The sequence below is a fragment of the Diospyros lotus genome, chromosome 6 (genome assembly GCF_014633365.1).
Source record: "Diospyros lotus cultivar Yz01 chromosome 6, ASM1463336v1, whole genome shotgun sequence".
Taxonomy (NCBI): domain Eukaryota; kingdom Viridiplantae; phylum Streptophyta; class Magnoliopsida; order Ericales; family Ebenaceae; genus Diospyros; species Diospyros lotus.
The window spans coordinates 30,737,358-30,809,446 of NC_068343.1; the positions used below are offsets into that span (position 1 = coordinate 30,737,358).

Sequence of the window (72,089 nt, forward strand, 5' to 3'; positions counted from 1 at the left end):
GAAAGTAGAATTTTGATTTTAGTACAAACTCAGGATTTAACAATCTCACCACCTTCAAAATACATACTTTCTATTTTTTGAAAAAAAATATTAAAAATTATTTTATCACTAATGAATATTAGCTATCAAAATACTGAGAAATAGTTTTTCAAAATGAAAATATTTTCAGAAATATGTTCTAGTTGGTCTTTTGCCTTAGAACAATTTTAGCTTCATTTTGACCAACAATTTCAAGGCTAATTTTGAAAATCACTTTAAGAGATTCTTTTAAATCTTAATACTTATTTTTGCAAATCTCCACATGTATAAGAATGAAATTAATTTAGTTTTCATTTGAACAGAATAATACTTGATATTGAAATTGATATATGTTGAAAACCATAACCTTGATTCATGACTTAGGGATTAAGCCAATAGATGTTTTTCACCATCAAAACTAATATATAAAAGTAAGACAAAACATAATGGTCTAGGAAACATATCTTTAACTCTCCCCAGCTATTGATGGAATGAAGGGGAAGACAAGAGTACCATGTCCGGGCATGACCTCCTAAAGTAGCCAAAAAGGCCCGGCACCAGATCACGTCTGACCCCGACTGCATCAACATATGAGAGGAGAAGAGCTCTACATAACCATAGGGGTCTTTGTTTCCATCGTAGAGTTTAATGGATGGGATACAAAATATCTTCGGAGGAACCTCTGCCATGATGTTCCTACTCAAGGGTTGGTTAGAATCGAAAAAGGGCAGTTCCTCCTTTCCCTTCTTGAGTTCTTGGACCTATCATCTAGAGAACGTAACCTCTTCTCCTACGAGGTCCTTCCTTCCCGTGAGGGGGAAGAAATGGATCATGCCACCTTAGAGGGATGGATTTCCTAGCTTGATTGGTGGGATGGACAATGCTCCCAACTAAGAGGTGACTGGTGCACCTCCTAATGAGAGGGAACTTGCAGGTGACGCTATTCATTATGGTGTAGGTAACCGGTCAATAATTCGATTAACTGTTGGACTTGATTTTCCAGCCCGGCGAGTCTGTCTTTTGGCATTGGATGAGCAGGAGGTGGTGGATCCCCTCCTTGCGTCGGGGCCTCTAAATTGACCCTAGCCTGGCTATGGGTCACGTCCTTTCGGGAGCCATGCAGCAAGTTAAAATAGGGAGAAAAAATCATTAGCACTTGGTTGAAGGTGAAAAGACTGAGGTCCAAGGTCAGGAGGGGAAGTCCGAAGCATGAGGTAGAGAAAGAAAAGGCTGGCAATTTTGGACATCAGCCCCACGGTGGGCGCCAAATGATGATGATATGTGAGACCGACCACCACGTGCCGCCTCGATAGATGGACATTGGGAGTGGAAACTTTAGATTTAGCTATGCTTGGCGATGTCTATGGGAATGTATCTTGTAATACAATGAAGCGACGGAGCTGGTTAGGTTGGGATTCCCTGGTCAAGCTGGGATCCCTTAGTCAGGCTGGGATTCCTGTTAGTTCTATATAATGGAAAATATATCCCAAGATGGGGGTGAATTGGGATTAGGGTAAATTTTCAGTAACTTGACAACTTTAGCTTGCAAGATACTAGGTTTCGAAACTTGAAGGAGTATGTTTTGAAATCTATCTTACTAGAAGGTATGTTTCAAAACCTACTATAGTATGTTTCAAAACCTTACTCTCTGGTTTGCTTATTTTGAAACTCCTTTAACTTTTGAAAAATGTTTCTTTTGAAAGCATAGGCAACAATAGTAAGCAAGAGAAATAATCAAAACAAGTGCACACAGGATTTATAGTGGTTCGGAACCCGCCTACTCTACTACCTTCAAGCTTACCCACTTGAAGGATTTTCAATCATAATCACTTTCAGTAGTGATCAAACGCACTAAGGGTTTTACCACGGTTCACCCTAAAACCTTACATAGTGAGTTTTTATGGCTTAACTCAAACCTTCACCAAATGAGTTTTTTTGGGCTAAACACGAACCTTACAATCATGTGAGTTTTAGGCTCAACTTAAACCTTTTCACAATGAGTTTTAGGCTAAACTCAAACCTTACAACTTTGAATCAGATAAATAAAGTTTTATCTATTACAGCCCAATAAATTTAACATAATGAAAACGCCGTACCAAACACAGTTGTACAAACTTTCTTGGTTTGAGAGTAGGAGAGCTTAGATGGAAGAGAATTTGAATGCTTTGTCTCGCTTCTCTTTTTTCACACCACACAACACGCTTAGAAATGGAATGGATCTTCGTTATAGGCTTTAACAACTATTTTCTTTCACATGTGCATGTGAGTGTAACTTGTATCTCTTGAGAATGTATAAATGAGTAAGTGCTTGTTCTCTTATGTTCTTGTGTGTTGTGGATATTTCTTTTGTTTTCAAAGACATGCTATATATATCAAGAACCAAAGATCTAACTGAAAATAGCCATTAAAGACAAGATCAGAAAAGTAGGTTTCGAAACATGCATACTGTGTTTTGAAACATCACAGAAATAAACCAGGGTTTCGAAACATGCACATCAGGTTTCGAAACATCTAGGCTTCTAGCTAGACAAAGCACTTAGAGACACAAACAAGTGGGAGACAATATTCTTAAGGAATGTCACGGCCATTAGGATATATTAGTCTCCACTTAACCATTTTAGAAAGGAGTTTGCAGGGCATGGCTAAATCATTCTAAAATGATTTTAGATTAAACAAATATTCAGCTCCCATGCTTCTTGGTTTTGAAAATATTTCTTCTAACAAAGTGTTAGAGGTTTTGAAACATAGAGAAGAGGTTTTGAAACACGCATCAAAAACTTATTTCTAAACATATGCAACTTAAAACATTAAAATGCTCTGCGGACAGAGACATTTTGACTTGTGCACATACATTTGCATATATCATACATTTTTCTCCCCTTTTTTATCCTTCCAAAAAATTTGATAAACAAATTTAGACATCCATGAAAGCAAGGAAAGTATCAAAAGTGAACACAACGGAATTCATTTCAAAAGAAAAACATCCAATACTTGCAAGTAAAATCCAACATAATAACATATTGATAGTCGATTACAAAACATAGAAACCAACTAAAATCTAGGGAGTTGGGGAATTAAAGGAACTGGCTCTTCTATGACTAGCTACTAACTCTTCTAAGTTCTCTAGTTGATCCCTAAGACTTTCAAGATACTCCTTTGTTTGGCAATGGTTGTCATTGACCTTGTTATTTAAGGATTGCAGCTGAGTCCCAAAAGTGGCTTGGATAGCTAAGACGTCATAAAATCTCCGAGTCCTTAAGCCATAGTGGACTGAAGCGATGCTAGCATATCGGGCGTCACTCGAGTGAAGGGTCCAGCTTCGGTGGATGGAGCATCTTCGTCGTCTTCATCTTCTTCTTCTTCCTCATCTTTTTCCTCGGCTTGTTCTTCCGCTTGGGCATCCATCTCAAAACTAAATCTTTGGTGACGATGGATTATTTTGGTGTACCTTTTGTTCACATCATCATATCTATATCCCATTTTTATAAGAGGTATATGATTGAAAAGAGTAAGCTTTGATATCGGAAGAATGGATGAAGATTGGATATAAGGAAACTTAGTTTTGATAAATGCGAAAAGTATGCAACCGTAGGGAAGTGATTGCTTATGATGAGCGCGAACATTTACCATTTTCTTACACATGATTGAGGGAAGGTTGATTGGTTTATTTTCCATAAACTTTTCCATGAACCATAGGTCCTCGGGATAAAGTTTGGCATAGTTTCCCTTCCTAGGGTGTAAAACTTGACAAATAATGAGATGAAGGATATGAAAATCAAATGATAAGACATTTATGTTTGTGAAAGCCTCTTTGAGATTTGAATTTCTAGAAATCTTCCTACATACATCTAAGGATTTAAACGTGTAAGGAATGTAAATGTCTCCTATGTTAGACTGGGAAGTGCTATGGCACACACCAAGAGAGGGGGTGAATTGGATAATTTAAAAACTTAATTGAACTTGAAAAACTTTTTGATACAAATTAAGGTTTTAGTGATTTAAAAATGTAAAACATATAAAATGACAAATGTAAGTTTGCAAAGATAAATAAGTGAACTAAGTGAGGAATAAGCAAATGCTTTGGAAAGATAAATGAATAAATAACACAAGCATAAAATAACACAAAGGATTTATAGTAGTTCGACTTAACCCAAGCCTAATCCACTACCTTAGCTCCTCAGAAAGGATTTTGCAAACAATTCACTAAAACCTCCTATCACTTTGGATAGGCCCTCTAGCACCAAGCTAGGAAATACAACCTCTTGCTTTCAAGCAAGCCCTCTAGCAATACAAGCTAGGAAAAACAGGAAAGATACAAAATAGAGTTTCTAAGAGTATATCCTCTTAGTTACAATGACTCTCAATAAATATACAAGGCTTGAATCAAATGAAACAAATTTTGAACAAAGCCTTTTGAGAGAAAAATTGAAGCATAAATGTAAGTCGAGAAGTATGAAATAATCCTTAAGCTCACTTCACTTCATTCCCATCCATTAGCCTCTTCTTGGTCATCAATGAGTTGTATATATAGGCATCCTAGAAGATTGAACAGAAAACTAGCCATTTGTGACCGTTGGGATTTGAAAAACTAGCCGTTGTGCTTTCTGCGAAAGAAACTTAGTCGACAAATGAAAATGGTTAGTTGACAGAATCAAGCAAAAATAACAAGCTTAGTCGATAGAGAAAATAGGTTGGTCGACCAAGTCATAAAGATAACAAGGCACTTAGTCGACCAAGACAAAAATAGGCATGGCAGTTAGTCGACCAAGGGTACCCATCTGTCGACAGACTCAAAGAGTTAGTCAACCAAGTCATATCAAAAGCATTGTTAGTCGACCAAGGTTTAAGGTTAGTCGACCAAGACCATAACATATATACTATTAGTCGATCAATGCCTATAGTTAGTCGACCAAGGCAAAAACAAGCACACTGTTAGTCGACATATCCCATAGCTTTAGTCGACCAAGCAAGAGCAAATTCAATCCAATACATTACAACATATTTACATTTCTGTAGTTTAAGTAAAACATTTACTTTAATATATAAATGTAAATAAAAAAGTACCCCCCATTTGGATTCAATAAAAATATCTAGAAAATCAAAATCCATAAGAATAAGAAAGTAGAATTTGGGTTTTAGTACAAACTTAGGATTTTACGATTTTACCACCTCCAAGATATACACTTTCTATTTCTTGAAAAATTCGTTAAAAACCATTTTATCACTAATAAATGTTAGCTATTGAAATATTGGGAGTTAGTTTTCTAAAAAGAAAACATTTTCTTATAGGTCTCTTTATAAGGTGCTAACCTTCCAGACTTAGAAAAAAATATGACTTTGAAATCTTGATACTTAAAATTCATTTGGTTTTCATTCTCACAAAGTACACTTGATATTAAAATTGATTTATGTTGAAAACCACAACCTTGACTCATGACTTAGGGATTAAACAAAATATGTTTTTCATCATCAAAACTAATATACAAAAAGTACAACAACATCCTATGGCTGGAATACTTAAGAAAACAGCCATTGAGTTAGGGCTTATTTCAAGTTCGGTGTTTTGAATGAAGGTTCGAAAATGATCAGTGTATTCATGCCCATCAAAAGATGTTTGAGCATTTGAATAAAGGATTCAGACATAATCTTGAAGAACTAGGGTTCTAAGCTCTAGAAGTTGCAACCAGTTTCTATCTCTTAACAAGGTTAGATAGGAAAATTTTGCTTTTTCTAAGACATCAGTATCGAAGAGGCGACCAGGATTTACCTCGCATTTTTCAAATGACGATTTGAGGGATTGAAATGCTTGAAAAGTGGGAAAATCGTCGTGGAATTCTTAAGGAGGAGGAGATGGCGAGACATGGGTGCGTTGATGCTTGCCGATAGTCCTCTTTGATCTCACCACGATCGATTTACAAGAATAGAGTGAGAGATTAAGAGAGATGTCGAGTGGGCGAGCAAGAGAGAGAGGTTTTGGAGGCTAAGGTTTCAAAACAAAGAGGAAATTTAAGAGAAAATGAATGTTTCGGAGGCTAGGTTTCGTAACATGGAACTTATGTTTCGAAACATACCTCTCTGGAAATGAGGTTTCGAAACATAGATCAAGTATGTTTCAAAATAACACTCTCTGGAAAACAGGTTTCGAAACATAGGAAAACATGTTTCAAAATACAACTCTCTAGAAATTTTGTTTCGAAATAAGATAATATGGTGTTTTGAAACACGATTTACTCGATACAACACAGGTTTTGAAACTTGAAAGAGATGTTTTGAAACTTCTTTAAGCAAAAACACTTAGATTCAAATTTTAACAATGACAAATCTAGAACTTGATTTCCAACAAGTTAAGGCACGATCTAAAGTGTTCAAACTTTGCACTTTCCAGTGGTTTAGTAAAGATATCCGCTACTTGATTGTTTGTGTCTACGAATTCTAAAGCAATATCTTCTTTTTGAACATGATTTCTTAAAAGATGGTGTTTGATTTCAATATGCTTGGTTCTTGCATGGAATACTGGATTTTTGGATAGAGCTATTGTGCTCATGTTATCACACTTGATTGAGGTTCTCTCCAAATGAATGCCATAGTCTTCTAGTTGATGCCTAATCCATAAGACTTGTGTGCAACACAAACTAGCAGCTACGTACTAAGCTTCGGTTGAGGATAAGGCAACAGTGTTTTGCTTCTTACTCATTGTTGTTAAAATCCCGATTTTATGCGTACGATTTTACGATTCGAAGACACCCAAACGATTCAAATCCCATGTAAAATCTAATTTGGGATAAAATCCTATAAAATCTCGATTTTACATATACGATTTTACGATTTTACGCTTCAGAGATCCCCAAACGATTTTACGATTCAAAGACCTCTATTGATTTAAGTTGTAATTTAGAGGATACTTCCAACGTCTCAATGTCACATAGCATCTGACATTGGAACTTATGCAATGAATTGTTATATTTTGCCTCTAAATTAGAACTTGATTTAACATTGATTACATAAATTCCAATGTCACATAGTATCTAACATTAATTGCATAAGTTCCAATTTACTTGATTTAAATTATAATTTTTACTTGATTTAACATTGATTGCATAAGTAAATCAAGACAAACAAGTAATTAATTAATGGACCTCCCAACCCCAAATTAGGATATTACTTGATTTAATCAATGTTAAATCAAGAAAAAATTGCAATCTAAATCTAATGGAAGACATTGAAAGCATCCTCTAAAGAATTTTAAACTATATTTTACCTCTAAATTACCTATATTTTGCCTCTAAATTGCCTATACCAACCTGCTAGTTTTTGAACTATATTTGGGAAGTATCATTTTTTGAATTATAATAAGGAATAATCAAGTTATTAAATAATATTAATTCATTTTCTACAAAATTATATTATTATAAACATATATTTACAAAAATTAAAGGGTATTTTTAATTATCTCTAAAATCTTACGATTTTACGATTCGATTTTACGATCCGATTTTATGGACCCTTTGTCGATCCCACTTAAAATCCCGATTTTAACAACCTTGTTCTTACTAGCCCAAGACACTAACGAGTTTCCTAGAAAGTGGCATATTCTGCTTGTACTCTTCCTATCAATTTTACATTCTCCATAATCAGCATCGGTATATGCCTTTAGCTTGAAATCTTTTGATTTTGCATAGAATAGACATAAGTTTTCAAAACCTTTGATATATCTTAAGATTCTTTTAGTAGCTTTTAAATGAGACTCTTTTGGATCGGCTTGATACCTAGCACACATACCCACACTAAATACAATGTAGGGTCTAGAGGCCGTTAAATACAACAAAGAGCCAATGATTCCTCTATATAGCTTTTGATCTACTGATTTCCCTTTCTCATCTTTATCAATGGTATTTGATGAACTCATAGGGATAGAGATAGGCTTACATTCATTCATTCCAAATTTAACTAAGATTTCTTTCATATACTTACCTTGACTTTTAGATAGGTTTGTTGAGGTGTTTGCCTAATTTGAAGACCTAAGAAATAATTCAATTCTCCCATCATGCTCATTTCAATTTCATTTTGCATTATTGAGGAAAATTCATCACATAGAATAAGATTTCATGATCCAAATATAATGTCATCAACATAAATCTGGACAATCAATATATCATTTCTTTCTTTTTGATGAAAAGTGTTATATCTACCTTTCTTCTTTGAAATCCATTTTCTGTGAGAAACTTACGTAGCCTTTCATACCAAGCTCTAGGAGCCTGTTTTAAACCATATAGGGCTTTAGTAAGCTTGTATACATGATTCGGATATTTTGGATTTTCAAAACCGAGAGGTTATTTTACAAACACTTGCTCTGAAATGAAACCATTTAGAAATGCACTCTTAACATCCATCTGATATAAGGTGAAGTTCTTGTAGCATGAGAAAGATAATAGGATTCTTATAGCTTCCAATCTTGCTACCGGAGCATAGGTTTCATCATAGTCAATGCCTTCTTCTTGACTATATCCTTGAGCAACTAATCTAGCCTTATTTCTAATAATATTACCATTCTCATTAAGCTTGTTTCTAAATACCCATTTTGTTCCAATGATAAGGTGATCTGATGGTTCAAGTACAAGACACCAAACTTCATTCTTTTCAAATTGGTTTAGCTCATCTTGCATGGCCTCAATCCATCCATCAACATTTAGGGCTTCTTGAACACTTTTGGGTTCTATTTGAGAAATTAGAGCTAGATTGCTTTTTATTCTAAGAGAAGATCTAGTTGATACTCCTTTTTTGGGATCTCCTATGATTTCACTATCTTTGACATAGTTTCTTTCTCTTGGAAATGAGACTTCTTTTTGATTTTCAGGATTTTGAATATTGATTTGATTTTTCTCTTCATTGATTTGAAGCTGATTTATCTTATTTGAAATGACTTCTAGATCATAATCATTATTTCTTATTATTAGATTTTCATAAAACACTATATGAATTGATTCTTTTATGACTAGTGTTCTTTTGTTAAAGACTCGATAGGCCTTACTTTGAGATGAATAATCTATGAATATACCTTCGTCACTCTTAGCATCAAACTTTCCTAGTTGATTTTTTCCATTGATTAGAATGAAACACTTGCACCCAAAAGGATGGAAATATGAAATATTGGGTTTATTGTGTTTAAACAATTCATATGGGGTTCTTTTAATAATAGGCCTTATTGATACCCTATTAAGAACATAGCATGTTGTATTTACAGCTTCAGCCCAAAAATACTTTGATAGATCATTTTCTAGTAACATAGTTCTAGACATTTCTATAAGGGTTCCATTCTTTCTTTCAACAACTCCATTTTGTTGGGGCGTTCTAGAAACTGAGAAATTATGATGAATTCCATTTTCTTGGAAAAAATATTTAAATTCTTGATTCTCAAACTCTCCACCATGATCATTTCTTATTTGCTTTATCTTTAGGTCTTGTTCATTTTGAAGTCTTTTGCATAATCTAGAGAAGGATTTAAATGCATCACTTTTTCTTCCTAGGAACAATACCCATGTAAATCTTGAAAAATCATCTACTATGACTAAGGTATAGGATTTTCCTCCTAGACTTTGAGTTCTCATAGGACCAAACAGATCTAGGTGAAGTAATTCCAGAGGTCTAGATGTGCTAACTGAGTTGATAGGCTTAAATGAAGATCTAGTTTGTTTACCTTTCATGCAAATATCACAAACATGATCCTTTTTAAATTTTATGTCAGGCAAGCCTCTAACTAGATGTTTTCTAGCTAATTTATCAATTAAGTTTATGTTAGCATGTCCTAGTTTCTTATGCTATATCCAAGACAGATTTGCATTTGAAGCAATCAAGCAATTTTCATGATTAAGCACAACATCATCAAGCCAAATCACATATACATTGCCATGTCTATTTCCAGGAAAAATAAGTTCATTTGATTTCAAATCATAGACATTGCATTTGTTTGATTCGAAAATGACTTTGTGACCTTTATCACATAATTGGCTTATACTTAGCAAGTTGTGTTTTAAACCATCAATAAGGCATACGTTTTCAATTTTAGTTCTACTTAAACCAACTATGCCATGGACAAGTATTTTACCTCTAGAGTTGTCTCCATAGACAACATTACCTCCTTCTTTGTAGGTAAGAGAGACGAATTGAGTCTTGTCTCCCATCATGTGCTTGGTGCATCTACTATCAAGATACCATTTCTTCTTTGCTTCCTTGGATGCCAAGCTTACCTACAAGAAATACATTGTAATACCCGGTATTACATGGTATTGAAAATAAATAAATTTGGATTATTTTGTCAGGACCTCGGGTGGTCCGGGAAGCCCAAGGGTTAATCTCGAGAAATTAATTAATAAAGCAATCCGATTGGGAATAATTTTCGAAATAAATTTTGTATAAGCCCGAGTGGGTGCCAATACCGAATAGTCGGAGGGGACCTCCTAGAAGCTGAGGGGACCCTAGGGGTGGTTCGGTTTTCTGAGTAAGGCAACCCTTAAGTGTTTTCGGGTCGAATAAATGTCCCGTGCAGGCGCAGGGATGAAGTCGAAATTCCCGAGTAGCGGTCGGCTATTAATTTTTGATAAATCGAGATGTGGTGTGGCTTGATAATAATTTAATTAAGCTTTGGAGGGTCAAAGTGATATTATTAAAAGTCTTAAGTGTAATTTTATATTCCTTAAAGGGGAATTATGATAAAATAGGGGGATTAAAAGCTTTATATATGTAATTATATATATAAGCAGGGATATATATATGCAGAATCGCGGGCTGCTGCATTTCAAAAAAATTTGAAATCAAATAGGAGAGAAAGAGTGAGGGCCGAGAGCCTTCGTGCGATGGCAAGCGAGACGAGATCGAGAGAGAGCTATTGGCCGAGTGAAGCAAAGCGTGTGGGAGAGAGAGAGAGCTTGGGGCGGCCATGGTTGCTGTTTAGATGGCCGAAACAGAAAGTGGGAGATGGAGAGCTGAGGCAGAACAATGGGAGAGAGGGGGGAGCCGAGCCAAGAGATCGAGTAGGTGAGAGAGATTGTGATCGAGAGGTGGCCGGTTGAAGGCAACTTGAAACGACCGCGGTGGCTGGCAGCGGAGGCCGCTTGGAGTAGCGGCCATGGCCGACGCATCAGCAGCAGCGGCGAGCTTCGGAAGGTCGGGATGGAGGCTGGCAGAAGCTCGCGACTGAGGCGACGCTTGCAGCGGTGGTCGGCGTTAGCTTGAGTAGCAGCAACCGGCGGCATCGATGGGAGGAACCAGGGGCCGAGTCGATCGGCCATGGCAGCTCGCAAGTGCGGCTGTTGCGTGCGGGAAGCTAGGCTACAGTGGGTCGCGTTTGTGGCGGCAGTGGCTGGCGGTTGAGTGGGGTTGAGGAGCGATCGGCAGAGGCGTGTGGTTCGGCAGCAATGTGCACGGCTAACGGCCATGCACGGCGAAGAAAAGAGGAAGAAGAAGGAGCAGTGAGGAAGAAGGCGCGCAGGAGAGAAGACGAACAGGGGAAGGAAAGAAAAATAAAGAGAAAAGAAAAAGAAAATTTGAAAAGAAAATAAAAGGAAAATCTGGAAAATGGGAAAAATAGAAATAAATTCTAGAAAATTCTAGAAATTATTTTGGGGCTTGAGGAGTATGTCGGAAGCTCGAGAATAGGATTTCGGGCATGAGATGGCAGCTCGGGAAGCAACGTCGGTGTGAGCGGTTGGCCGATTTTCGTTTCCAAATTGTCCGAGGTAAATTAATATTTCTTCCCAAATTATTTACATTAAGCGAGTTAATGTAGAATAATTAATTTTTGGATTAAACCCTGTGTTGGGGTTATTTGAAATCTTGTTGATGGATGATTTTGGCGATGTGCGGCGTAGTTGAGGGCATTGGTTTAATGCCAGACGTTAATGGAGTTGGGGTTTTGTGTGTTTTGCATCTAGGTTTGACCGGGGAGGCGGTGATCCTAGAGGAACTAGAGGTTCGGGCTAGAATTCGGGCCGAGGCAGAGATGAGGCTTCGAGCCAGGTAAGGGACGGCCCCATGCGGAGGTGGCCTTGCAAGTTGGTAAATATGTTTGATAATGTTTTTATGTTGCATTGGCATGTAGTGGTTATATCATGTGTGATGCGAGATCTAGTGGACCTATGGCCATATGGAGGGCTAGTGTTGTGAGGGCTGATAGGTTAATGCCTCAAACCTTAGAGGGTTGTGAGGATAAGTAGGCCTAGCCTCATTTGCATGCATTGGCATACATAAACATGATTATATTCATATTTACATGCATTGCACCCTTACTGAGTCTTATGACTCATGAGGTTTTACCTCATGTGTAGATGATACAAGTCCAGATGCAAGCAGGGATGGGGCTGAGAGGCTGTTGTGGCAAATAGCTTGTTGCCTGTGACGAGTAGTTATGGAATCTCCTTTAATCTTTTATTTGTATTCATGTAATTGAATGTAAACGATATTGAGCACTAGATGTATTTAATGGTTGAAATCATCGTAGTGTGATAAATGATTGTGAGATTATTCGTGGCATATGGCTTAGTTAGAGAAGCCAAGTTTCGGATCGAGTTAAGATTTGCAAGGTATGTTCTCATAAATCCCCAATACTCGGCGAAATGTTTGTGATGCTAGCTTTGTGCTTGGGTCACCTCTGGCTTGCTATAGGGCGAGTTGAAGAGAGGTGAAGCTCACTCGGGTTTCGAGTCTTGGTCCGCTGAGCTTTTCTTGTTCGAGTTGGGACCGATCCCCGAGTGAAACGAAGGGAAGGACGAAGCCTAGTTCCCACCTAGGGCGTTTCCTGTTGAAACATAGTCCAACCCTTCAGTTGTGGTTTGTCGGGTGAGTAATTCGGTCGATTATTTATCGGTGGCGCCCGTAAGTGGGAGCGGGTCGTTACATACATCATATTGGTACCTTTGGTACCCAACCCTTCTTGGGTCCAACAATGTTAGCAATCATATCATCTTTAGCTTTTGGAATCCATATCAAATTTAATCTATAAGCATTTTTTCTGACATAGCATTGTTTGATATGGTGTCCCTTCTTGTTACAATGATGACAAGTCACATTTGTTCTTCTATAGAAGCTTCGATTGTGGAAATGGTGACCAACATGTTTTTTAAATGATGGTGGCTTATAAGGTACATTTTCTTTAACAAATTTTGTTGTTGAGGTAGATGGTGTATCATTTGTATAACCTATCCCTCTTTTGTCTCTGAAAGGTTTTTGACTGCCCAAAATCATTTCTAGCTTATTCTTCCCTTCTAAGAGTCTGTCAAATGATTCCAATAGATCATTGTTTTTCTTTTCCAAAATTGAAAATCTAATTTTCCAGTTTTCATTCTCTTTGTCTTTTTCTTCCATGATCTTTTCTAAATCAACATAAATAATTTTCAGATCATAGTTTTCCTTGTCTTTGACTATTGAAAAACTTTTCAGAATTTTGTTTTTGGCTAGAATCTTATTGTATGTGTCTAATAGTAAGTTATACTCATCTTGCAAGGAATTGAATGAAAATGAATCACAACTAGATGAACTGGAACTTACCTCTTCTTCTCCTTTAGCCATAAGACATAAGTTAGAATTTTCTTCTTACTCGCTCGAATTTGATGAGGAGTATTCATCACTGCTCCATGTGGATAATGCTTTCTTTTTCGTGCTTTTCTTGTGGACTTTGAGAAGTGGACAATCTGCCTTGATGTGTCCTAGTTTCTTACACTAAAAACACTTCATTTCATAAGTAGTTTCTTTGGAAATTTTCTTGTTATCATTGAGTCTTCTTTTAGGGAATTTTCCTTTTCTTATGAATTTGTTAAAATGCTTTGTGAGCAAGGCTAGATCTTCATTTTCATCATTCGTTTCACTTTCACCATCTTCTTTTGCTTTTAATGCTAAGGATTTTAATTTCAACTCATTCGAATCTTTTCTTTTTAGTTTAATTTCATGAGTTAACAGTGAGCCTAGTAGATCATCCATGATAAGAGTAGATGTGTCACTAGCTTCTTCTATTGCTGTGACTTTTGGTTCCCAAATAGATGGTAGGCTTCCTAAAATCTTTTGAACCTTTTCTTCTGTGGTGATTGTTTTTCCTAAGGCTTGTAAGTTAGTTACAATGTCATTAAACCTATTAAACATTTCCTTAATAGATTCACTAGCATGCATTTCAAAGTTTTGATATTCACTAGTAAGAATTGCAATTTTGGTGCTTTTCACTTTCTTTGTTCCCTCGTGTGTTACTTCTAAGTGATCCCAAATTTCTTTAGCTGTAGTACATGAGATACCCTATTGAACTTAGTTAGACTTAATGCACAATGTAATATATTGACAGCTCTAGCATTTATCTCATTTGTGTGTCATTGTTGTTCACTCCAACCACTAGTAGGAGGTTCGGGTAGAGTTGTCGTACTAGATAGACATGTGTATAAATCAGTACTTTACATTAAAAAATACCTCATTTTTGTTTTCCAGTAGGTGTAGTTCGAGCCATCAAAGTATGGTGGCCTTGGGTGTTCTGTCTTTCCAACTTGAAATCAGTGTTGAATGCCATTTGGATCTTTTCTCTTTGGCAGTTAGACCTACAAAACACTTAGAGACCCTGCTCTGATACTAATTGTTAGTTCTATATAATGGCAAATATATTCCAAGAAGGGGGGTGAATTGGGATTATGGTAAATTTTTAGTAACTTGACAACTTTAGCTTGCAGGATACTAGGTTTCGAAACCTGAAGGAGTATGTTTTGAAATTTATCTTACTGGAAGGTATGTTTCGAAACCTACTATAACATGTTTCGAAACCTTGCTATCTGATTTGCTTATTTTGAAACTCCTTTAGCTTTTGAAAAATGTTTCTTTTGAAAGCATAGGCAACAATAGTAAGCAAGAGAAATAATCAATACAAGTGCACACAAAATTTATAGTGGTTCGACACCCGCCTACTCTACTACCTTCAAGCTTACCCATTTGAAGGATTTTCAACCATAATCAATTTCACTAGTGATCAAACACATCAAGGGTTTTACCACGGTTCACTATAAAACCTTACACAGTGAGTTTTTATGGCTTAACTCAAACCTTCACCAAATGAATTTTTTTGGGCTAAACTCGAACCTTACAATCATGTGAGTTTTAGGCTTAACTCAAACCTTTCCACAATGTGTTTTAGGCTAAACTCAAACCTTACAACTTTGAATCAGATAAATAAAGTTTTATCTATTACAGCCTAATAAATTTAACATAATGAAAACGTCTTACCAAACATGGTTGTACAAACCTTCTTGGTTTGAGAGTAAGAGAGCTTAGATAGAAGAGAATTTGAATGCTTTAGCTCTCTTCTCCTTTTTCACACCACACAGCAAGCTTAGAAATGGAATGGATCTTCGTTGTAGGCTTTAACAACTGTTTTCTTTCACATGTGCATGTGAGTGTAACTTGTGTCTCTTGAGAATGTATAAACGAGTAAGTGCTTGTTCTCTCTTGTTCTTGTGTGTTGTGGATATTTCTTTTATTTTCAAAGACTTGCTATATATATCAAGAACCAAAGATTTGACTAAAAATAGTCGTTCGAGACAAGATCAAAAAAGTAGGTTTCTAATCATGCCTACTGTGTTTTGAAACATCACAGAAATAGACCAGGGTTTCGAAACATGCACATCAAGTTTCGAAACATCTAGGCTTCCAACTGGACAAAGCACTTAACACAGATAAGTGGGAGACAATATCCTTAAGGAATCTCATGGCCATTAGGATATAAAATTAGTCTCCACTTAACCATTTAAGAAAGGAGTTTGCAGGGCATGGATAAATCATTCTAAAATGATTTTAGATTAAACAAACATTCAGCTCCCATGCTTCTTGGTTTTGAAAATATTCTGCTGACAAAGTGTCAGAGGTTTCGAAACATAGAGAAGAGGTTTCGAAACATACATCAAAAACTTCTTTCAAAACATATGCAACTCAAAACATTAAAATGCTCTGCGGATAGAGACATGGGTTTCAAAACATGATAAGGTAGGTTTCAAAACATACTACTTAAATTCAAGATAGGTTTTGAAATATGATATGTAATTTTAGCAAAAATTGGAGCCTATACCAAGACTATTTCGAAACATATATAGAAACACATAAGAATAGTGTTTTGAAACATAAACACTTGGTTTCGAAACATCGTACATGCATTTGGATTCTTTCAATCATTTAAGCATTCGTGCCAAAAACTATTCATGCATTGTTTCGAAATATGAAAGCTTTATTTCAAAATATGATTTTCATAAAGATAGGTTTTGAATCAAACACATTTTCTCATATACTAAAAAATATGATACAACAATTCCCTGGTCAGGCTGGGATCCCCTAGTTAGACTGGGATTCCCTGGTCAGGCTGGGATTCCATGGTCAAACTGGGCAGGTTGGGATTCCCCGGTTAGGTTGAGACTGACCACTACACGCTGCCTCAATGGATGGACCTCTAGCGCAGAAGATTCGGACTTGGCTATGCTTGGCCTCAATAATATAGCCTGCAAGACAACGAAGCGACGAGTTAGGATCCCCCGGGGTAGACTCTGACGCTCAAGTCAGTAGAGTAAATGCAGGTAACAGAAAATGTAATAGCTGGAGAGATCCCCATACCTGGTCAGAGCCCCTACTTTTTATAGGTGAGACCGTTATAAGGTACTCGCGATAAAGTTAGGTGGTCCGGCCTGGCTCCTAGACTCTGGACTCCATTCCAGATTGCCTGGTTTGGTCTGAATTTTTTGGACAAGTTGTGTAACATCCCGCATCGAGCTATAGGAAGGACCAGAATAACTTACCCTAATGGGCCTACACAAACTTCCCAAGGGTCACCCATCCTTAAGCTTCCCCAGCTCAAGCATGCTTAACCAGGGAGTTCTTTGCCTACATTTAGCCCAAAAGGTATCCAGTTGGTGTTATTTCATTCCTTATTTATCCTCGATATATACTACCCTTCTCTGGGCTCTTGGGGTATTACATTCTCCCCCCTTGAGCACATAACGTCCTCGTCATGCGATCTTACAACTGGTCCCAGATCTTCTCCCCTTTTTGGGCTGCCATCCCAGAAGCTTGCCAAGACTTGTTTCTTGTTCAGGCCCTCGCGCCCCAGTGCCATTCCCAGCACTCATCTGATTGCCTTCACCAAGCGTCGCCTATGATACCACCTCAAGCACGCTTAACCGGGGAGTTCTTTACCTATAGCTAGTGTTGTTTCCTTCCTTACTTATCATTGATACATACTACACTTCTCTAGGCTCTTGGGGTATTACAAGTCGCATGGTCCAATCTGAATTTTTTGGACTCCACTTCGGATTAGTTTGCAAGTGTTGCAACGTGTCCTTTAATTAGTCGTAGAAGATTGTTCTCCACTCCGCATTGTAGACTTACCATGTGCCAGTCTCTTGGGCGATCCATGTGGCGACCGAGACGGCCAACATGCATGGGGTATTTTAGTAATTTAGATAATATCACATCATATATATATATACTATATTGTATACAATGGAGAAAGGATAAGAGACCACCTGAAGTTTGCCTCCCATCTCATATGTATATATATATATATGTAATACCCTATATTGTATAGTGTAAAGTAAAGGAACTGAAAATTGGTTTGAGAATTTAGTTAAGTAAACTGTCGAATCGATAGAAGGGAGTACCCCAAAACGTAAATATCTAAGGAAAAAAGGCATGTCATTAATGAGTGTCTTCAGATGGGATTTATGACACTGAAAGCAATAAGAACATAGACAGTTTTTGGTATAGCTAATTTCAGCCTGAAAAATCGAATAATCATAAAAGCTATAACACCCAAGATTCAGATATTTACGGAAATAGGACATTTCAAAGGATTATGAAAGTCTAGAGATAAAAATTGAGTTTCTGAGCCAAGGAAAAAATCGTAAATATTGAAGTTCGGATAAAAGTATAATTTACCTAAAACCTTAGGGTATTAGCGTAATAAATCATTTCTTTAGAGGCATAACTATAATTTAAAAAAATCACCCAAGGACCAAGTTGAAAGCGGTCTAAGTGCAATTACCCAAAAAGTTCGAGCCAAAGGATAACTCTTGAAACATTTTTCCTATAGGCATCTGAGAGATTAAGGATAAAGCCTCATGATGATTTTAGAGATAAGATAAAACCTTATAATGACTTTAGAGATAAGGATAAGGCCTTATGATGACTTTAAAGATAAAAAATAAGTCTCATGATGATTTTAGAGATAAGGATAAAGCCTCATGATGACTTTAGAGATAAGGATAAAGCTACATGATGACTTTAGAGATAAAGATAAAGTCTCATGATGATTTTAAAGATAAGGATGAAGCTGCATGATAACTTTAGAGATAAAGATAAAGCCTCATGAAGATTTTAGAGATAAGAATAAAGCTGCATGATGACTTTAGAGATAAAGATGAAGCCTTATGATGACTTTAAGGATAAGATTTGATTTGGATGAGATTTGATATGATTACTACATAATCCTAGCACTATAAATAGCGTGTTCACGGCCAAGGGTTTCTCATTGAAAGTTTTGATAAATTTGTGCTGGACGAGAGTGATTCAAGCTTAGTGGGTAGAAGGCTTTTGTTCCTAGAGAAGAAGAATCGTGTAAAGCACATGAGAGGCATCACATGTGCAGAGCACTTGGGCAACGCATGAGGGCATGTGAGGAGGTGGTTTGGTCAAAAGACTTGAGGATTTGCATAAAAATTGAGGTTGGTCACGAGAATCGAGGTGTTCTGAGTTTCGTTCAATGTGAGTAGTTCTATCCTAAAACTTGGTTTTGTTTCTACCTAAACTTGATTTGATTACATGCAAAAAGGGTTTCGTTGCATGTGAACAATTTTACCTGTGATGGTTGTTTTCAAGAGGGAGGTTCATCCCTAAATTTTTTATGTATGTGCATTGAATGTTGTGCGAAAAATTATATACATGAAATGTTGTTTTAAATGATGCATCGAGTTGTGGTATGTGGCATTGGCATGTGTTTATGTTGTTCATATGGGATTTCAGCCTGGGATGTTGTCTGGATAATGTAGCCATAATTCTCCAAGGGTGTTGTCGGAATAACGTATAGGGGTATGCCATGCTGGGTGTGCTTACTGGAATAGCTGCCTAGGGTTCCGTGCCAAGCTGGGTGGCCAGGGAAGTTACACTAGGGCGACTGGTTGTCCATGTGAGATATGGGTTGGGAATGGATAATGTTTCCAAAATGCTTTTGAGTGAGAATGTAATCCCTAATGTGATTGTGGTGAGCCGGTTCTTGTGTTGACATTGACCCTCTTGGGTCGAGAGTGGTAACAATTGTTCTCGAGGTGTCGGGGAGATACGTTGACTTTGCTCGTCTTAAGCTAGGACTGTATTGTGCCAATCTGTCAGTGGGATGATATTGCCTTTAGAGAGATTTATATGGGATTTTCTTAGGTAAGGGCTTCTTGGGTTATGTCGATTTGTTTCGTGTGATGCATACATTCATGAAAACGTGTTTTAAACTCACTCTTAGATGATTCAACATCTTATTAGGACTTTATTCCTGGAATATTCAAACAATCTAGATGAAAGCAGCGATGCAGAAGGGAAAGGGATTGCCGATGAGTGACGACGATTAGTAAATGATTTGTAGCATGTCTTTCATTTATGATGTGTATTTTGATGATGTCATGTTAAGCGATAACTACGAATTTTCATGTTATGAATAAAATGAGTTCAATTATGTACCGTTTGAGGTTACGATCCAGCTTTCGCATTTATAATGATTTACCTATCTTAGCTTATTAATTCTTACTTTGGTATGCTGAAAAGGTATAGCGGGATTCTCGGGTAATGATTTGTGTGGTGTTTATGTTGGAAAAAAAATATATCCCCAAAATCTTACGTTACCTAACGCCCTAAAAAATTGGTGTTAAAATATATATTTTATGTAAAGAAAAAAAATTAACGTAGCCGGTCGATGTTTATAACCTGCCTCTTCTGTCTCTCTCTCTCTGATGTGGTGCCAAATTGATATATATATATATGATAATATATTATAATTAATAAAAAGAAGAAAAGAAGGCTTGTGAATGTTTCTCATGCGTCCATCTCTCCCTTTCCAATTTCCTTATATAACGTGTTCTCCTCATTTTTTTCTTACCTCTGTAACTCCCAATTTCATCTCAAATACTTTAGCAACTTTATTTAAGTAAAAATTAAAAGGAAAAATATTTAAGGTATGTTCTTTTTTTTCCTTGTTTTTCTTTCGAATGCAAGTTCTATATCTATCTTTTATTTCGAATGCAAGTTCTTATATCATTGCTCTTCAAATGCAACTTTCTAAACTTGATGATCTCATCCAAAATCTTAAATAGGGTTTGATTCACCCTATATTCTCGAAGGAATAATACCTCTCTCATCTTGGATCCTCACATTTAAAGTAGGTGTGGTTGCATCTTATATGAGTATCAGTCAATCATACATGCATTTGCTAATTTAACATTATGGTTGACCATCATTGAGGTTAAATGTGTATTGTTAATGTATAAGTATAGGTGTGGTGGTCTATATATCATTTGATCATATATGGTCATGTATGTGGAATATTTGGGAACATGTGATCATGCACGAATTTATATATATTTACGAGTTGATAGGTGTGCATGATAATTACTTCGCGCGTCTATTATTTTGCACGGCGGACTATGTTCGCGGGGTACTCTCAAGCTCGGTTGGCGAAAGCCTGACGCAAGGAAGGATTTCGGTCCACAGTTTAATGATTTATTTACTGATATGTATTTTTACTTATATTTTAGGGTCTTGGGTACTAAAATGTCTTATGTAGGCCCCAGTGACCATATGTGTGCATCTGTGCATATGCACAAGGTTATGCGATTGGGTAAAGCATGGCATGGGTGCACATAATGTGTTAAATTATTCTGTAATGCTTTAATTTCTATTGCTTTATGTTCCTTTTAAATTATATTTATTGAGGCTTGTGGCTAATACTTGCTTTATCATCATTTCAGGAAAAGGGAAAACAAAGATTGAGGGTGAGCCCAGTAGAGTTTGATTCTCGTGAGGTAGTCTTGTGTACGAAACAATCTCGACTAAAAAGGTCTTTAGGAGTATTTCGAGTATAGGGGCAAGATTGTCACAATCTATTATGTTGTAATTGAACCTTTTGAGAGTTGTTAATAAATAAGCCCCTAATGTTTGTATTAAATAAACTTATGGTTTTAATATTTATTTTGCTTTTGTTGTAAAAAGAAATATATATATTGAGTAATTTATTTACTCGAGTGTTTATCTGTACCAATCTTTTTGAGATTTTCTCTCAGAATCCTTTAATAATAGGATCTTTGAGAGAAGGACTTGACAATTATGGCCTAAAGTAAGGTCGTCCGGTGCAATGGGGCAACCTTATTGGCCAAAGGAACAATTGGAATGCTTATAAATAGTCAGATTCTAGTCGAGGGTTTCATCAAATTTTCAAATGAAAAATCCAAGCATTTGGGGAAAATGGATAAAGGGCTTTTGTTCTTCAAGTGAGGGAGAGAATTTCTGGAAAGTTTAAAGAATTTTGATGTAATTTTGAGGGTGTTTCGAAGGCTCGCCAAAAAATCAAGTACTCACCAAAGCTAAGGATTAATCGACCAAATTGAGGGGGGTTTTGGCCAGATTTTCAAGCCACCAAGGCTCCATTGTGTTCGAAAGAAAGAATGGAGCAAGAAAGAGGAAGAAAAACAAAGAAAACTAGCAAAACTAGTGGTCGACCGACGAGAGAAAGGTCGAAGAAGATGCGTGAAAGATGTAACACCCCATTTTCCAGGCGTGTTATAAATTGGGATAATAAATTTTTCTCTTTCAAATCGAATGCAAACCATATCATTCCTTATATCTATCCCAAAATTTTCATTCATCTATCTCAAATGAGAATTATCATAAACATCAAATGAGGAAACTAGAATCGAACCTTAACTTTAACATTAACCATAAATAAGGTTTTACATCATTATCCTTCAAAACATTTAGAATTCAAAGTAGCAGAACTTAAATACATGGGTTATATAATATTCAATCAATACATCATGCACTTTGCTAAGTGCCATTTCATGCCTGATTCATTCTCATTTCTGCTACAATCTCTATATAGAACATTTGAATATTCTAAGGGGAAAACCCAGGTTAGATGATAAATCATCTAAGTAAGGGTACAAAATTCATAGCATGGATGTAATATGCAAGATATCATTTCCTTTACCTTTCGGTTTGTGCCGATCGTACCTTAATGCTACTTCCCATTTTTACGGCTTCCTGGCCATGTCGAGGTGTATGGGTGCACCCTTGGTACAGCAGCGGTACCAACCCAAACTCTCAAACCCTTATGCGATACATGATCAATAATATCATCGTGTACATATGCACATTTCATCATAGCATATAAATGTAATCTACATGACATATTCACATGAAGGCATGACAACATGATAAATTCATTTACATAGAATTGGGTTTAAGGTCGAACCACTTACCTCGAACGTATCTTAGAATGTCTTGATTCTCATGCCAAGTTTTTAACGAACTCAATTCAAAACCTCAACATACCTTATCCATCATATTTATTCAAGAGTATCAATATTCTATTATTCCTAATTTTCTCATAATTTTTCTCTATTTTTTCCTATTTTTCCTCAATAAATCCAAACTAAATATTTCTCAAATATTTTTTTTATAACAATTCATAAAATAATTTTCTTGATTTTTAAAATTTTTTAGAAAATTTTACTCACTTTAACTTAGCCTCTCAAGCTTCATCAGTATGCGTGCCTTGACCTTGAAATGCATACTCGAATAATTCTCCAGCCTCGGGCATGCTCCTTAAGGTCCAAATTTCTTTTTAGAATTTTTCTAAAATTTTCAAAGACTTTTTCCTATTATTCTTTCTTTTTCTCCATTTTCTTCTATTTTTTTCTTTTCTTTTTCTTTTTTCTTCTTTTTTTCCTTTTTATTTTATTTTTCTTCTTCTCCTCCTCCTCCTCCTTCTTCTCTTTCTCCCTTGCTTTCATTCACTCCGCCCACACTGGCCATTACTTCCCTCGCTGCCTGCTGGATCACAGCTGCTGGGTGTTGGCTGCTTACGGCCATTGCCGCCGCCTTCAGCCACCACTGTTGGCCCCCGTTTGATCTCCCACTCTCCCTCTTCTCACACTTCTCTCCTTGAGCTCCCATTTTCTTCTCCAATTTCTCCCAAACCTCTACCAATTTATTGGCAACCCAATGTTCTTGTGCTCCACGAAAATGCACACACACACACACACACACACATATATATATATTACATATCACATTTATTATCCAATCTTATCCCAAATCTCCTACCTTACCTACTCCATATCTCTTACATATTTTTTCCTTAAATCATGCTGCCAAAATCTCTCCAACTTGTAGCAAATCTCGGCCATCTTCTTCTCTGCAACTTCAATTTTGCCTTCAGCTGCCACACGCTTATATATATATATATATCTATATATTACTCTATAATAATAAAAAAATCACACATTTAAATCTCAAATTTTATCCCTATATCACTTGAGAAATTCTCTAATTGCAATTACACCCTCAAACATCAAATTAATTTATATTATGACATTGAAAATCCAAAATTAATAACTCAAGGCTTACATGATAAGGACGATTTTGTCCCTGAGCCCTCATGGGACCCTTATTTTATCCCAAAACTACTTTAGTGTTATGCTTACACAAAATTGGAGTCTTCTTAGGGTTCCGTTGACTTCTCGAGAGCTTCTTATGATGATTCAATTTTTCAGCCTGAATCGAAGCTATACCGAAAATTGTTTCGATTCCGATTTCTTTTAATACCATAAATCTTATCACGGGATACTTGTCAATACCATATCATTTTTCTTAGATATCTACATTCTAAGGCATTCTCTGTAACTGATTCGGTACTAATAACTATAAGAAATTATATTTAAGTCTCAAATTTTTTAATAATTTCACTTATGACTCAAATTAAAATTACTATTGAGTTCTTTAGAGAATCTAGGATATTACATAAGAAAAAAATAGAAAAATAAAATGAATAGAGAAAAAATGGATTTTTTTTTAAAAGTTAGAGGATTTAATTTTATTAATTTTTCTAAAATTTGGTCAGAAACAATATCAGGACACCTGTTTTGAGATAGGGCATGAGTTTCGAGAAAGTTTAAACAATTAAATCATGGTAAGTGGTTTATCCCAAAAATTTACACATAAAATGATTTACCTAAATTGAGAGTAAATTTCACAAGAGTTGCCAAAATATATTCAATTTATGTGCATCTTGTCATATCTGTACATGTTATATTGTCTTGGTAATTGTGATAATTCATTTAGCATGAAATTATTGGAATATTGATAATTGTGTCAACCATGTTATCCATGGTGGGATGGGATATTGCCCTAGTAGCGTGACTTACATTTCCCTAACTGAGTTTTGCTAGAATGACTATAGAAGTATCTCATGCCACGTGTGATTTTCGAGATGACTATCAAGGGTTCCATGGCGGGGCTAGAATGCTAACAAAAAGCTACCTTAGGGTGTCAATTGATTCATGTCCATGTGTCATACATTTATAAAAATTATTTTTAAAACCCTTATTTAGAAGATTTATTTTCTAATTTGGACTTTGTCCCTTGACATATTCAACGTTCTAGGTGAAACAAGTAGTGAAAAAGGAAAAGAGATTGCTAAGATGTGATTGTACTAGTAGTCATGTAATGGTTCTAAACTCATGCTAGGACAAGTTATGAGAATTTTGATGATAAATGGCATATTATAGCTATTTTTATGTTATTTTGTCTGTTGAATACTGTAATTTTTATGATTATTAAAAACAACATTGTACGATTTGATTTCATTTGCAATATCAATATCAGATCAGGTTTTGATTCTGCTTCTGCAAGTATTTAATTTACCATTCCTTAGCTTATCATTTGAAATACTAAACATACATGTATAGGGATTTTTAAATACGGTATTTTAAGAATTTCGAGATGGTATGGTGAAAAAACAAATCCCAAAACAATGACACCTCTTAAAAGGGTGGGTTGTTGCAGATGTCACAACAATAATCAATTAGTCCTATACCAATCATCCATTCAATCAATGAATAGCTTATACTATTTACAATATAACAAATGGTTAATACCACCCTATAATTAATGTGATATCTAAAGATTATGCAATCAACATTGTACAAATAGAAAGTTCTTCCAACGATTTCAATTTGTCTACGTGAAAAATATTAATATATAATAATGTTTAACATATTATTATAATAAAAATAAGGGTTAATCATGGAAATAATCCAATTATTTTTGTAAATTTGTAATTTTATCCAATCTTTTTAATTTTAACAATTAGGTTCAAATTGATTCAATTGAATGCAATTTTATTCAATATATAAAATCGATTTAGAGATAACATATCCATGTTTACTTGATATGTGAGTGTTATGTAATAATAATATTTATAGACCCATATGTACAACTTACATACACAACTTGATACTCATCGAATAACTAAATGTTAATGTACGATTTGATGAAATTCAACAAAGCCTGTAGACTAATCTACTAGGTTAGTTGACAGCTTCTTCTTTTCCCTTTAATGTCATTGCATCCACTAGTTAAATACAAAGAGTGGAGAATAGAGAAGAAACAAACATAATTATATAAATTAAGTAGGGCATACTACAGGTACACAAGTATAGAGGAAGTGCAACATGTATACATCAACATGATAAAATATTTCATTTAATCAAAGGATCTGACCATCTAACAAGTGTCTCACTTACCCCCAGGGCATAGGTTGAGCAATCGGGCAAGCGATATGTCGGTGTCAGTCTGATGGATCGTGAGGTCGATTCTTGCCCTACGCAATGAGACAACCTCACACCTACGATTTACCTCGCTTGGCGTAATTAGGGGCACGAGCACCAGGGGCCGTATAAGGGTGATCATCCCAAGTGTCTCACTTGAAAAAGACAATAAAACTTCCAATCTTTATCCTCAAACAAGAATTCACTATGTCCCATACCAGGAGCTTTGTATAGAAATACAGTATTGCAATTTCCAATCAAGACTAACACCCTAGATCACTATTTCAAATGTCCATGGACTAATTTCAAAGCATTATTTATGCAACAACATGTATTCATGGTAAAACAATTCCATGTACATGTAATGCACCATACCAATGATGCTCAAACATTTCTTTATCACGGTGATCACACGAATCACACATAACATAAACATTAATTCTAATGAATTAGGTTTCACCCTCTTGTCTATTTTGCTATGCAAATCTCATTCATTGTTAAAATATCCTACAGTCCCGAAACTAAAAGACAATAATATCTCGACTCAATATGATTCAATTAGACTACCATGGTCCCACATTTCATAAATTTCACATCAATAATTCAATTAATTAAATTCTCACAATTTCCCACATTTTTAACAATTTATGCCTAGGACCACTAGTTTCAAAAAATTGCACTAACACCCTAATCTTTCAAGAATTCACAATTAAATCAACCACTTTCACCAATGACCCTAGGATAACTTGTGTTTTTGTTAACCACAAGAATATAACTTATTATAGCCAAGCCCACAATTTTCCAAGAATTGCAGTTTACCTCAATAATACACCATTTTTCTTTAAACCTCAATTTTTAACCTATTTTTGCTCAAATCAACACATTCAAGATCTCCCCTACATACTAGGGGTTCTAGGGAGATGGGTCATGACATCAAATCAATGAAACTACAGAGTGAACTTACCAAAATCAGCCTTGACGATGGTAGTATGCTTGTCAAAAATATTATTCCTTTTTACCTCAATTTTCACCAACAATTCTTATTTTTTCAATACATGCAAAGTCAATACCAAGGTCTTAGAGGTGTAAAGAAGAAGATTATAACTTCAAATCAGAGTAAATATACTAGCTAACTGCCATGCACCTATTGCCTTCTTTATCAGTAACCCATGCTTGCTTCAATAGCTTTTCCAACATCATTTCCTCTTCTCCATCAGCTTCTTTTGACAACTTCCTTCTTCTTCTTATTTATTTTCTATATTCTTTCATCTCAATAGAATGATCAAGAATGTCAAATTATGTATATATAAAACACACTTACATAAAACGTTGGGAGAATTACACATTTACCTTTCCTAAATATCATATAAAGCCCTTTTGGTTCTTCATATATCACCCCATCTGTAATGACCCATTTATTATGTGTTATGCCTATAAAAATAGTAATAATAAATAATCCCAAAAGAAGAAAGGGTATGTGGCAGCCCATCAAGTTTCCACCTGGCCGCTTCATTTAGCCAGGAGGCGACCTCCAGGCAGCATGGAAGCGGCTATAGTGGTCATTTCCCTTCCCTCCCCCACGTTGCCACACAGCAACGTGGGCCAAGGAAAAGAGAAGAGGGCGTTTCCCTCCCATGCTTCCACGCTGTCGCGTGGTAGCATGGCTAAGCCCCCCACCCCCCAAGAGACCTCTCTCCGGGGTACTTCACACCCTTGAGGGAGGTCATTCAGGGGTGCCTAATGCACGCTTCTGTGCGCACCTAGGTACGTTTGTGTGTGCGCTTAGATATGCACCCTCACATCGATAACCCCGCAAGACTCAGTCAAAATCGCCTCCGAGATGTCCGCCAAGAAAATAGGGTCATTCGACACATGGATGCCCCTATCATTACAATAAATAAGGGGTCTTTTCCTCCCATTCAGTAGGTAACCTCTCACTCTCGTACTTACTTTTAGCCTTCAAGCATTTCACTTCTACGAGGGACTGACTTAAGCATTGGAAGGCCCGCGCGGGGATTCTCACTCGAGCCCCTAACTGATTTTCTTTCTAGCAGATCATCCATAGCTCTCAACCTAGCCAAGGGACTCATCCATCGCTATTATGACCCCCAAGAGACTCGTCCATCACTACTGTGACCCCCGGGAGACTCATCCATCGCTGTTACTACCCCTAGGGGACTCATCCATCACTGTCACTCCATCTCATGAAACTCGCCCATCTCTCCCGATAATCACTCATCATTTAGACAATCCGCACGTCACCCATTGCCCGAAGAAGTCATCTATCCCCCGAGTGAGTCATCCATCGCTCGGATACACTACTCGGTAGTCATCCATTACTTGGATCAGCCATATGAGGGTCATTCATCGACAGTTTCCCCTTTTACAAATTTATTGTTGTAACCATGTAACAACAATTGACGTTGTCTGTGGGAAACTAACAAAAAGCTAAGAAACCCTCATTCACCATGGCACAAACTCAAAGCAGTCGACAGACTCTCTCTCGTGGGGCACAATCACCTCAACAAGAGACCCTCCCTCATGTGGAAGATCAACATCAAACTTCTTGTGAGGGTCAGCCACCCCTCACCTATCAGTCCGCTCGTGAGGGCTAGCTCCCCCTCATCCATCAGTCCCCACGTGAGGCTCATCCACCCCTCACTCAGCAGTCGCCCTTCCTAGGGCATTCACATCCATTGGACATTTAGTTCCAAGCTTCACCATTTATCAATTCACATGCCCTTCCGGGGCCTTATTTTCCTCATCACATTGGCTCAAGTGTACCAACCCCACCCATGGTTCCTCTAGCTGAGTACGAAGTGTTGCGAGAGCAGCACATTTAAGGGATGCAAGCCCTTCGTGAAATGGCTAGGATATTGCAAGGTTTGGTTTCTCGAGCCTCGATGCCAGCTACCTTGAGAAAGTTTATACCAGAAATAGTTCCGTCCAATGGGGCACATCAAGAGGTTCTAGGAAATGGCTCTTATCAAGAGGCTACTCCGACTTTCATGCACAATCTGCCCCTTCTCGAAACAACCAACCAAGGTCTCCTACTCGAAGGACTCTTACCCAAACCTCCCCATGCCAAGAAAATCAAGGAAGGGTCGAGCATCAAAAGGCAAGTGGGTGAAGCCCTCATAGGGGGAGATACACCAAGACAGTAGCCAGCACCCCCATAGAGAAAGGATAAAACTCTTTTGAACTAGCATCAAGGCGGAATGATGAGCTCAATGACAACCCTACGATCTTTAGTGCCTGGGAGATAATGGATATGAAGAAAATGATTGAACAGGTGTTGCAGCAAAATAAGTTATTACTAGTTTCAGAAGAGCAATCACGAGGGAGGCTGCCATTTGTGGTAGAAGTAATGGAAAAACCCTTACCTAGAAAATTTAGGATGCCCCAAATAACCACTTACTCTGGCAAGGATGATCGTTACGATCACATGCAGAATTACGAGTCTTTGATGATGCTCCATGGACGAGATGACGCGATAATATGTAGGGCCTTCCCGTTAACCCTAGTTGAACATGCTCGGGCTTGGTTTAATGGTTTACCCGAAGCATCAATTTCCTTGTTTGGGCAACTAAAGGCGAAATTTATCAAAGCATTCATTATTAATAGCCAAAGGAAGAAAGACGCGACATACCTCCTTAGCATTCGACAGGGGAGCAAAGAGACCCTACACCATTATGTGGACAGATTTCGGAATGCTACACTTGAGATTCACAACCTACCGATTGAGATGGTAGTGTCCGCCATGTTCCAAGGGGCGCAGCTGACTTCTTTCCAAGAATCCCTCTCTCTAGACTATCCAAAATCCTTGGCAGATTTGTTCGTCAGGGCCAATAAATATATACACCATACAGAAGTAATGAGGACTGTAGTAATGGATGAAGACAGGGAGCGAAAAAGAAAGGAACGAGATATTGAAGAAGACCTTGATCGGCGAGAAGAGAGGGCTCGAAGAGTGGATGATGTCAGACCCCAGTTCAATCACTAAACCCGGCTTACCCAACCTCAGTCTGCCATATTGGCAGCCATAGAAGGATTAGGCCTAAGCAAACTTCCAAAAAAGGTGGATTGACCTATAGGGAAGAATCAGGATGAGTATTGTCGATACCATAGGACTCATGGTCATTCCACTGATCAATGTCGGGAATTGAAAAATCAAATTGAGATGCTTATCCGGGAAGAACACTTACAAAGATATGAACAAGAAGAATAGGGAAATAACAAGGAGCCACAAAGAAGGGAAGAGATGTCTGAAACACAGGAAATACATAATCCAAGACAACAAGAGAGAGAAAGCAACTACAGACAGAATCCCCCTTTGGATAATAAACCAATACATCAGGTTATACGCGTAATTTTGGGTGGCGAAACCTTAGCTGGTGACAGCTCCTTTTCCCGAAAGGCCTATGCCCATTTGGCCTACGAGGTCAATTCGGTAATGGAGGTTAGAGAAAATGAAGAGCCTATTATGTTCACACCAATCGACATAGGAGATGTACTCATTCCACATGATGATCCGATGGTAATCTCAGTTGTCATTGCAAAGCACCCAATTGAGAGAATTTTGGTAGACAATGGCAGCTCAGTCATCTCATTTATTGGAATTGCTTCGAGCAAATGCACATTTCCTAAGATCACCTGAAAAAGGTCTCTTCCCCTTTATATAGTTTTACCAGGGAGACTATCCCGATGGCTAGTTCAATTCAATTGCCAGTCACATTGGGCTCTAATCCTCAAAGCATAACACGCTAGGCTTGCTTTATAGTGGTTAAAGCCTCATCAACTGCATACAATATAATTTTTGGTCGTCCCTTGCTCAACGACATGAGAGTTGTAGTTTCTTCCTGCTATCTATTGATGAAATTTCCTACACCCTGAGGAGTGTGACAAGTCCGGGAGGATCAACGGAAGGCCCGCACGTGCTATGTTGCATCTACAAAAGGGAAACAGAGTGAAAAGACTTTATTGATTGCCAAGAAAACTATGCAAGATTGAGTTGTATTATTTCCTTTATTTGAATTACTTGCATCGTAATAATATGAGTTCAAAATGGTATTGTGGATGTAGGCACATTTGGCTAAACCACATCAAAATTCTTGTACTCACTTTTGCAAATAAATTATCATTATGGCGTCCACTATTATCCACCAGATTCCATCAAGGGTTTTTTGTCGAACGAAAGACCCATTGCCCTGCGCGTAGCCCGGAAGGAAATGAAAGCTAAAAGCTCGTTGCCCTGCGCATAGCCCGACAATGAAGTGAAAGCTAAAAGCTTGTTGCCCTACTCATAACCCGGCAACTAGGGAGATAACAAGCCCATTGTCCCTCGCGTAGTCCAACAATAGGGGGAAAATAAGACATTGTCCCGCACATAACCTGACAATGGGGTGAAAATAAAATTATTGTCTCGCACAAATCCCGACAAAAAAGAGCCATAATATCTGTTACCCCACGAGCAACCTACACCGCTTCGCTTGGTGACCTGAGTGCCATTGCCCTACAACTAGCCCGGCAACGAGGTAAACACAGAAAGACCCGTTGTCTTGCTAACAGCCCAGCCACAAGGTGAAAACAAGTCTGTTGCCCTGCTCATACGTTGGCAACAAGGAAAAACCAAAACTAATCGTGGATGTAGGCGTTATGCTGAACTGCGAAAACAAAATATGTATATTCTTTATAATCGTAGATGTAGGCCTTATGCCGAACCGCAAAAATAGAATATTTCTGCTATTTAATTGTGGACTTAGGCGTCATGTCGAATCATAAGAATAAAATATTGCAAATGTAAACACTACGCTCACAATACCAGCGAGCATGTACACGTGAAACTAGGGAGCCGCAACATTGTAACAAAAAGGCCTATTGCCCTGCTCACAACCTAGTAATAAGGAGGCAAGAACATCCTATTGCCTCGCAAGCAGCCTTACAAAGAGAATGCATGAGACCGTTGTCCTATGATACATTGAGGGAGCATAATATTAGTGGCCCCGCAAGTGACTTACGCTCTTTGCCTGGTGTTTGAATGGTGCAATAGTCGTTGTCCTAGAAGAAGAGTATCATATTCATCATTTTGAAAGTAATTCGATAAACCAAAAAATGGAACGCCAATCATCATGAACACCCTTGATTCGAAAAAAAATCCCCAAGATGCCAATTTATCTCTCGACAAAATGTAGATAAATATATGTGCCAAATAACATCATGATCACTCTTGACTTGATTTGAAGATCTTTCCGAGCCCCCGTCACCTTAGGAGCTGGGAGCGTATGAAGACATCGTGTCTATACTCCTAGAAGATGAAGAACTAAATGCATAGACCATTGCTGCAAGGGTAGGAGCTTCAGCACATCATGCCAAGACTCTGCCACATCCTCTTGAAACCATTGGCGCTTATGAGAAGTCGAAATATAAAAATGCCAGAGCTACAAATAACGCTAAAGACTCGTTGAAACAATGGCTAAATGAGCAGCTCAAGTCTCTTTTTATAATGGCACATAGGGGGAAAAATGCCAAAGACAACTACAAAAGACGTGAAGACAGAGAAGATGGATATAGAAAAATTTTCTCAAAACAAGAATGATCTCTTGAAAATAGAGTGGCAGCACAAGTAAAATACTTTTTCTCCCGGCATACCCCACAGAAAGAGTAGGGAGCAATTGTTATGCCTGTAAAAGTAGTAAAAATAAATAATCCCAAAAGAAGAAAGGCCACGTGGCAGCCCTTTAGGTTACCACTTAACTGCTTCATGTAACTAGGAGGCGGCCTCCAGGACGCATGGAAGCGACCACTATGGCCGCTTCCCTTCCCTCCCCCACATTGCCACGTGGTAACGTGGGCTAAGGAAAAAAGAAGGGGTGTTTCCCCCCACGCTGCCATGTCGTGGCTAAGCCCCCCACCCCCGATAGACTTCTCTTGGGGGTACTTCACACCCTCGAGGGAGGTCTCTCAGCGCCTCTACGTGCGCACCCGCGTACGCTTGCGTGTGCGCTTAGCTATGCACCCTCGCGCCGATAACCCCACAAGAGTCGGTCAAAACCACCTCCAAGATGCCCGCCAAGAAAATTGGGTCATTCGACACATGGATGCCCCTCTCAATGCTATAAATAAGGGGTATTTTCTTCTCGTTCAGTAGGCAACCTCTCACTCTCGTACTTACTTTTTGCCTTCAAGCATTTCACTTCTACGAGGGATTGACTTAAGTATCGGAGGGTCCGCGCAGGGATTCTCACCCGCGCCCCTAACTGATTTTCTTTCCAGTAGGTCATCCATAGCTCTCAACCTAGCCAAGTGTAACGCCCCGCTCCTACTTACAGGTGTTACTCGTGAACAATTACCCGAATTGCCCACCTGCCCGGCCTTAGGTGAAGGGTGGACCATATTTCAAGACGAAACGCCCTAGATGGGAACTAGGCTCGTCCTTCCCTTCCCTCAACCCCAGGATTCACTAACAGAATTGGGCTTCAACCACACTGCATTTGATTGAAAAGAAAACTCATGAAGATGCCCAACCACCATTTTCTTATTTACTATTTAATTTCTTTCCATCCAAGAATTTTTACCGGACTCCATAAATCACCATTAAAATCAATCCATTGATTGATTACTAATTTTGGAGAAAAAACTCATCATTTTCAATTTTCCAAAATTTCGGCATTTCTCCCCAAATGCCCGAAAAACCCCTTTATTTTGAAAATTCCTCCGGGGCCCAAAATTAATTTGGAAATGCCCCCCTTAATTCCCAAAATTCCAAATTTTAAAAAAAAATTGGCTGACAGGGCCCTCTGGCATGCCCGGGGCCCGAGCGGGGCCCCGCTGGCCTTCCGCGCAGCCACTGCCGCCCGACCGCGCGCGGCCACTACTGCCTGTGCGTGCGGCCCTACCCGCGCGCGCCCGGCCACCCATGCTGCCCTGCCTGCGCACGCGGGGCTGCTGCCTGCTACTTCTAACTTCTTCTTTTTTTCTTGGGCTTTTAAATCCCAAATTTTTCAGAATATTACACACCTCTAAATGCCTTTAAAATATCCACTTCTCACATTCTAAACCCTCTTTTTCTTCCTAATTAAGGCTTAAGCAGCACCCTTGATCCTTCCACAACAACTTATACCAAAAGTGAGATTTAACCTAGGCTTCAACATGCCATAAACCTCAATCTCATTTCAATTTAAAATCAACACTTCAAAAGAAAATACACTCATAACTTTGGCTTTAAAAAGCCATTATCAATCAAATAAGTTTACATTTCTTAAATCAACACCACAACCTAGGCTTCCATAAGCCATAAATTTACAACAAGCAAACAAATATACACCAAGAGCTTCCCACCACAAGCTTGCAACTTTCCCTTTTCTCTTTGATATAAAACAACCTACAAGGGGAGGGTAAAACCTCATGAGCCACAAAGCTCAGTAAGGGTGCATATGCAAAGTAAATACAAGCATAACAAGTTTATTTAATGGCAAATGCATGCAAGCATGGTTAGGTTATTCCATCCTCACAACCCAACATGGTTTGAGGCATCAACCCACCATTTCTTTCCCACCCCATGGCCATAGGTCTCATGAACAAATAAAGCATGCAAAGAGATACATAAAAGTTTATGCAACCTACTTACAATGCAATGCAAGGCCTCCTCCACATGAGGTCATCCCTTACCTCATTCTTGAACTTATAAATCTTCATTTCAAGAGAGCTTCCATCTTCATTTTCTCCCATCTAAGATGACATTCAAACAAGAACTCACTTTACACACAAGCATACTAAAATAAAGAGAAGAAAGAATTAACTTACCTTGATTTCTTCTTCTTCTTCTTCACTTTTCCCTCCATGGAAGACTTCTTTCTCTCTCTTTCTTTCATTCCTTCTTCATTTCTTTCTCCAAATAGCCAAAGGAAGAGAAGACTTCCTTACTTTCCATTTTATACTAGTTTCCATATTTCAAGAATGCATCCTAGCCATTCACTAAAGGCACAATCCATGTGCTTAAGGGAAAACTAAATCTCAACCATCCATTTTAATAAACAAGACTTCTCTCTTGGAGAAAACACAAGAAGCACAATCCATGCCATTTGGTCTTCTTAGATCTCCACCCTTGATCTTGTCTTGAAATCCCAAAAATAGAATTTTTTTTCCATTTATTTAATTTGGTCATTTTTCCCCCATCACATGAGAGACCACTTTGAATGACATAATCACTTTCTTTCACATTTAAATAAATCCCACAATTTTCCAACGCATTAATGGGTGACCATTTTTCTATTTTTCATTAGATTTATTTAATTCACCATAAATTCAAGCATTAATGGAGACCATTTACTTTTCTTTTGGATTTTTCTTTTAATCCAACACCATTATGCTTCTCATTAAATGCTTGAAAGACTAAAATCATTTCTTTTGCATTTATTTAAATCATTCTCCAACTCATAATTCCACATATATATATATGCCCCCACATTTCTAATATATATTTTTCTCTCAAATTTCCAAGATTATGCCAAGTGTCACTCTAAGACACAAACTTGGCTTCCAATTCTTTATCTTGGTCCTCCATGTGGCATTACCACATTAATTCACCATTTTAGGGAAAATTAATTATTTTCTCAAATAATAGAACATCCACCATTTTCCCAATATTCCATAATTAAATTCCTTTATGGAATTAATTCCAAAATTACCAAAATATCCTTTATGAATTTATTAATCCCATATATCTCCACATAAATACCAAATTGGGATTTTATTCACTTATTCACCTAATTCCACATAGGAATTATTTCCAATTTATCAAAATACCCTTTATTGGACTTTACTATCCAAATTACCAAAATACCCCTCTCATAGGGCACCCTTAATCTTAAGAATTCATCACCTCCTCAAAGGGTATTTTTGGAAGTTTTCTTACTTCCTTTCCTATTCTCTTAACACCGGTTACACCAGGTGTTACACCAAGGGACTCGTCCATCGATGCTGTGACCCCCGGGAGACTCATCCATAGTTGTTGTAACCCCCGGAAGACTCATCCATCGTTGTTGCTACCCCCAGGAGACTCATCCATCGCTGTCACTCCACCCTGGGAGACTCACCCATCTCTCCCGATAATCACTCATCACTTGGACAATCCACATGTCATCCATTTCCTGAAAGAGTCATCCATCACTCAGATACACCACACGAGAGTCATCCATCACTCAGATACACCACACGAGAGTCATCCATCGCTCAGATCAGCCATACAAGGGTTATCCATTGACAGTTTCCTCTTTTATGAATTTATTATTGTAATCGTGTAACAACATTACGAATTAATGTAAATTTGTGTGTATGGAATTAATTAGAAAAAAATTAAAATTTATGTATTTTTGGTCAAGGGTGTTTTAGCAATTATTTAGAAATATTGGGGTTTAAGTGTAATTTTGGAAACTAGTGGCTGAATCTTGTTAAATATAAGTTGCGCGCCATGATAACGAAGGGAGCATGTAGGAGAGATGGTCGCGCGCGTGAAGGGGCTAAGGAAGGTCATGGGATCAAACCCGCAGCCAAGCATGGAAAAAAGCTAGGTTTTTAAACCCAACCAGGCTCCAAAATAACGTTGTTTCAAGGGAGCATCTGGAGCCCATGCGCGTGGCCGTGCGCCCATGCATGGCCATGCCGCACCACGCAGGGCCCTGCGGCATGCCACGCAGCTTCCAGCTAGTGCTACCTGTCCAAACAACCATGCCACATGTCTCACCTGTTATTTTTCCATTAGAATTGATCTCCCTTGCTTCCATGATGCTCCTACGATGTTCTTTTCTCTTAGCCTATAAATAGGTAGTGATGTTTGAGTGAAATAGAAAGATTTCGGGAAGAAATTTGGGAAAATTTTGGTGGCGTGGGCTTAAGTTGTGACGTCAGCGACCCAGGTACATTGCAAAGGTTAAGGAAAAATATCTAAGGCAAGTTCATGCTTCTATTTTTGCAATTTCAGTTCCTCTCTTTGCAAGTTCTCTTCCTATTTTTGTAAATTCATGCTTCTATTTTTGCAAGTTATTTCCTTTTTCTAGTAAATTATTTCATGGTTCTTGTTTACCCACACATCTTGACATTTGCATTATGTGTAAGAAAAAATTATAATTGACACATAAGGTAATTTTTACCCATATTTACGTGTGGGTAAAACCCTCAAATTCTTGTAGTGTCAAATAGGTTTTTGTATCATCTTATCTTCCTTTGGGAATGATACTTTATTGAGGACATGCAAGGTTTGGATGTTGTCTTGCATGGGTTTTGTCTCTCATGTATGTTGCCTCGAGTAATTGTATGTCAGTTATATGCAATAGGCCATTATAATTTGCATAGCGTGATGATGCATAGAGCATGTACTTGAAAATAATTTTAAAATGTGTAAAGATTTCAAGATATGCGCAGCGGACGAGTTCGCAGACTATATATTCATAGAGAAAGCTTTGGCTTAGAGAAGAACTTCAATCCCATGTTTATGATATGGACTTCGGTCCCATGGTTATGATATAGACTCTGATCCCATGGTTATGTTTTTTTAAAAGATTGCATAAAAGCACGAACGCATGTTTCATCATGTTATCATGTAGAATGGGAAATGGGATGTGGGTGAGTGCTTTAAATGTCATTCATAACTCTATTTGCTTCTCGATACCCATGATACTCATGCTCACTTTCTTTCAGTTTTACTACTGGACCTTTTGACTCATATTTGCTTGCATCATTTCAAGTAAAGGTAAGGCTAAAGAAGTGGACGAGCCAAGTGAAATTGAAGCCATGGGGTAGATGTGTGTACAGAATCGTCTCAACTTGAAGGTCCTTGGGAGTTGTTTTTGAGATGTGTAATACTAAGTTACGTTTTGTTTATGTTCTAGATTGTACCCCTAAAGGGATATGTTGGGTATGTTGACCCTAATATGTATTTGACTATAAGTAATGATATATGAGTATAGCTTCCATTGTTAATATCAAGGAATAATCGTAACGCTTCTAAATTGGGTTTTGCGTATATGCCATCTTTTTTGACAGACCCTTTTCAAAATCCTCAAAGGCAGGGTCTTCGGTGATGGAGATGTTATAATTATCGGAGCATGTCTAAGCAAGAAATTGAGGTAAATTTAGGGGCGTTACACCATCTCTTTTTTTTTTTTTTTATTCCATAAATGCATTTGCCACATGTGCCCTCATTTAGTAATTTCTCGTTGAGTTGCACACTTTAATCTTAAATTTCCTTGAACCCTAAAATATTCTTGAATTCACCCTAAGGTATACTCATCCTATTTTGGCCACTCAAATTTCACCTTTTATCCCCCGTCCCTTTTTGATTCAGAAGATTACATAATATAGGGTATTACATAAGTCTTTGTAGACAATTTTGGAAGGAATGTCTTATATTGTTTGTTTTTGCAATTATTAACTATATTATAAAGTAATGGGTCAGTAAATATCACTTTATTTTTTTTTTTATAATTATGATAAATTCAACTCATTGACTAATATTAGTGCAAAAAGAAGACAAGATTTTCATGGATATATATTGTATTCTCTAGCTAGACAATTGTGATATCTTTTAAATATTTGGACAATATGAATACACATGTATAAGATAATTTATTTCTCATTGAGGGATTGAGATATTGTTTAGTAAGGCAAAGAGAGACGTTTGAACAAATAGAAACCAATGACTCTCTGATGATTATGTTTATTCTTATTTTCTCAATTATCTCACATGCAACGTAATTTATTTTATCATATGAAACTCTATTATGATAAAATAAAAATATATATATATAGATATATTTTGGGCATTAGATGACTGACAAATAACAAAGTTGTAATTTTTTTTTTTTAAGTTCAATATTAAAGTGAAAGGTATAATCATTCATATTTTTGAAGGAGACGAAGTTAGAAATTTCTACATTTAAGCAATAGCATGTATTAGAGATGGCAAATGGGCGGGCCGTCTCTCACTTGACCAACTTATTTCGTGGGTTGGGTCAAATTTGGCCCACGAGAGAGGCGGGATGGGTAGGACAATGAAAAATAGAGACCCGACACTACCCTATGGCCCTTAATAGACGGGCCAGGCAGGCTGAATGGGATCATTTTGATGGGTCATCCCATTTTGGTGGCTTGGGCTGGGTCAGGTCACAGGCCACAAAGCACTAGCCCTATCTAGCTCGACCCGTTTGCTACAGTATTGAGTTGGGTGGGATCATAGCTCACTAGACTCATTTGTCATCTCTAACCTATATGTGCTTATTTTAATTGAAAAAAGAATAATTATGTTACGAAAAAAAGAAAAAAAAATAATAGAATAAACTAGTTTTGATTCTAATAAATAATATTTAGTTAATGTATTTGGTAAAAATAAATTTAATATTTAGGTATGTTAACAAAATGTTGAGTTATAGTACATCATGCATTTATTACACTTTACCTTCACTCAAGACCACCAACAAGATCCCAACCCACAATAGTGAAAATTTTAAAAAGTCAAAGAAGAAGGTTGCACGGAAGTCCAAAAGACTTGTTAAGTCTCCTGAAGACTCTCTGACAAAGTAGTCTTGGAAGGGGAGGAAAGGAGATCCAGAAGTTAGGAGGCTCCTGCAGACTCTCATACGCAGGTGTTTTTAAAAACGACGCACAAATAGATAATTTCCACTATCGAGAATTTCACAAAGAAAATAGTTTATCTATTAAATGATAGAAATTTTAATTTTAATTGATCTCGAAAGATCAAAGATCCTTATAATCAAATCTTGAATTCATCTATATATAAGAGAGCCACACTCTTCAAATATAAGTGACTTTTACTTAAAAATTTTGAGACAAGAGATTTAAGTTTGTATTCTTTTTTGTAAAATGTGACTATCTGAAGATAATTTTGTGACAATTAAATTTTTTGGTGTGTTAGGGACAATAACCCTAAAAATAATGACTAGCATTATCCAATAATAATTTTTTTCTAAATTAAAGAATAAAAGAGGTGGAGTAAAATAATAGAAGTTGAAGTTGAAATTGGAAGGGCTATAGATAAATGATAAAATAACAGAAATGGACGAAGCAACATGGAGTAGTTGGGAAAGCAAACAATAAATGTAGAGTTATGCTATTTGTATAGTATGGGTTTTATAGGTGGGTATTCTCGTAATAAATTAAAGGATTTATCGTAATATTTTTTACTTTCTCTCTCTCTCTCTTTCCCCCTCTAACAACTGCTCATCTCTCTCACATTTCCCCTTTAGCACCGTCTCTCACAACCTTTCTCTTACCTCCGCTCGCTAGTATCGCTTTGAGCTTGTCGCTGCATCCTCACCTAATCGATCGTCGCTACCTACCTCACCTTTGCCCTCGTTGCCCGCTACATCCTTGCTTGGTTGCCTCGCCTCTCGTTGTAACGGTCAATCAAGCGAGGGTGCGACAGGCAATGGCGATTGACGAGGGCGAGGTAGGCGACGACAACGATAGATTAGGCAAAGATGTAGCACAAGCGATTAGCGGCAAGTGTGAGGCAAGGACAAGTGGCGAGGACAAGGGCAAGGGCAAGACAACAGCAAGCTGCAAGAGGAAGACTGTGAAAGGCACTGCTGGAGGGAGAAGGGGAGAGAGAGAGAGAGAGAGAGGAGAGGAAAGGGTAAAATAGTCATTGTGAATAGAGAAAAAAAAAAGACAAAATAGACATTTAAATCTTTATAAACCCATATGAAAAAATCGTATCTATGCAAATAACATTATTCATAAATGTAACTAACTTAGTAAATGGCACCATCCAATGCCCACCGCTTACGCTTTCATCTACTCCCCACCTCTCTACCTGCTCATAAACCCAGCTCCGCCTCCGACGTTGCCCACAGCCACCTCCACCGCCCACTAATTATTAGTCAACCACTACAAGTTCCATTCACACGTTGCCCAGAGACATATATTATGATTTAGGAAAGGGAATGCGTGTATAGCTACAGTGGTTCTGTTCTTAAATAATTAATAATTTGATAATTAAGCAGCCATGGAAGAAGCGGAAGCAGAGGAGTGGGCGTGGATGAAATCGGCGACCTGAGAAGTCAAGTGGGCAGACTCCGGCAGCTCAGGGAAGATGTAGAAAGCGTGAACCGAGTTCGGATACTCCAGCAGATGGGCCTCCTTGCCGCTCGCCTTCAGCCACCGGTAGTAGCGCCGCTGCCACTCCTGCAGCCCGTCTAACCCTCCCACCACCACCACCGTTGCCGGAAACCCCTCCACCGCAGCTATGTCCGCCGCCCGAGGCCCACTCACGTTGATGGACTCGTGGTCCCTGCCCTCATAATTGGGCCCCATAAACGCCTTCCACATCCAGTCCGTCCGCTCCATCGTCACCAGCTGGGTCAGTCTCTTCTCCGGCTCCGTTCTCTCTTCTCCGCCGAAGAAAGGCTGGATTGCCACCAGCCCGACCACCTTATATAAAATACAATTATTATTATGATTCAATTGAAGAAGAAGAAGAAGAAGAAGAAGAGTTGAATCCACATCCATCTACATATATATGCGTGCGTACCTTTAGTTGCCGGAAATTTGACTCCGCCGCTCGCTTGGCCACATGGTGAGCAAGATTGGCCCCGGCGCTGTCTCCGATCAGGAAGCATTGAGACAGATCAGCTGTTTCCGGCAACTCATTTTGCTGCTGGTCCAGGAATTTGAGGACGTCGAAGCCGTCCTCGTACTGGGCCGGGTAGCGATGTTCGGGGGCAAGTCGATAGTTGACTGAGACCACGATGGCGGGGACTCGGCGGGCAAATCGGCGACAGACCGGCGTCGTAGGCCATGTTGTTAGCGCTCAGGAAAACGAAACCTCCGCCGTGGAAGAACACCATCACAGGCAGCGGCGAAGAATTGTGGGCGTCGGAAGGGACGAAGACGCGGAACCAAAGCTTCCGATGAGGATCGACGGTGAGGTCGAAGGTCCTGACGCTGCGGATGGGCTTGGTGGGGTTTGGAGGGGATTTGAAGTCTAAAAAGTTCATCAATCGCCTGTTCACCGAACCGTCACGCCGGCGAGCCGCATCGGTCACCATCGACATAACAAAGAGCGAGACACGAGTCTTCCATGGAAGAGCCGCCGCCTTCGCCGCTGCTTTTTCACCGAATTTTGATTCTTTGGTCTCTGATCTCGCCTCCGCCATCAACGCCTCCTAATTTGTGATCTTCTACTCTCTCTCTATCTCTCCCTCTCTCTATCTCTCTCTCTCTCTCACACACACACACACATATATACACAGAGACCCAGAGAGAGAGAGAGAGAGAGAGACATAATCGAACTTAGATCACTGCGCGTACGAGTGGCTCATGACACACATGCAAACAGTCGTTAAACTTTACTAAGTAGTCTTTAAACTTTACTTTAAATACACTTTGAAGTAACTATAGTCCAAATACTGTTCCACCCAAAACTAATACAAGAAAAATGCATTAGCCGCTCTCCAATCCACCTCCCTATTCCATTCTCTATAATATTATAAACAAATCATTCTATATTTTTAACTTATCACGAAAATTTTGCATGCTCCGAGCCATATTCTCTATTCTACCATCTATTTCATTTATTTATTTTTATAAACTTCAATTCAATTTATTTTACTTTATTTATAATTTTAACACATACACAAAATTAATAACTAAATACATAAATTAATAACTAAATATACAAAATAATCAGATACACACATAAATAAAATTAATAATAAATTAAATACACAAAATAATTAAATATACACATACACAAAATCAATAATTAAATACACAAATAAATAAATAAATACACAAAAAAATTCTCCAAACAATTGCACAAAAATTCCCCAAACAATTTTTGTTCCTCGTTCAAAATACACACATATACACAATCGATCTTGTCCTTGTTCAACTCGGAGAAGTCGGAGGAAACGACATGTTCCTTGTCGCCGACACCAGATCTAGTAGCCGTTGTTGTTGTTGCTACTCCTCGCCACCTCGAAAACTAATGTTGTTCCTTTCCGATAACTGTCACCACTACTACTTCTCGCGTCGCCACCACCGTTGGTAGCTGCTGCTGCTCCTTGTTACCTTAGCCTTTGCTGCTCGTTGCCGGCGTCTTTTCAAATTTCAGCAACAAAGAGCCGTTTGAGATGTTAAGTAGCAAGTTTTCACTCCTCAATTGTAGGGAGCCATTTGAAGCTCCATAAAAAATTGGGGAGGAAATTGCTGGATAGGGAAAGTCGTTGGAGATGGTTTCTAGCGATTTTCTCCTCAAATTTTGGCTTAATGAGGATTTGGCCCTTGCGTTGGAGATGGCCTTAGTAAAGCAAAATTGCGTTATGAAAATGACGTGGCATCACAAAATTACCAGAAGGCCCTTCTAAGGAAGTCAATTCAACCTCATCACGTGCCTAAAATTCAAGCCCTATATAGGGATAACACATGTCATTTCCTATGACCTTGATCCAGAGTTAAAAAAATTAAGCTAGATTTAATTCTCAAATCTAAATGTAGAATAACCCAAGTCAAATCTAATATATCTATCTCAATTTAAATTAAAATTAGTAATTTTTCTATCTGATAATAAAGAATTCAAAAAAAAAATTATAGAAACCCAACCATCTTGAAAATAATTTCAAATATCTCGCATTTCTCAGCCTATAGAAAGGAAGGGCCTCTATAAGAAAAATGATTTAACTAAAAACTCATTATTATTCTTTTTATGTTTCATTATTGACTTGGGTGCTAAAAGCCATACTAAAAGACCTAGTACCGTCTCATATTCTTGCAAGTATAGATCCTGAAATTTAGTTCCCAAGACAACACGTGATAATTGGTCCATCATTCCATCATCATTAAGCATCTACCGTGAGACTGATCTTTTACTACATTTGCTTGCCTCAACCTGCCTACTTTTTTCTAACATGTCAACCCTATGACTCCTAGACGTGATTCATCTCATAGTCAAACAAATAATACCAACTTAGAAAACCAATAACCATAAGAGAACCTCTTCCACCTCTACATCGATTGGTCTATTTGAAAGAATAGGTGCAACAACTCATTGACTTACTTGTGAGATACATTTGCCACTCCAAATAGAAATGCTAGGAAAAACACATTGCCAAGATGAGTAGCACCAATAGAAGAAGCAGTACGCATAGATAGAACAACAATAAAAGAATCAAAATTCTTGGCACTCCGAGTATGAGCAACACCGCTAAGAAGATGAAGTCTTGAGTTCCTTCTAAAAGATACGCTTACACTAAGCAAGCACCACAAGAGACTCATAAGATTTTCAAAAACATATAAATGTTGTGGAAATAGAAAGAAAAATCTCTTACAAACTCAGATATTTCATCCATGTGCATATTTTTAATTCATAATGAAAGGACTATAACAATAACTTTTATCTCATGGAGAGATGTTCTTAATGGTTGTTTCTTTTGTGCTATCTTTTGAACTTTTCAATCCTCCTTCACGAACAACTCATTATTTTTCCTTTGGCTGACCAAGTATTTTCCACCATTGTGAAGGACTAAGTTAGTCCACACGAAAACCACAAACTAAACCCCTTTATGTGTACTAGTCGAGACTGAACAAAGTTGATGGGTAGCTAGTTGTTGAGTTCTATTAAAAAAAAAAATGAGAAGAATGGGAAAAGAGTAAGAAGAAAGGAACATGTAGAATTTAAAGCAAGAAGAAGCACCAAAACAACAAGCCTTTTTACAAAAGAAAAACTATTGTGATAGTGTAATAGATTCAAAAATGCTCTATACCCTTATAAGACATTCTCATTCCCTTCTATTTGTTCTCCTTTCATTCTCTCTTCATTTAATGCTCTGTTAACGAACAAAATGGAAGAATGGCCTCATTTCCAAAAACCTTACAGAACAAAATTTCGATTGTTTTTAAGGATCGATTAACATATTCTTACACTTATCTGACTGATCGATCGGTTTGAACAATTGGTCAACAATTTTGTGCCTTCTATTAGAACTTCCACCTAATTTCACTTAGGCTTACTACTAACTCTTAATAGCACTTCCAATAACTCTTAATGAAACTTAGACTCCCTTAACTCCTCAACAGTATCTACGTTAACTTTTAGTGGAACCTTGACCTTTTGTTTACTCTTAATAATGTTCAACCTCATTAACTCTTATTGATGATCAATAACCCAATGCCAACTAAGTATCACTAATTTAGTGCATTGCTTTTCAAGTTTGTGACCTTTTAGGTTTACTACTAAATAGCAATCAGGAAATGTCAAACCCTTTAATGTCAATCTATCTTTTTGATTTATTTTGATAATTTTTCCATTTTCTCAAAATATCCCAAAATGTCTTGAGTCACAATTAACATTATATCATGACGATTTTATAAGGCAATTAAGTCATGCTTCGTATGATCTTTTTCGGCTGATGATTATTGTGTAATACAATTCTTCCATTAACTAACATTCCAACCGAGTAAGAGCTATGGACTAATTAAACTCACTAAACTCAATGACTATGCTTAGATCTAACTTTGTTGTGATCTAGATAACACATCAAAATCTCATTTTTTATCATTCATACCTTGGGCAGGGGTTTTTACCAATCAACCACTAACAAAGATTGCATAAAATGCTCACCTCACACCGTAAGTTAATGGATCCTATCTAGCAATCACTCACCTCTATGTACCAATAGAAGAGAGACCACACAGAAAGTATTATCATCCCCAATTGGATGGTTCTGCCTAATAGCAAATCCTTAACACCAGTATACAATATGACTATGTCTTCTCGAATTTGATGATCAATTACATAATCGCAACCAATAACATATCATATAACATATCATTAATATTCTCTCAGTCATATGATATGTTATTCACGCCACATTCAGTGTGTGTTTGCCAAGATTCACCCCCATGTTTGTTATTCACGTCTCATGCAATATGACATGTAACTCACAACCTATATCATCAGTATCTCATACTAATCAAAATAGCAAACAAGGTTCCCATTCAAAGAAGTCTAAGACCGAGAACTAATTAAGATTCTTACACCAAAGAATCTCGCTCACATATTTTTAACAACTTAAGAATGTTATCTTTAACAAGATATCTAAGAACTTATTCATAAGAACAATGAGTGTGAATGAAGAAATGACTATTTTATTAATTATAACAAGAATACAATATATGCCTTTATAATGTCATCTAAATATAACATTATAACACATCACTAACAAAATAAATCATGATGATAACAATGTAGGCCCCTTAGGGAATGGTCACTTAAGAGGGGGTGAATTGAGTGATTAAAACTTTTTCTGATTTTAATGAATATTTTTTTATGTGGGAATTTATTCACATATTTATTGGTCATAATTGAGTAGTGTTTTTAGTATTTTATTTGTGTTTTACCTAAAATTGTCTAGTGTTTCCAGTTTCCTTAACATATATTTAATTTTTAGTATTTCTTGTTATTTTATCAAAATACTGTTTGGTGTTTGGTTTAAAAGAAAATAAAATAAAAAATAAAAATAAAAAGAAAGAAAAAAATTATAAAGTTAATTTTAAAATTAATATTGTAAATTAATATTATAATTTAAATAAAAAATAAATATTATAAATAATAAGTATTATAATATAATTAAAGTTAATATAATTAGTAGTATATTAAATATTATATTTTATATTATATATTACATTATTGATATATATGATATATTATATATTATACTATTTATATATATTATATAAAGTAATGTGAATATGGCTTTGTGTGGGCTGTGTGTGTGATATATATGATATATATATATATATATATTATATTAATTAGGTGAACATGCCTGAATGTGTAGGGATTTGGATTGCACATATATATAGAATAATATGAAGGAAATGGTGAAGGAGGAGAATGTTGGGCAGCGCACGGACGAAGGAAATTAAATACAACAGAGGCTTACGGTGCATGAGATTGAAGCAGGGCACAGAGGAACTAAAGGGGAGAAATTGCAAATAAGGGGCATCGGCGTACACACAGAAAACAGAGGCAGCGACCAAGAAACTTGGAAGCAACGCTGATTCCAGCCACGAAAATTATTAATTTTAGAGAGGAAGAATTCTGAGTTAATTTTTTTGATTATTAATTCTTTAGTTCTTGAATTAATTCTTAGCTTTTAATTATGTTTTTTGGAGTTTAATTATGATGATTTGTGTTATCATGGTTGGCTATATTTATTGTTAGCTAAGGCAACGAGATAGTCACGAGATAATGTTGTGATTGATACTATTGTTGGTTAATTTGATTGATGTTTATTTCATGTGATTATGTGATATGGCTATTATTGCTTTGATAGCCTGATCTCCTGTTAAATGATTTTATGAACATAGATGATACAGACCAAGTAATTCTATGTTAAGCTTTGCATACTACATAACTTAGATTGGATATTGAAACGGACCAAGTATGAATATTCATCTTTGCGGTAACTTGAATTTGCTTGAATTAGTAATTTGAGTTAATGAATTTCACAAAACTTAATGCGTCGTTAATTAATTGATTTTACATGGACCAAGTGTAGAATTAGTGATTAGCGATAGTTTTGTTACACCTGGACCAAAGGATAATAAAAAAGTTATGAAATTTCGCCGTCACATGTAAGTAAAATCCATCTAATTAACTTATTTGGTAAGAATTACAACATTTTCATAGGTGAATCGAATTCCCTAGTTATCTTATCTCTCTGTTTTAATCTGTCCAATTTCTCTTTATTTTGTTATTTCCAATACGTCGTATTCTTCTTGTTTTATTTTATCTTTAGTTAATATTATCTCTAATTCAATTTTTCTAGATAAAGAATAGGATTGCTCCATTTCTATACTTGTTTCGACAATCCCCGTGGGAACGATACTTCACTCATTGACTTTATTACTTGATCGACTGGTGCACTTGCTATTGCATTTTAGGCACATCATTCTTGATTAATGATTTTACTAAAGAATATATGTTTGAATAGTGTTTAAGATTAATGATAAAAGTAGGTCACAAGATATAGCAAGAATAAATAAATTGAGGCACAAGACAATATATAGTGGTTCGATGTCTCCACATACACCTACTTTATTCTCCCAAGGTATTAACTGAAAGGAAATGCCAACTCTTGACGTATCAATGCAAGGATTTTACCGTTTTCAAAAAAATTTCAAAAACATAAATAAGAACACAACAAAAATAAGTTCAAGACCACCTTGCAAGATTCAGTTTCCCACGACCATATGTCATACAAAATCAAACCATGTTATAGGGGGTTTAGCATATATATCTCACTGTGGTTTAAAGTCTAGTGTGAAGGCTAGAATCTCTTCCAAGGCAGCAACGGTTGCACACCAACAGCTCCCAAATGAATCTTACAACTTAGCTTATGTTCTAGCTAAGCTAAATGTAGATGATGAAAGCTAAATAGATTCCAAAAACTAATAGACTCTCTATTAGGTTGGACTTGTTACACTAGCAAAAATGGAATCAAGAGCAAAATAGGAGTAATGGTTAAGAGAATTCCAACTAGAATAAGAAGGAATAAAGCTTATGGCTAAGAGAAAATATAGCAACAACTTGCAAATAAACAAATGTTTCTCACACACTTCCAATTCTCTCTATAATCACCTATTTATATAGGACGATATGGCTATTTTATTTTAAATATAATATATCACATATTATATATAATGAAAGTGCAATTTTCTTTTCAATATAATATATCCTATATATTATATAGATAATGAAAATTCTCTTTTAATTTTCATATATTACATTTAAATTAATTCTCTCAATATAATATAATACATGTATAATTATTATACATAAAATATTATACAAGAATTAATTACCCAATGAGAATGATTCTCATTATTAATATTCCCTTAAAAATTATTAACTCTTAATGAAGATTGAAATTTTCATCGCTTAGTCAACCATTACATTCGAATATATGTATGGCTTTTTAGATTCACCATTAAGTAACAATCGAAACATTTCAAACTCTTTGACACCAACAAACACTTTGGTCTACAATCAGAATCTCTCAATCTCCCTGATGTAACTCTAAAGACCCTGAGTAACAACTAGCATTATGTCAGGGCGATTCTACCAGTAATGAAGTTATACTTTTTCAAAACCTATTTAGGTTTTTGATTCCCGTGTACTATAATCCTTCTATTGATTAACATCCCAATTGAGTGGGAGTCTTGGACTGATCAAACTTATTAAATTGATAGCTATGTCAAGATCTAGTGTGGTATGATCGAGATGACACATCAAAACACCTTCTGACATTAGAAACACCTTTCTAATCTTGTGTACCATGGCCAGGGGTTTATACAACCACAACCACTACTGATCGCATAGGATGTTTGTAACACCCCGATTTTTCTAACCAAGCGTGTCATTATGCTGGGTCCCAAAATATATATAAATTCCTTTTTATCACGGTACATATCTTAAATCTCAAGTACCGAATTCCGAACAAAACCCCCCCAGCATATCATAAAAATTGCGAAAGCGATAATCGAAACCTGATATGGTACACAATTGAATTCACTTTTATTATATCATGAGAATCCGTACCATAGTACATCTTCAAATACTTCAATACATGGAGATTCATCATTAAAAGATAGCAACTAAATACCTCAATTATACATCGAGCTATACTTACATTTAACAAAACTAAACCTCAATGGAACATAGCTAAAACATGCTACATACGACAATAGATAACTTAATCTTCAGCTATATTCTTTTCCTTAGAGCTGCTCGCCAAACCTGGAACGTTTGAATATTCTAGGGACATAGTCCAATTAGAAGATGAACTTTCTAATGAGAGCTCCAAAAACAGTTTATATAAATGCATGAATAGGTATAAAACGTATGAGAAAAACGAGGACTACTCCGAAGTGCCTCGAGAACATGTCAGCCTCCTCTAACGAGAGCTTTCTCAAAGGCGCACGCATAGCGCCTCTCGGGAGGTCCCTAATCATGTCACCTCAGACCGACCTCATAGAACTCATACAAACACCACATCCATTGTTCCTTAAACTCACGATCTTCCCCACGAGAGCTTTCTCAATGGCACACGCATAGCGCCTCTCGGGGGATATTCGACTTTTGGCCCTCGGCCAACAACAAATAGGTGTAACAGTATGGCCACACGAATTTTATAAATGCAATAGTTGAAAACCAACAACATATATTTTTCAAGAAATTATATTTCGTATATGCAACATGATTTCACGTAAGAGAACAATATGATTTTGCATACAAAAACGTTACACAAAACACATTTCATGCAATAGTAGTCTCACATAAGAGAACAAAAATAAGATTTGGAGTATAGAAGTCTCACCTTGACTTAATTTCGGGATTCCTCAAAATTTGTACAAATCCACCTTCTTCCACGCCCTCATGAGTTGAGCAAGTGCTTATTCTTCTCTAAGAACAAAAGCCTTTTATCCACTAAGCTTGAAGCACTCTCATTTAACACGAATTTATCACAACTTAGAATGAGGAAATCCTTGGCCATGAGCACCCTATTTATAGGTTTGGAAACTTAGCCACCAAGTAAGTCATAATCATTTCAAATCTTTTGAAAATCTTCCAAAGTATTCCAATCATTTCAAATCTTCTAAAATATTCTCTAATCATTCCAAATCTTCTAAGATATTCTCTAATCATTCCAAATCTTCTTAGATTTTCTGCAATCATTCTTATCCGAATCAAATCTTATCCAAATAAAATCTTATCAAATATTATCCAAATCAAATCTATTCAAATAAGTCACCATGAGCTTTTATCTTATCTTTAAAGTCATTGTGAGACTTTATCCTTAATCTCCCAGATGCCCCTAGGAAAAAGGTTTCAAGAATTACACTTTGGCCCAAATTTTTCAGGTAATTGCACTTAGACCCTTTCCAACTTGGTCCCTAGGCCAATTTTTAATTGCATTTTAGTCCCCGAAGAAAGGACTAATTACGCTAATACCCCTGATTTTTAGGTAAATTACACTTTTACCCGAACCTCAAAAATTACGATTTTGCCCCTAGCTCAAAAATTGAACTTATCTCTTTATAACTCTTTGAAATGTCCTAAAAATTTCATTTGACCCTTGAAGATTTCTAAAAAAATATCGTTTGGACCTCCCTCTGTCAATTTCGAAAAAACTGCACTTAGGCCTGAATCTTCGTTTTGGTTACAAACCCTTTTATTTCTTCCAAAAACTACTAAAGGGTTGCTTTACATACCAAATATGAACTTCCTTGGGATTCTGTTGACTTCTCAGATGCCCCGTACGATAATTCGGTATTTCAGCCTAAATCACAATTGTCTTTTTAGTTCTACCGAGAACCGTTCACAATCCAATTTCTTTCAGTGCCATAAATCATACCTCGAGATACTTGACGATGTCACATCATTTTCCTTAAGCATCTATGCTCCAAGGCACTCCTTACAGCTGATTCGACAACTAATTGTCCTTTCAAGCCCATTTTTCAGTATTTTAAACTCATTTAAAATACGTGGCAACCTTACAAAAATATGGGGTATTACAATGTTCACCTCATGCCAGAGGTCGACGAATCCCATTAGCAACCACCTGCCTCCATACGCCACTAAACGAGAACCACACAGTGCATCTCCCTTTTGGTAACCAGATGGTTCTTAACAATGGCAAATTCGTAGCACCGACATACAAGACAATTGTGTTGCCTCTGACCTAAGGACTAGTAACACAATCAAAGTCAGTGACAGATTATAGGTCCTTTCAACCATGTGATTTATCACCTACATCACATTTAGTATATGTTCAACTAACACTTACCCATATGTTTACTATATTCATCTCATGGATTATGGTATGTGACTCACCATCCTTTATCATTAGTATCCAATACTAATCAAATATAATAACCCATGTGTCAGTCCGTAATTGATTAATCATAGCCCTCTTATGAGAAATCCAAGGATAAGGAATACTTTTAAGAAATCTTTAATCTGAAAGTCTTAGTCACATATTCTTAACACTTCAGAATAAGACTATTATCAGAAAATCTAAGGGCTCATTCATATAATTAATTGGAGAGGTATGAATGACGATATGAATTTAAAATATGAAATCATATTTTATTATATTTGCAAGAATTACATCATTAGTCCCATAATTACAATTTTCAGATGTCATCTAAATCTAGCATTAGTGCATTAACACTAACATTAACCACCCTTAGGATTTCACTAATCTCACGAAGGTTTTCTCCCTAACTCACATTAGAAACTAGATACACCTAAATTTCAATGGCTCCAAGTGTTAGATATAAGCCATTAAGAACAGTTCTAGTGACACAACGAGGCTTGATCTTTTGACTCTTTAAATTCAATTTAATGAGAGGTTTTATGTTTAATTTAAATTACAATATGGATTGAATTGAACATATAAATGTCCTTTAGTATAATAAGGAATGGATATCATTCTTAAGTGTTAAGAATATGCATGACGGATAATTTATGATTCGTTATCTTATAAACATGAGTTCCTGGCCATAGAGTTCCTAACCTGGATATTAGCTACTCGCAAAGTCTGGCACATCATCTTCCTCTTTGTTCGGTATGAGATACTGAAAGATAAAGTTGGTGAATCTCATGCCATTCTTTATGAGATATAGAAGGAATATGAGTTGGTGCTCGTTATAGGAACGAGTTCATTGAATGAGACTGCTAACATTGAATCACATTGGTTTTATCTCATGGGTCAATGGTTCAATGTTAACTACGAATGTGCAACTAGTCCTTAGACCTGAAATGATATGGATATATGTGTCTTAGAGGATTAGGTTATCAGAAATACTATATGGTCATTCTAATCATGGACGATCATACGTATCTATGTGCCTAGTTCAGTGATGTATGAGGTATGTCTGCATCAGATATGAAATCTATCACCTCAAGATTTATGAGGAGGATATCTTATACAATCCAGTAATCATTTGATAATAAATCCTTGGTCGAGGTAATATGACGACGAAATGTGTGTTCCATAATGGTTCTATCATATTAGTCAAAATTGATTTTGGATTTGGTCATATGACAAGATTAAGAGATATGACCTATTGACAGTGATCTCATATCTTGTCGGGATATAGGATGATAGAGGGACCATATTGCATGGTATCATTGTAAAAGGTTTATAATACTCGTTTCACATTAAATTGTGTAATCATGACATATTGCTAGATGTCACTCATGATTTACGGGAATTAATAATTGATTAATTCTTATAGCTAATTTAATTGTGAACCCAAAAAGTCCCACCCAATAAGAAATCACTTTTAAAGAAAATAAGGATACATTAGTCATTATGTAATTTCTAATTATGATACATTTATTTATTGGATAAATAAGAATAATTAAATGATTATATTATGAATATAATGATTTAATTATTAATAATTGGATTGGACTTTTTGCTAACACATTAAGCCCAGCCCAATGGCACCAAGGGTTTTCGATGGTGCTCTTTAAATAAGACCATAAATCTTGAATCAGAGATAAGTGAATCCAGATTCAGTTAGAAAATTTTCAAAAACATTTCTAATTCTTCTCTCGAGACTCTTGGATTAAAGTTGTTTCGGGTGGACCGACTCGGCATTTTACATTTGGAGGATTTTACAACTAGTTACCAAATGGTGAAATTAGATTTCGTCAACAAGTATTCCTCTATCTAGTCTTTGATTTTGTAAACCATATTTTCTAAAAAATGTGATACTTGTAAAATCATTTTTTGTTTCCGTTGCGTATGATCATATCATAATTTTCTAACACTAGGCAACCACCAAGATTTTCACACTAGCTCATCTTAGAAACTAGATACACCCCTAGATTTTCTACTACTCTAGGTAGCCACCAAGGTTTCCTCCCTAGCTCACCTTGAAAACTATATACACACGTAGATTTTTAATGGTTCCAAGAAACCAATATAATCCATAATAAGTTTAAATGATTACAAATATTTGTCCACAATTGGACACAAATAAATAAGCAATTAAGCACAAATATATAAGGTAATGAAATATAAATAATTAAAACAGTAACCTTGGTTGGAGAAATTCAAATTTGTCATAGAAGACTTGAAACGTTTTTTTCCTCTTGCCTTGTGGCTTTTCGGTGGATGTACAACGAAGCATTGAGAGCCTTGGATTTCTTGAATTTTTATTTGAGAACGTTTGAGAGATTTCGTGTGCTTTAGATGTGCAATATGTGCAATTGATGAACTTCAAAATGAGCTTGGGGGCATTTATGGGCATTTGCTGAAAGACACTATAGCGTGCTATAACAACAGTCAAATTCACTATAGTAGCAGTAACATTATTGTAGCAACGGTAAGATCACTGTAGCATTTTGAAAATATATGTAATGCCCCGCTCCCACCTACAGGTATTACTCACGAATAACCAGCTTACTATTCACACGCTAGGGCAAAGATGAAGAGACGGTTACGTTTCAATGAGAAACGACCTAGGTGGGAACTAGACTTTGCCTTCCCTTCACTCCACTCAAGGATCCGGGAAATATCGAAACGACCCCGCGACAATAAAACCCAAAACCTCGCAAAGTGTCACCCCTTCTCAAACTCTTAATGAAGAGCTAAGGATGACTTCCCAGGATCAACAAAATAAACTAACTCACTCGCTTCATATAAATTATGGCATAAGGCCTTAATTATAAGAAAATAAATTTTTTTTGCCCCAACTATTAACCCATTTATCTCACCTCCAATTCCTTTAGAAAATATTTGGATTGATATTTCTTTGAAAAAATTTAATAAAATTTTCCTTATCAAATCTCCATTGATTTTTCTTTTAACTATTTCAAAATACCTCAAATTTCCAACCCTTAGGAAATTAATTTTTGAAATTCAAACCTCAAGCATCCTCATCCATTTTTCAAAATTTAAGGAAAATACTCCATTATTTATTTTTCAAAATATATGAATTTTTCCCACAATTGCGTCAAAATTTATATTAATTTAATAATTAATTTGGAGGCTAAAATACTCCTTTATTTATTTATTTAAACATAATTTATTTCAAAAATTTTCAAAATAGCATATTATATTTAAATAAACAGAAAATAAAAAAAGAAGTCTCAAACAGCAGTAAGAGGGTGCAGGCAGCACCAGCTGCGCCCCCAGCGCGCGCAGGCTGCTCGGGCCGTGCGAGGCCGCACCAGCCCGACTTACCACACAAAAGAATAAAAAAATATATATTATTTTTTTTCTTTTAAAACCCAAATTTTCTAGAATGCTTTTACACTTCAAATGGCTTCCAAAACATTCAAGTTTGCCACTATTCAACCACATTAAGCATTCATTACATATTTAATTAAAATAAATACAACATCATCCACTAAATCCACAAAATACATACACTTCACATGCATTTCCCCTTGCTTCATTACCTTCAACATTCCAAAACTCTTTTTCCTTTAGATGATTCTCCACCTACATAGAGGTCAAAGAACCTTATGAGCCAATGCTCAGTAAGGGTGCTATGCAAATGTAAATGTAACATGAGAATAAACATGTAATGCAAATGCAATGCATATAATGGGTAGTCCCCCATGCCCTCATAACCAAATAGGTTAAGGCATCAACAACCCCTCCCTCATCATTAGTCCTCCATATGGCCATAGGTCCACTAGAACACAAAACATGCAATATGACCATTACATGTAACTCATTCAAAACAAGTACAAATGCAAGCAAGCCCCACCAGTTGGGGTTATCCCTTACCTCTTTTCTTCTTGAAACTTCAAGCCTCCATTTGCCAAGACTCTCTCTTTGGTTCAAGCCACCTTAGAAGAAAGAATACAACCTTAGCTCATATACACAAAAATCAAAAGCTACTTCATGAGAGGGAAAGAAGGCTTACCTCTTGCTTGTCTTTCTTCTTCCTTCTCCTAATCTTCTTTTTACTTTCTTTCTCTTAACATGTGGGAAAACCTTGAACTAAAATCTCAACTCCCTATTTATAGAGATTTCCTACTCAATCCATGCCAAAACTCAAGATTACATCTTAGCCATTGGTTTTTCTTTGATTCAAGAGACTCAATCTCAACTCTCAAATACAAGCACAATCCTTGTGCTTCTCCTAAACTCAATCTTAGCCTTTGATTTTTAAAAGAACCCATCTCTACTCTCTAGAGAAACACAATCCAAGAGACCTAACACCCTTAAATCTCATCCCTTGATTTTTCTTTGGAGGTTAAATCCTCACCCTCCCTTATCTCCCTTCTTGAAATTATCCTACCCATGTGGCAATCCATGCCATTGGTAGGCTTAAATCCCAACCATTGGATTTCTTCAAATTTCAAGACTCAATCACCACCATTGGATCAAGGCTACATTTCTCATAATTTTTCAATTTTCAAAATTAAGAAATAATGACTAATTTCAAGATTGACTAATTTCTCCATTTTTCATTTAATTTAAATCCCATAAATTGTCAAGCATATAATGAAAACTAATATCTTTTCTTTTTTATTTAATTTAAATTGCTCTTGAAATACATAATTCCTTCTTCTTTGGCATTTAATTTAATCCACCATTTTCCCACATAAATGCATGACTAATTTTTATTTAATATGGAATTTCTTTTAATTCACTCCATAATGACTCTCATTTAATGCTTGAGAGACTAATTTCCTTTTCTTTTTTGAATTTGTTTATATCTTGCTCTTGCTTCACAAGATCATGCCAAGTGTCACCAATTACACTTAATCAAATAATTCCTTATTCTCAAATTTAATTAAATCTCATCCCATAAGATTTTGCCAAGTGTCACCAATCTAACCTACTTTACTTCCATTTTAATTTCTAATTATCCATGCATTTAAGCAAGAACTAAATTCTCCAAAAATCAATTCTCCAATATAAATAATTTCTTCAAAAATAATTTACCCTTTTATGGGACGGAACTCCAAATTACCGTTTTGCCCCTCCTAAGGCATCCTATATATTATGTGCCTTCTCTTTAATTTAAGGGAAATTAAAGAGAATTTTCATATACCAATATTCTCTTAATTGGTAAAATTTATCATAACTCATCAAGGGTATTACAATATATGAACTTTTTATGCATTTCAAATAAACACCATTTAAGATATATTATGAGAAAAAACCTAACGTATCCTATTTTAGAGCCTTTGAATGTACATGCTATATCTTGAACTCAAAATAATCTCCTTAAAGTGTTTCTTAATTTGATCATCTTCTAAAATTATTTTTTCTAATATTTTAAGATTGTTTATAATCTTTTGAAATCTACCATTCATATCACTAATATTTTCATTTTAAAGTAATTTAAATTGTTCATATTGAAACATTAGGAGATTAATCTTTATATCTTTTACTTGATTGGTTTCTTCATAAACCACTTCTAGTTTTCTCCATATCTCATGTGATGCAGAACAAGCAGAGAGTTTTTCATATTCACTTGGAATAATTGAACAAAAAATTATGTATTTAACTTTATAATTCATTTGGTATTTTTTAATATCCTCTTCGTTCCAATCTTTCTCTTCCGATTTGGAGATAACAAAACCATCCCTAATAGTTTTCCACAAGTAAAAATCTATTGAGATCAAATATGACTTCATACTCATCTTCCAATAAACAAAATTTGTGCCATCAAAGAATGGTGGTCTAGAGGGAGAATATCCTTTGGGAATAGTTTGGTTTGTGAATGAGGCCATCTAAATCTCTTCTAAGTTGAGGTTTAAACTAAGGGTTCAACTAATTTAGAAATCTGCTCTGATACCAATTGTTAGTCCCTTAGGATATGGTCACTCAAGAGGGGGTGAATTGAGTGATTAAATTTTTTTGCAATTTTAATAAATATTCTTGATTAATAATTTTATTAAAAAATATATATTTGATAAATATAATAAATAATATTTGAAATTAATAATAAATGTAAGCCACAAAATATAGCAAGAATAAATAAAATGAGACAGTAGTCAATTTTAAGTGGTTTGGTGTCTCTGCACACATCTAGTCCACTCTCTCAAGGTCTAGCCACCCTTGGGGTTCTACTAAACCAATTGTTAGAAAGGGAGATGCTATGGCACACACCAAGAGGGGGGTGAATTGGATATTTAAAAACTTAAATGATAAAACTTGAAAAACTTTTTAACCCAATTGAGGTTTTAGTGATTTAAAATATAGAACATATGAAATGACAAATGTAAAGCAAGAAGAATAAAAGACACAAATGATTTATAGTGGTTCGGCTTAAACCAAGCTTAATCCACTACCTTAGCTCCCACTAAGGATTTTAAACTAATTCACTAAAACCTCCTACTTACACTAGTAGGCCCTCTAGCTACACAAGGTAGAAAATACAACCTCCCAATTTAATAGGCCCTCTAGCTACACAAGCTAGGAAAATAGAAACAATACAAATGAAAGAGATAAGGTAAGAGTTAACACTCTTAGTTACAAGTTCTCTCACAATGAAAAACAAGGCTTAACAATAAATTTACAATGATAGAATAGCAAAGCCTTGGAGAGAAAAATAAAACAATGAAAGCCCAAACACTGTAAGCTCGAATAAAATTGTTTGCAATTGCCAGATCATCTCATTTCAGTCCATTAGCCTCTCCTTGATCATCCATGAGTTGTATATATAAGCATCCATAAAGATTGAAGAAGAAACTAGCCGTTTTTGTGACCGTTGGAGTTGAAAAACTAGCCGTTATAAAATCTGTGAAACATAATAGTCGACAGAAGAAAAGATTAGTCAACTATTTTTACAAGTAAAACTAAGAATAGTCGACAGACATATATTGATAGTCGACTATTTTTATTACAAAAATCCAATAGTCGACAGACATACTTGAATAGTCGACAATTGCTGAAATGTGAAGAAATTTTAGAATTTCATGAACAAAAATAGTCGATAGATCAAAAGGCATAGTCGACTATTTTTACTCGATAGTCGACAGATACTAAAATAGTCGACAGATGCTTAAATAGTCGACAGAACATCAAAAATAGTCGACTATTTTGAAGCATAGTCAACAGAAAGATCCTAATAGTCGACTATTCTTTAGAAAAACTTGAATTTTCAAAACATCCTTATTCGATTCTTTAAAAACTCATTTTGATTATCTTTAAAATAAGTTGAGATTATCAAAAGTATATTTTGAAACAAATCACACTCAACCATACTCAATATTTCTTCTATAGGTTTTCATACCTTGCTTCAAAACTCATATATTAAAAATTCATTTTCTCATTCACAAAATCCATATAGATTGATTTTCATATATTGATTTTCATATAGACATTCATCAAAACCATTTCATTACTCAAGAGTAAAATATCACCAATCTCATCAAGATTTCCACACTAGCTAACCTTGAAAACTAGATACACATCTAGATTACAACGAGTTTTAGGTAACCACTACACCAAAGTTTCCACCCTAACTTACCTTAAAAACTCGATTTACTTAGATTTTAACAGTTCTAGGAAATCTATATAATCCACAACGATAGTTTAAATGTTTACAAATAATTGTTCACACTTGGATACAAGTAAATAAGCAATTAAGTACAAATTATACAAGGCAAACTAAATATAAATAAAGTAAATAAACTTGTAACCTTAATTGGAGAAGTTCGGGTTTCTCTTAGAAGACTTGAAGAACTTTTTTTCTCTTGCCTTGTGGACTTTTGGTAGATGTACAATAATACTTTGACAGTCTCAGATTGCTTGGATGTTTGCGTGAGAGCGTGTGAGAGATTTCAGGTGATTTGGATATTCAATATGTAAAATGAATAATGTTCGAAACAAGCCCGGGATATTTATAGGCATTTATGGGGCATTGTTCACAATAGTACAAAACACTGTAGCGATGTGGCACTATTCACAACAGTAAAAGCGCTATAGCAATAGTCGGATACTGTAGCGACGATAGAACTGTAGAGCACTATATATTCAAATAATGGTCGGGGCACTATTCACTATAGCGATAACGTATACTATAGCGCACTATTCATTGTAATGTCCCTGTTCACTATAGCATTTTGAAAATATATTTTTATAGAAAAAAATTTATGCATTTTAAAATTACTTGAAAAATAATTTTAATGTAAAATAATAGTTTTGGTATTACATATATTATGAAAAAATATTTTATAAATTAATCAAAAATAATTTAATACTACAATTAGTATATTTATTCAAAATATCACTTTTGTTAATAATCAAAACTTAATTAGAACTTGAATAGAGTAAGTTGCCTCAACACAATATGCAACACACAAAAACATGCAAGTATACATAGTTAACAACTAATATAGTGAATAAGTAAGAGGATCGTTCTCACGAGTATTTGTACTAATCTTATTGAGTACTAAAATTATCTAGAATTAATTTTATTTGAACAATCAATTAAAAATAAACTAAAACCTAATTATTAGCTAAGAAGCAAATTGAAACTAATAAAATAAAAGCAAAAAACCTAATTATTTAACCTAGCTGAATCAACCTAAAGATTGAAATAAATAAAAATAATAATAATTCAATTCTAGTGATGCCGAATTAGAGGTTAATGAAATTCAATGGTTTAAAGATCTAGAAAAATTAATTTCACCTAACAAATCAACTTTATAAATTAGTTCAATCTTGATTACGTTATATCACAAGCTATTGCCAACTGAATGCACTAAGGTATTTACCAATATCTTCCAAGAATTAAAAAGTTTATTCAATTAATTTAATCCACTATATTCCTATGTGAATCAATATTAAAAAACTCATTAAGACGAAACATTCAAATTAATGAACACACAAGGCTTGCAACACTTGTACATATAGAAACCGGGTAAGGATTTAATTTTAGGGAATGGGAAATTTTAGTATAGGGATCTAGTTTTAGATTTATTATTTGTATTTATAAATAAAATAAAAAATAAATTATTTTAAATTATAAAAATTAAAACGACATAATTTTGTAATTTAAGTATAAAATCATAAATACATGGATACCCACACATATATAACATTTATAATTATATGCAGGTAAGTTTATAAATAATTATCCACACATACGTAACATTTATTAATATGTGTGAGCAATATAATTCAAAAAACTGTCACATCAACTAATATGTAGATGCCCACACAAATATAACATTTATAATTATGTGTGGGTAAGTTTATAAATAACAACTCACACATGCATAACATTTATTAATATGTGTGGGCAATATAATTCAAAATAAATGCCACATCAACTAAAATTTTATCGAGAAATTAATATCCCATCAACCTGAGGGAATTTTTTCCATCAAACTAAGTATGGGTGTATTAATTTACCCACACATAATAAATGTGAATAATGCAACGAGTTTGTCTAATTTAATCACCCACATATATTATCATTATGTTTGGGTAAATATTCACGTATAATATATTCATTAGTTAGCCATGCACATATGGTCTATTCCTATCCTATGTGAACACATGTTACTTTATCCAAGATTCAAACCTTTAATTATCTTTTCCAAGAATCATTAAAGAATCTCAAATCCAACAATTGATAGCCAAACAATTGCAAGCATTAAGCATAAAATAAAGTAAACAAAGCATATATGATAAACAAAATCAAGAATTGAACAATTCAACCAAGTATCATTGCATAACATCCATTTATATCCTAGATAGATTAATTTAGCTCATGTTTATATTACTATTGTCCATAAACATATACATGAGCCACTGCATTGAATAACCAAAGAAAAAAATTAGAGAGAAGGAACCGATCAAATAGAAGCACAAAACCCTAGCCAGATTGAAGCTTGTAATTCTTCAATTATGTTTAGCCTCCTTTGTTGAAAAAAAGACAATTGCAGACCTTGCTTGATCTCCATCCTTGATCTCCATTGAACACATTCAGATCCTCTTCTTCCCAAGAGGAACCTTGCTGCATCAAAGAAAAGCAAAGAACCAAGTCGCCCTTTGATTTTAGGGTTTTTCTCTCACTCTGTTCTCTCTCTAATGTGTGGTTGTTCTCCCTAATTTTCTCTTGCTTATAATTGCTTCGTCTCCCCCCTTGTTCCTAAGGAAGATATGTTTATACAGGCCCCAAACCGACCCAATTATTCCAAACCCTATTGAAGTTGAAATCCTTGTTAGACTAGGAGACTGTTTGCTGCCAGCTTCGTATGTGTGACTTTTGACCAACTTTTAACCTCGCTTCACTTAGAACTAGGTTTAGGTGTCTTCATATTATTTGTATCCCTATGTCTTAGCTTTCTAACGCATCAAGAATCAAGTCAATCAGACGTCTATGCTGAGAGTTATGCCTAAAATACTGGATCTTGCCCACAAGGCAATTTCACACCTTTGTGGGGACCATTGCATGATTCAAGGAATTAACTCTAACTTGCTTTGCTTAGCTCTATTTAACATAAAATTGACCAAATTGACCCTACAACATGAATTGAATACATTAAGTGCAATTATCAAGCCAATTATGAAATATAATATATAGAAACCACTAATTAAAGGATATAAAAGATAGAAAAACATAAATTTATCAGCAATCTAAAATACTTGAGTACTGAAGAAAGTGATACGTGAGTATTTTCCTAAGAAACAGAGAAGGTCTCAATTAAAAACCAAAAATACTTTAAGTACTAAACAAAGCAATACTCGAGTATCTAGGGATTTTTCAAAAACAAAAACGAGATTTGTTACAATACTCGAGTACCAAAAAGAAACACTCGAGTATGGCAGATTGAAAATCTATAAATTCGAATTTCTAGATGTTGGAATGAAATCTTCTCAATCCGATACATTTCCTAATGTGTATCTAACTTTTCTTTGATTGTTGGTGTCCAACCTATTCTATCCCGCAAGTGAACGAATCGTGACAAGTAATACAGTGATGAATAGAGTGTCGTACCCACAAGGACTAACTTTTAACGGTTACTCTAATTGATCTAACCTTAACCTAACACACACATTAACAAAGACTTCAACTGTAATAAAAACTAATTTACTAATAAAAGATGCAAACAAAATAATTTCCTTGATTCCAAAAACTCTCAAAATTAAGGCACTAGGGTTTGTGAATCCACCGTCGGCCTTCTATGATTCAATTATTCATTACTCGAGTCTTGCTATTTCTTATCTTAGGTTGAAAATCGATAATCCAATTACAACCAAAAGGCTCTCTCGATGGTCATTCAGTTCTATATATATATATATATATATATGAGATTAACTATCTCTAGTCAACCTTCGAACATATAAACATGCATTCAATCACGAAGATCATCACATAATGATTTCATAGGGCATAACGTTATCTCTACCTATTATAAGACCTTACGTTGTTTGCTACCATGTCTAATCCATATTGAATCTCTCGAAAGCAATACAAATCACAAATATGTTCCAATGGTGATCGAGTATCAAAACAACATTATGAACATAACAAACAATCAACCCAAATGAATAAGGAAATAACAAACCGAGCAACTTTAAATCAAACCATTAGAAGTTGAGGTTTTATCATTCACCCTAGCTATAAACACTTAACAATGCATTCTTGCAATCAAAAGAAAAAGAAAAGAGTTGGAATCCATAGCAAAGAATTGAGAAAGAAAAGAAAAATACAACCCAATCGTAAAGTCTTCAATCTTCCATCGGTTTCTCTTCCATCCCAAAAACTCTCAAAACCCTCAAGAATAAGTATTTATATAGTGGTTTTTAGGTTATTAAAGTCGTGCATAGTGAAAACTCTCATTTTTCATTGATTTGGACAGAGATAGGCCGAAATCAAGCTTTGATTTGAAGTTCAGAACGCTACCGCGGTATGCTTGTTGCTGCAGACTCGTGAGCTCCAAATAGCAATTCTTAAAGCGATCCTACAGCGATATGCATTCCGTTGTAAGACCATGAGTTCCAGAAACTAAATCTTATAGCGGTCCTACAGCGGTATGCATACCACTATAAGCCCGCTAGCCTTCTTCTTTAACCTCTTGCTTTATCATCTTCCACTTTTTTGCTCTCGATACTCTTTTTCTTTATTTTAAATCAATACCCAACCATGCCTCCAAGCTTTATTTCACTCCCATCATGCACCAAAATCACTCTTTTTGCTCCATGTCTGCTTTGCATGTAACGTGTACCTATATTGATAATATTAAGCCCAAAATGAGTAGCAATCATATTCATTGAATACTTAAATACTAAGCTTGGACAACTAAATAAGAGTACAAAATATGCTGATCAGTTGGAAACTAACTTTTATAGATTTAAGGTTGCTTATTAATTTCAACTCGAAGAACATGTCAGGGTTATTAAGTATGAGCATGATGGTTGTTACTTTCTATAACAATCACAAGTGTAGTTGTTCTGCAAACAATTTTGGTCTATATAAGGATGTGAAAAAAAGGTGAAAAAGAGGTGAAAAAGATAAGAACTTGAGCCAAACAATCTAAAAGGACAAGAGTTTCACATTTATTCACTTTTTACAATTTTTCTACAACCTTTACTACGCAAAAAATAGAGCTTGGTTGTAGATTTGAGAATCCCCCTAGTGTGCCCTATCACTTACTTAGACTGGGCTGGGTTTAGCATATGGCCCCCAACTAGAATCTATTAGTGTTGGGGCCTAGTATAAGCTCAAAAAAGAAATTCAAGAACTCATTAAGGCCTATTTATATTCCAGCCTCCAAAGTTATTTTTTGTTATCTTGTTGGGAAAAAGGTTTAGGAGCTCCTATTTTACTCCAAAAGAAGCAGGAGGCTTGTGCATTGACTATTAGGCCCTCAACAAGGTAACCTAACCGTCAAGAACAAGTATCCGCTTTGATTACTTACTTCTTTTCCCTAATCATTAAGCGTGAGATACTTCTGGAAGTTGGATCTATGATTGAGCAACTATCAAGTGTGTATCACAAAATGACACAAGCCAAGACTACCTATGTGATAAGCAAGCAATACCCATACCATGTTCTGCACCCTTTGTAAAGAGTTATTTCACTCGTACTTCGATGATTGGTGATATATTTTGATCATGGGCTATACCCATTCATTAAACGACCATGTCAGCCACCTCCAAACCTTTTTAAAAGGAAAAATGACCTCTATGTAAAGAAAGAGAAATGCTCAATTAGACAAACAAAAACCCTATTCCTAGGGTATTGGATGGGCAATAGAGCCATTGAGAAGTAGCAAACACCTACCAAGGTGAGTAAGCTAAGATTTTTTTTAACGATTGTGAACTATTACTGGAGATTCATTGTAAATTACTTGAAAAGAGTTACTCAACTCAAAAATTTCCTAAAGAATGATGTACAAACCAATCATGGCACTACATTGATCAGAAAAGTGTCAAAAAGCTTTTAAGGACCTAAAAGCTAGTAGTGATGGATGACCTCATACTATAGTTGTCAAGTCACACAAAATCATTTGAAGTACACATGGATGTATTAGACTATGCATTAAGCAGTGTGCTAGTACAACAAGGTAAGCTTATCGCCTATGAAAGCCAAAAGCATCATAGCTTACACTAAGATTTGATTAGCATGGGGTAAGAACAACAAGGTTAGCACCTATGGTTGAGTGAATAAGGTATTTTCTCAAAAAATAAAAAATTATAAGGCATTTACCTACCGTAGATAGATTCCAAGATAAGGATTCACCTGAGAGATTCAATGAATAGAGAAGTAAGAGCAAACGAGTAAGGCATGAAGAGACTCCGATTTAGGCAAGGTTTACAATAACCTTAATGTAAGAATAGTAGGAAGGTGAATTAACTAAAAATAGGCATCCTATGCAAGCTACAATGGAGATGAGAGAAGAACATCTTAGAACAATCTCTCAGGATAGAAATCAAGTAGGGAATGATATTCTTTTCTATCATAGTAATGCCAGTCTCTACTTTATGAATGATGGAGAGGAGAGAAGAACATCTTAGAGCAATCTCTCAAGATAGAAATCAAGCAGGGAAGGATATTTTTTTCGATCATAGTAATGCCAATCTCTACTTTATCAACGAGAGCAAGTTGGTCAACATCTTAGGAAGAAGAACTTTTCCTTATATATGGTCTTCTCTTTGATTCTACAAATCAGATGTACACTAGAATAAGTCCATTTTCCTTTATTTAGTATTTTTCATTCCTAGCCATTTCACTTCTAAGCTTTACCTTTTAATCTCCTTCTAACCCTATCTTTTTTGTGAACACTCTCTCTCAGAGATCCCGCTGTCAAAGGATTTTGGGAGAAAATCTCAAAAAAGATTGGTACAGATAAATACTAGAGTAAATAAATTAACCCTTTTTTTTTTTACAGCGAAAGTAAAATAAATATTAAAACCATAAGTTTATTTAATACAAACATTAGGGTCTTATTTATTTATAACTCTCAAAATGTTCAATTACAATATAACAGATTGTGACAATCTTGCCTCTACATTTGAAATACTCTCAAAGACTTTTTTTGTTGGGATTGCTCCATACACAAGACTACCCCACGAGAATCAAACTCCATTGGGCTTACCCTCAACCTTTGTTTTCCTTTTTTTTGGAATGATGTTAAAGCAAGTATGGGCCATAAAACTCAGCAAGTATAATTTAAAAGGAACGTGAAGCAATAGAAATCAAAGTATTACAGAATAACTTGACACATTATGTGCACTCATGCCATGCTTTACCCAATCACATAACCTTATGCATATGTATAGATGCACACATATAGTCTTTGGGGTCTACATAAGACATTCTAGCACCCAAGACCCTGAAATATAAGTAAAAATACATATCTATAAACAAATCATTAAATTGTGGATCGAAATCCTTTTTCATGTTAGACTTACACCTACCGAGCTTAAGGATATCTCACGAACATAGTCTGCAACGTAAAATAATTATCATGCACACATTTCAACTCATAAATATATATATATATATATATAATTCGTTCATGATCACATATCCTCAAATATTCCACGCACATGACCATATATGACCAAATGATATACACACCACCACACCCATATTTATACATTAACCACATACATATAGCCTCAACAATGGTCAACCATAATATTAAATCAACAAATACATGCATGATTAACCGATATACAACAAGATGCAACTACACCTATTTTAAATGTGAGGACCCAACATGAGAGAAGTATCATTCCTTTGAAAATATACGGTGAATCAAACTTTATATAAGCTTTTAAATGAGATTCATCAAGTATTCAAGGAAGAACAAAAATTCTAAAATAACAATTAATTTTTCAAAATAAAAAAAGATTTAAGAATTTGTATTTGAAAGAACGACGATATAAGAACTTGCATACAAAAGAAAAGATAGATATAAAACTTGCCTCTTAAAAACAAACGAACAAGAAAGAGAATTTGTATTAATAAGAATAAAATAAGGGAATTTGTCTTAAATATTTTTTCTTTCTATTTTTACTTGAATTGCTAAAGTATTTGAGATGAGCTTGGAAGTTATAAAGGTAAAAAAAATGAATGCATTATATAAGGAAATTGGAAAGGGAGAGATGGATGCAGGAGAAAGGTTCACCTGCCTTCTTTTCTTTTTATTAATTATAATATATTATCATATACATATATATATATATATATACACTAATTTGGCACCGCATGAGAGAAAGACGGAGGAGACAGCTCTTATGCACATCCATCAGCTGCATTAATTTTTCTTCTTTACCTAAAATATATATATAATATTAATATTTTATATATATATATACATATGACATGAAAGGCAAACTCCACATGACCTCCCATCATTTCTCCACCATTTACAATATAATATATAATATATATATATATATATCTTGCATTCACATTTGTTCACATTTGTTCACATTTGAAATTGTGAGAAGGAAACCCTGCGTTACTTGTTCTTTTCCTTTATTTCAATTAAATAATATTATATATATATGTATATATATACACACACCACACCCTCTCTCACTCCCAGCTCTTCTTGTCTCTTCTTTTTCTTTTCTTTTTTATTTATATATATATATATATATATATATATACTATGCATTATTTACCTTTCTCATATGAACCTCCTTCATTAATTGCAATCGGCTTCTTCATTCAATTTTCTGTATTTATTAAATAATTATTTATTTTATTAATTTTTTAATATAATATAATACACATATAATTATTACACACAATATATTATACAAAAATTAATTACACAACAAGAACAATTCTTATAATTCATAGCTTACTAAAATATCATTAATTATTAATAATATTTTTCCCTAACACTTAAAGATAATCTTAATTGATAATTTTTAATGAAGGAAATATAGTCGTTTTGCCCAGAAATAGCCAAATAGTTATTTCGACAACCGAAACGCTATAAAAGGTTGACAACTCTAATTATGTATCAAAAATATGCCATTAGGGCTTCATGAACCTAAATTTTAAAAAAATTAGTATTTTCACTTTAGTCCCTAAACTTTCATAAAATTACAAAATATACTCGAAAATCAATTTTCATGAAATTTCACACAGTCATGATTGATCATGATCATGCATATCCTATCTTCAAACATTAAATATAATAGCTCAAATTGATTGATCAATAAAAATGTGAAACATATGCGAAAATATTGACAAAGTGATCCAAATCTCGTTAATGAGTCATTACATTCTTTTCTTTAAAAAAAAAAAAAGAAAATCAAGGTAGCTTGACTTAGTAGCATAGTTGTTAGGAACTAACCAATCTCTCATTGCTGAGAGTCAAGCCAATTAGAATCGAATAGTAATCTAGTTAAAAGTTAAAGTTTGAAAGGAAAGTTTTTATTTTTTAAGTATTTCTTTAACGAGCTCTTATTGCTTTTCGTGGTGACAAGATTGATACCATACTAGTTAACTTGCTTGTTGTTTTTCCTAATATGCCTTTAATTGCTTTCATCTTCCTATTCATACTAACCACTAATAGATTGAGGGGAGAATGACCAATGACAAAATGTTAGAATGACAATTGAGGGGAGAATGACCTTCCAAGGCCTCTTTATGATGAGAGGTAAGGCAAGACAAAATGTTAGAATAGACCTAGCACGCCATCTTACTTAAGATTCTATAAATAGGAAGAGGTTATGTCAATTGACAGAATAATCACTATTGGAATCAATAAAGTAAGAAGGAAATAATAGAGAAGAGGTTTCGTTTAAGACTGCCCTTTGTGCTAATTGATGTGTAGTGATAAGCCTAAATAAGGATGGTTGAGGGTTGCCTGCAACCAAAAGCAATATCTTACTATGTGAATGCCCGCACTCTACGGAGCTTCATGAATTTGATAGGAAGAAAGAGGTCTAACATAAGATGGGGTAGGAACCTGCAGAAGATGAAAGAGGTTAAAGGTGCCCATTCATTCTGAGTGAATTTATCTTACCTTCAAAAGTGAAATGTGAAAGGCATAGTGGTTTTTCTTTACTTTTGATTGATGAGAAGAAGATCCTACTTAAATTAAAGACGTGATTCATCAAACAAGGGATGAGAATTGAGTAAGCAGTTGAAACCTATTATTATACAATTGCCCACGGACCTATTCCCAATTGTAGAAGCAAATGGGCAAACAGTTGGACAAATGATCGAAGAGTTGCTAATAAAAGCAACAAATATAATTCATTTTCTTAAAAAAAAAAAATGAGAAGGGAACAAAAAAGTAATTCATTGACCAACCAACAAACAGATAAAGTTTATTAAAGCTACATAAATAGACTTGAGAAGAACTAACACAAAACCCCAAACCAAAAGTTCTTTTAAAAGGTCTTCAGGTTAAGGAAAAATTCTCAATGAATGGCATTCGCTCATAGGTTGTTAAACTGGTAAAGGTCAACCTCTATTCCTTGTTAGGAATCATGGCTAAGAGACTTGAAGTATTGTAGATATAAGAAGATCAACTATTTAATGCAGAAAGAAAATGAAGATCCTAGAAGAGCAATCAAATCAATAGATTGACTTCCTTTAGAGCAAGTAGAAGTTCAATCCTTGGTTTTTTTACTACCTATGAAAGGAATCGGTCCAATCTCGGGTTCATAGCTCTTAGAAGCGACTACTCGCTTTCTTTTCCATAAGTTGGTTTATGGAACTCCTAACTCATTTGCCCTAAGCCCTATGTTCCTGTGATTCTTTCCCAGTTCATGCCAAGGAAATAATTCTTCCTCTTAACATTAGAAGGGATTCTTGAGGAACTTCAGTTGAGATTCCACAAGACTAGCTTATGCTCTACCATATAAAGAAAAGAAATTCCACCCCGGTTAATCAAGAGCGAATAGCGAAGAGTAATAGCATACTTGACTTTCCCCTCCCCTTTTATTAGGATTGACACCCTGGCAAGTCCATCTTTCTAGGTTTGATAGGCTCGATGGGTTTAAGCATGATCGATAGGGAGAGAGAGCTTAGGGTAGTGAGACTAAAAAGAGAGGCCGGTAAGGTCATCTTATAGATAGAAATGGAGTAGGGAGTTGCAATAGGTGTTGGGGTTAGTCTTCAATCTACCTTAGTTGAGCTTTAACTCGTAGCATAGGAAGGAGCAGGCAGTCTTGGTAGAGAATCGATTGGAGCTCTAATTTATCATCATAGCTTTCGAGACTAGAATTCTTTCTCTTTGCCTTTGGTTTCGATTTAACTTTATGAAGAAGGTCCTTTTAGAGATTCATCTTTGAGCACCTTTGTTTCTGCACTTTCTTTAGTTGAGGGTTCCAAACCTCATTGGATGAGACGAGAATCCGCATTGGATCAATTGCTAATCGACGAGGGCAGAGGAAAAAAGACGAGAGAGCAAGCCCCAGGAGGCTGGTTCGCAGCTACCATGCCCGTAAGAACCACTTATAAGACACGCAGCATGGCCCGCACCCTAGGTAAATATTTTTAATGGGTAGAGTAACACCCATGTACCCACTAGAATTAATGGGTCATACCCATTTGCCCACATACTCAATTTTCACCTATTTAGTATGCTTAAATGGGTACAGTTAAAGAGGTTAACCCGACCCAAATTGTCATCCCTGGGAATGGTAATGAGCAGAGCAAAAATCATTTACAAAAAATAAATGGGAGGAATTGAATCTGTCCTTGGCTTGTCTGCATGCCACCTACAATTGTATATAATAATAGTATATAATTAAAATTGAAAATGCTGTTTGTACACTAGTTGTGCTTCCACAATGTAATCTATTATTCCGTTGTTGTGTACAATCAAGTGCACTAATTAACTTCAAAAAACACAAACATTTAAAGCAATTAGATCTTGAATTTAGTTTTAGTCAAGCCAGCTGCTATGTTTAACAGCCCCCAAGAGCTGGTTGATGGAAGCCAACAACTGAACTCTGCTAACTTCATTAACATACAACAATGGTTATGGTTGGTTGAACAATCACCAACCGAATAATCCTCTATTAAATAAATGCTAACGATTACCTTCCAATTTAATTTTACATTACCTATTTTAGGCAACCTAATGGAAAGAGATCATCATCTAAAATAAGGATCAGCTTTATTAGTTGCTCTTCTTACTCCTCATAGTAATAGCCTCTTTGAGTTTCCTCCCAAGTGCACATGCCAGAGGGGGAGGAACAGCATTCCCAATCTGCCTGTGCTTGTGTAAAATGTTACCAGCAAACTGGTAGCTGTCTGGGAAACCCTGCATTTTTTACCATTACCAAATCAACAACCAATAAACATCATTAATTCCCTAAGGTGGAAGATTGCCTTCACAATCAGATTAAAATAAGCAAGGTAATAATGATTACCAAGATGACAGAAATTTGAAGACTTCAAAATGTATTTCGTTTTCCAGATTATTTACTTAGCCTTCACTTCATAGTTCTTTTAATCCAATTCCAAAGTAAAGAAGGAAATTTTGTAACCCAATTCAAAACACAGATGAATTGAGATTTCTCTACAAGTAATCCTCGTTATCTTATTCTTTTCTTATTGTGAAATTAAGTGTAATAGAGTTTTGTGTTAAGGATTTTTCCAGTGTAAACCTATTTTACAGGGTGAATTTTTTATGCTCACACAAGTCCATTGCCAAACAAAGTTAAATCCATGTGTCTAATTCTTTGATCATGTACGAGT

At 35.7% G+C, this 72,089-nt stretch overlaps 3 protein-coding genes across 3 annotated transcripts in view; 1 reads left to right on the top strand and 2 right to left on the bottom strand.

Annotated features, from left to right (window-relative positions):
* The first annotated feature begins 29,148 nt into the window (after nt 1-29,148).
* Nucleotides 29,149-29,886, top strand: LOC127804466 (uncharacterized). The gene has a single exon (XM_052341330.1). The coding sequence runs from the start codon at nt 29,149-29,151 to the stop codon at nt 29,884-29,886; it is 738 nt and encodes a 245-aa protein (XP_052197290.1).
* Nucleotides 29,887-40,562: 10,676 nt separating this feature from the next.
* On the bottom strand, nt 40,563-42,194 carry LOC127803251 (probable carboxylesterase 18). The gene is given in 3 exon segments (XM_052339351.1): nt 40,563-41,327; nt 41,428-41,682; nt 41,684-42,194. Coding segments are annotated over 3 exon segments (1,059 nt in total). The 5' UTR covers nt 42,053-42,194; the 3' UTR covers nt 40,563-40,892.
* Nucleotides 42,195-71,252: 29,058 nt separating this feature from the next.
* Nucleotides 71,253-72,089, bottom strand: part of LOC127804622 (DNA (cytosine-5)-methyltransferase 1-like) — a 13,265-nt gene continuing 12,428 nt past the window's right edge. Inside the window, 1 exon segment of the mRNA XM_052341506.1 lies at nt 71,253-71,652. Coding sequence (XP_052197466.1) covers nt 71,509-71,652 — 144 coding nt within the window. The 3' untranslated portion in view covers nt 71,253-71,508.

Excerpts from the sequence above, each read along its gene's own strand:
- LOC127804466 (XM_052341330.1), top strand. The coding sequence starts at position 29,149 with ATGGATATGAAGAAAATGATTGAACAGGTGTTGCAGCAAAATAAGTTA.